This window comes from Pseudoliparis swirei, chromosome 5, assembly GCF_029220125.1.
Source record: "Pseudoliparis swirei isolate HS2019 ecotype Mariana Trench chromosome 5, NWPU_hadal_v1, whole genome shotgun sequence".
NCBI lineage: Eukaryota > Metazoa > Chordata > Actinopteri > Perciformes > Liparidae > Pseudoliparis > Pseudoliparis swirei.
This window is the reverse complement of record NC_079392.1, coordinates 9661001-9733089: the sequence shown is the minus strand read 5'-3', so window position 1 is coordinate 9733089 and position 72089 is coordinate 9661001. Positions and strand designations below refer to the sequence as shown.

The following is a 72089-nucleotide window of genomic DNA, read 5'->3' as shown; positions in this document are numbered from 1 at the left end:
TACAATCTTAAAGTGGTTGTACTTAACTCTAGAAGCACAGTTGTATGCTGCTTTGTAATTCTACTCACTACATTTAAAGTGGTAATATTCTGCTTTTTACTTCACTCTTAGTAGCATCTATAATAGCTATAATAGTAATCATTCAAATACTTTTGATTGCTATTGCAATATTTTCAAAGATATTGACACATAGAAAAAACTGATTAATGAGAGAAAGCCTCACCATTCAACAGAGGGAAAATTGATATACCTGTATATTGTTCGAGTAAATCTCCAGTAGAATTAAAAAAGGTCCCTGTAGTAAAGATGGATTTGGCTTGCTTCATATACTTAGGCAAGGGGTTCAAAAGCTGAGGGGCCTGAACTGAAAATGGCTGGTCATCTGAGGGAACATGGTCAGTATATAAAAGCACTAGGTTACCTTTCATAGTGTGAGGGTATCCGTGGATCCGCCATTACTCATTTTAGCTTTTACACCTGTGCTTTTCTTACATTACATTGAGAAGATTATGTCATTTACATTTACAAGCATTGTGCAAACTAAGCACATCAACCTAGAAACACACTAACAACAACAAAGAAGTAACAAAGTAAATTTCCAGTAACAAACAAACTAAGTAAGTGCTAGAAGTAAGAAAAAGTAATCTAATAACTGTTGTTTTAATCTGTGATTTTAACTTAGTGTGTGTTTTCAGTCAGTGGGGAGTGTGTTGAGACTAGATAATGATTTCTGCTGTCAGCAGTCTCTGAGACTTTGGGAGAGAGTGAGCCAGGCCAGGAGCGCAGATGCAAACAGTCTGCAGAGGCAGGAGAGCCTCAAGTCGCATTGGGCTGCCAAGCGTGCAGCGGGCCGTGTCGGGTACGTGACGCGAGTACGTATCCCCGATGCCCATCCCGGATATCACACGGGACCCCGGACCGCCAGGACCAGCGGATAGCAGCAGGTGTGTACAGTGGGAGCAGGCAGTGGTGGGAGGGGGAGAAGGCGGAGGAGGCTGGAGGAGTCCGGAGCTGAGCTGCAAGCTGAAGCTGCTGCAGGCATGATGGATGAGTTGCGGGTCGGAGACAGGGTAGCAGACAGACCAGGGGCCAGGCAGTAGGAGGCCTGAAATGGACCAGAGCCTGGATGTCCCTCCTGATGCCCTTCTGAGTAGAAAGAGGCCGTCCTGATGTTGTGCAGCATGTACTGCAGTTGGGCCGCGTTTGGCGAGTTTTGGTTCGTCGGGAGGAGTTGATGGTCAGTCACCAAGAGTGTTGAAAGGTGTCGGGCAGGGAGCCATGCTGTTGAAGGTGGTGGGGGGCAGGTGGTCCTGGGTCAGGTGATAGTCAGTCAGTTCATAGGGTGATCTCTTCAGGGTGTCAGAGACAGTGGTGAGAGATCATCCACTGAGAGATGAGATTCAGCCGGCCGCCACCCGTGTCCAAGACGGTTTGAGAAGATCAGAAATCAGTCATCAGTCAGGTGAGGAGAGCAGTAGGAGAGCCGGACGACAGATGGAGAAGGAGAGAGAGGAGAGACAGAGAGAGGAGGGAGAGGAGGAGGGAGGAACCCCAGTAGTGAGACCCAGAGGTGAGAACACAGAGGTCATCAGGTTAGATCTACAAAAGTTAAGGTGCGGTCTTTAAGAGAGGAAGAGAAAAGAAGGTGAGAAGAGAGCCAGATCCTGAGGAGAAAGAGAAGAGATGGGTGGTGGTTCCAAAAGCTGCAGAAAGCAGAAGGAGAAGGAGAAGGAGAGAGGAGGAGAGAGGAAGAGACAGCAAGAAGCTGCTGGAGAGCAGCAAGGAAGGCAGTCTCTGTCGAGTGGCCGCCTTGAATCCAGACTAGGTGGGGTCGAGAGAGTTGGGTTGTTGATGGGGGAGGATATGGGAGCTAGAGATTTGGAGAGAGAGAGAAGAGAGAAGAAGAAGAAGAGACAGGGACGGTGGTTGCTGACTCATTCTTCTTTGGTCAGGTTGACTTCTCAGCTCCTTTGGAGAGCCTTCAGTTGAGAGGATTAGAGCAGGGAGGAGGGAGGAGATAAGGAGAATGGGAGAGGGAGGAGGAAGAGCAGGCTGGAGAGAAGAAGAGGGAGGAAGGGGGGGGCGCGGGGGGGGTGTGGTCGTCGGTCACCAAGCTAAGAACTTGATTAAGAGACAAGGGGAGAGAAAGGAAGAGAGGAGAGGAAGAAGGAAGAAGTTAGTGTGTGTAGAGGGTGAGAGAGATAAAGGAGGGAGAGTTTCGTCTATCTTGTTTGTTTGTTAGTCGACAAAGCAAAGTGGCTCAAAAAAGGTGGAAGAGGAGGGGGAGGGGGGGATCAAGGAGGGAAAAAAAGAAGAGTTTTTTGGGGTTAGAGAAGGAAGACTGAATTTTGGTCTTACTGTGCCATGTCATGGTGTCAGGGTATGTTTTTTTTCTCCTAGTATTTAAACAGCCTTTGAAACACCTGTGAATATCAACCTGTTTGCTGGCAATTTCAGACTTGAGCCAACATTATTCCATTAGAGAAGAACATACAATTCAGTTAATTGAATGTGGCGCTTGCCTGTCTGCGGAGAAATTGTCATGGAAGATTAGTGTAGAGAGCCAGAGAGATACCCAGGAGTTGGAACTTGTCTCATTATGCAATGTAACCGGAGATTCCAGCATGCTAAAATACAAGAGGGCTGAATGGAAATGATAGGGCCATTGGTCAGTTGTTGTTGATGTTGTTGTGTTTCTCCTCAAGGCATGTTAGCGTTTGGGTGTGAGAGTCAACCTGCCCATCAATAAAAATGTTAAACTGTTCGGAAACTATAACTCTTACTTGCTTTTGTTTGTCGAAATTGGATTATTTATGCTTACGTTAGTCACGCCTTATGATGGAAGCTATTTTAAAATTGCATTCTTTGTATGCATGTTTCCATGTCGTATGCAAGTCATCATTACCTTCCATAATTGTATTGTTATACAACCAAGTAATTTAACATCTGTCACAACATTTACAAAGGTATCTAAGTCGCGCAGCCTCTTCTCAAAGGCTCTGCACAGTGAACTCTCTACTGTTGTGTTCCCACACACAGGGTGAGGGGGCCATGCTGAATGGAGGCCTCGTCAGCTCAGGTGTTCCCCAAATGTCTCATTGCTGCCAATCATCTCTCAAGAATTTGGTTGTAGCTCCATTTCACAGACATCATGTGCGTCCTCTCGTTCATCTATCAGAGCTCTATGCTCGCGTGCACATGTGCCACGCTGTCCTAAAATCTTACTGGAAGTCTTCTTTTTAGTCTTTTTGTGATGGATTCATTTCCACTGGACAAACTCTTTCCAGATGACTGTTTTCATTGTTTCATCATTTACAAGCTCTATTCTGACAAGAATAAATAAATGAAGAACATAGAGGACATTTACCTTATACTGGGCCAAAGTCAAACACAGGAAAGTGTCCCTCTATTAATCCTCTTTGTTCCTGAGATCTATTGTATTTGGACTTATAGGTCCATCCTGTCATTTATGTTCCATGTGTGTCTGATCTTTCCAGTGTGAAGAAACACTTTGAAGTCTATTTCAGCTACAAAGAGAAATGAGAAAAGAGGACAAGCAAAATGAAAGTTAAACAAGCACAAGTGATCAACAGTTGAGTGGCTGTACCGAGCCAATACGTTTCGCAATGAGCAACAAAGACAGTGAAGTTGACGACTGCAAGCTAGCAAACATGGATGTAGACAATGCATGAATTAAAATATGGGAAAAAGAGGTATTGCAAATGTTTAAATGTTCAAAAGTTCAAATTAAGAAAATGGTCTCATCATATTTGTTAAACCTTGAGATTTGGCGCAGCGTGATTTGGTGAGTGAGACTGGCTGTTCACATATGTTTTGTTTGTTTACAAGAAAAACCCACAGAGCATCTTTGATGTCTGAGATCTGTGAAAACAGCGATGTCACTACAACAAAGTTATACTCTCACATAAACAAGATTGTGTAAATCACTTTATTTGTCGGTGAAACAGAAAGTGATGATACACAAAAGATGATTTATTGTTGAGCTGGACCTTTCAGTTACTATCCCATGATAAGCAGGCATTGTTTTCACCCGGTGAGCCCATGTGTGAGTCATTGTGACAAAATGTGCTCCTGGAGACACCTACTGTAGCGGGAAGTACCACAGAGGCGTTTCTGAATACTTTGTGTCTGTATTTCAGTGGACAGATTTCAACTCCTTGATAGCATCGGAAGATGCAGTCACTCAAATATATAGGTGAGTTGTTTGGATTAAAATGACAGTGGAGCTCAGGCCAGGTCCGAGCAAGGGGGCGTTGAGGTTGGCGCGATTCCACAGCAAGGTGGTCTCTATGCTTCACTCGGATTTGTTTCTTATCATCCAAATCATCTTTGCCGGAGAACATTTAAACCACGTCACCTGTTTTTTCTTTCTGGTATCAGCTTTTCCTCAGCTTTGCACGACTATTACTTCAACAACATCAATGTTATGGTCCTGTCTTTGGCTTCCCAAGGGGATCTGCGATAGGCTGCTATTTAAACACACAGTGGCAGATCGTTACTAGATCTCAGTGCTGCATTCGACACGGTGACCATGACATACTACTAGACAGACTAAAACTCTGGGTAGGACTCTCTCGCGCAGCAATTAGCTGGTTTGAATCATGCTCGAAGGATCGGCAATACTTTGTGTCTGGAGCTAATTACATATCAGAGCTGATAGGATGACATATGGTGTTCCCCAAGGTTTGATACTGGGGCCTCTATATTCTTCCACTGGCTCAGATTATGAAAAACAACAAAGTGTGTTATCATGATTATGCAGACGACACACACATCTACATAACTATATCACCAGGAGACTATAATCCCATTCAAGGGCTGGCTAAAGGCATTGAAGAAATCAACAACTGGATGTGCCAGAATGTTCTGAATACATCTGTGATCTGCTGCTACCATATGAACCAGCCCGACCCCTCAGATCATCTGGGCCTGGTCTACTTTCTGTTCCAAGAGTCAGAACTAAACATGGAGAAGCAGCATTGAGTTTTTCTGTTTTAATGAATGTTCTTAATTGTTTTAAAATAATTTTTTTGCATTATGTTTTGATATTTTTAATGGTTTTATGTGAAGCACTTGTTGTTGAAATGTGCTATAAAAATAAACTTCTCTTGCCTGATGAATGAATGATAATTGCAGTTTATTACAAATTAGGTGAGACAGAAGTGGTTTTAGCTTTATTTCTACCAGTCACTAAAACAACTAAGACCAACATGGCAAGAAACAGTGACAAAGTCAAGTTTAACGGAACTTATTTGGAGAAGACAACAAAGAGTAAGTACATTACATGTCATTTAGCTCTTGCTTTTATCCAAAGCGACTTACAATCCTGTTACATTCATACACCGTAGACACAGCTACAGGGAGTAATTCAGGGTTAGGTGTCTTGCTCAAGGGCACATCGACTAGGGCGGGGATTGAACCTCCAAACCCCTGATTGAAAGACGGACCTGCTACCCACTGACCCATAGTCGCAAACCAGTTTATCACAAATTACACAGTTACCTTAAACTTTGACTTACAGTGCTTACCGTAGATCAGTCAGCTGAGACAACACACACTGAATCAAAATGAGAAAAAATAGTTTTTGCAATCATCCCAATTTAGCACGTTTATTAGGATCAAGCCCCTGAAGTGGATGTCGTTGAAAACCTTAACAAGAGCAGTTTCATGTGGTGCATATGAAAGCCAGTAAGGAAGACATCAAAACAGTTATTTTCACAAAGTTGACCAGCCGATATTGATATTGGCTTATAATGTTTCATTATCTCTGGGTCTAAACTAACCTTTTTGAGGATTGGTTTAAGGGTTTGTGGAGAAACACCTGAGAGAAAGGATGTGTTAACCAAATATCCGTTTTTCCTGACTGGAATCGGCTGCTCTGAAACATGGCATTCCCACTCTGTTCACAAACAGTGAAGACACATGAGTGACACGGTGAGTCAAGTCTAAACACCGAAATCTCATGACGTCATTATCTTCTGATCACACGCACAGTGATTGGCATAAACTTGGATGCTTTTGCACCAGATTGCACCAACAAGGCCCCACAAACACGCAAACAGCGGACCGCTCCAGGCTACAGTTCTGCCGTCTGACAGGTCGTGGGAGGATCAAAGTTCAGATTTTGAATGCACTGTAAAGGAAAACAACAGATGAGAAGGGAGTCAGGGAAGAATAGATCGAGAGACAAGGCATTGATAAAGCCGATCAGGATTTATAGAAGCAGGAGAAAGGGAGGGGAGGGTGGATCACAGAAAGGTGTGGACAAGGACTGCATCAATTTGTCAGGTAGAAAACTGAGGTCCACCCCCCGCTCGCCTCCCCTTCCTCCCTCCGTGGCGAAGGAAGCAGGATGTCTTTCATCCAGTTCAGCCGAGGGATCAAAGCTAAAAGGCTACTCGGCTGAAACTGACCTCAATTTGCACTGCTGCGCACTCCGCTACCTCTCCAACATACACAGTCCTATAGTTCTCCTGACATCCCCTGCACCACCTCCCACTGCACTACACACAATCTATTTGCCTTCCTGCCATACTACCTCATCCACTTAATATGGAAAATCTCTCGCCGCCTCCAACCCATTAATAGTACAATTTATAGCCTGCATGACATATTCATTTTAATCTGCACTATTTATACAATATTATACCATACAGTATATCACATATTATCAGATGTAGTTGATCCGTTATGTCCGAGAATAACATATAACTTGTGTTTGTGTTGGTTAAATAACCTGCGTACAATAGCATTACCCTGCTCTGTACTTCAAAGAGCAGCCTGTGTTTAGCTTCCTCTCTGTGTCTTCTTTCTCCCTGTTTTCACTACAAACAGCCTCTCTACTTCAACTCCACCACACGCACGCACACACCCACCCACACACACACACACACACACACACACACACACACACACACACACACACACTCACTGTAATGTATACACGGACGGTATTTATGTACACACATACATTTACTCGTAATCATATAAATTCAAGTTACCAAAATAAGTCAGAAAACCTTTTTGTTTTTGCTGATTTAAAGGCACAGGATTGGCAGATCACATCTGTCAGCAAATATTCTGCTCTTTATCTTTTTTTCTTTTCTTTATGGGTTCTGAAATCAAATGAAATGTACTCTCTGTTAACTATTGTTTTCTACCTATTTTACTTTTAATTTATTCATCCTTTGGTAACCTTTTTCCTGTTTTTTAATTTAATTTTGCCGTTTAATGGAAAGCACTTTGTACTCTTGCTTGATAAATTCGTTATAGATAACATAAGAAGAAGAAGAAGAATCATAATAATAAATAATAATAATAATAACAATATTAATAATAATAATTGTGTCTGCTCAGACATTTTGTTTCTTTCATCAGATTAGGTTCTGGAAAAAAATAAACATTTGGACAAATTCTAACATTTTAGAACGTTGATCAATAGATAAACAAAACAGTTTCGTAGAATAATTTTTAAATTCATCAATGTAAAGTATCATGCTAAACTGAAGTATTGTTTCGTCATGAAACATTTGAAACAACTCTCAAAACGAAATGGTGATTTTAGGAAATGTTAAAAGTATGTTTCACCTGCTTTATGCTGTTCCACATATTGTGTCATTTACTGTACATCTTTAGCTCTCCACCTCTGCAAAGACCTTGGAGGATAGGCCAAGTTCATAAATTACGTTCTTGGCGCCCCCTTCTGGTCTGAAGCCGCAATGAGTTTTGTTTTCTTGAAACGTATTGGATCGCAAAAAAAGAAGAAAGGAAAATCCTGAGGACACAGTAAGGCTTCCCACCAAGGCCTGGATCCTTACTATCATTGATTAACAAAGGAAATTAAGTCATGATATGAAATCATTTGCAAGCCAATATGCTGCACATTAAATCCAGTTAATATTCACTGAGGCCAATTGAGTTCCTCCAGGGTGTTAAATCCTTACAGGCTGATCCTTCGGATAGAAACCCCCTGTAGAGGGCTCATTCAATTTAAGACCCTCTCTTCCTTTCACACGGTGGGAAATTTGATATAATTCAAGTTTGAGTCATGTGCCATTTTGAATCTCTAATGTCTCTTTAATCCCCAAAACGTTTAATAGGTCCACTATTTTCCAACTATACTGTATTTGTTTACTTTAGGTTTCTCATCTCTTCTAAACGCTTCATAATATTTTATGAAAAGTCCTTCATACAGGTATTCCTTCCTCTGTCAGCATTTAATTTGCATTTGACAAAAAAGTGTTTCTTTCAGATATAATTTCCTATATAAATACAATATATTAAACTTTTCAAAGCATTTAAGACGATGAGGTTGGTATGAAATTAAAGGCACTCATCTTTACAAAAATGTACGTTATTATTTTCGTATATTAAGCTATCATTTAATAATAAAGTGCAGTTTTTTTTAAGGATATCATCTTACAAGAGAAAATATGACCCATATTTATATATCAGGCCAATAAAAAAAATCTAAACATTTGACCAGTGACGAGACAAAACATAGCCTCAGTGTATGATTTTATCCTCTCCTCTTGATTGAGATTGGCTCGGGCCCATTCGCACACATCTAACCCCGGGCTGTAACCAGGTCCACCTGTTTATAAACACAAACAGTTACGAACACACACCGACCTGTCACATCGCAGCATGCATCGATGGCGTCAGCTGGCCCCTGTGGATGAAAGCTGTTTCCTCTCAAAGTTATGTCACTTATTCGAGGACGGGATGAACATGCAACAGTAAAATATGAGCAGCTTTTCCACAAAAACCTTTTTGGAAGATAATACGTGTCAGAGGAAATCATTCTCTCTAACTCTACATCTTCAGCACCCAATGTGGATTTGACTTTAGACTTTTCCCAGAGAGTGCTCGTCCACAGATCTCAGGGCTGATCCTGTCTGTGCCTCCCGAGACACAGTAGCCTGTTGTCTGGCCTAGGGGGCCGAAGGAGTGGTGTTATGAGAAGGCAAAGAACATGTTATGTTAACCTGGGTGGTAAACGCCTGAACATATTTGGGAAAATGACCCTATATGCCCTCTCACACCCACTCTTTTTATTCAGATTCTTACACTTAACTGCAGCAATTCTCCAATATTTCCCATTTTAAAACTTGAAGGGCCAGTTCACCCAAATGACACACCCAAAACAAGGAAAATAGAACAGAAAACATGTTTTTGTTCCTGTTACTGTGTTGATAGTCCCCAGCAGGGCCATAACAAAGATTTGAGAACTACTGAGGCCATAAAACTGAGTTTGAATTCCCCCAACTTCAACCCCTCCTCCACAAAGAAATGTTTGACTGGTCAATAAAGCGTCAGAACTTTCATAATATGCTTTCTTCACATGTTTGATCATCTTGTCTCTAATAACTAATCTCCCCACAGAATAAACGCAGTTTCAGTTCCTATACTTTACACAATGTATGTACATACTGTTATCCGGGCAAAGAAATACAAAATATCCTTTTGTCTTTTTAACATGTTTTTTAATTAGTTGAGACTAACTTTGTCTATACATTTTGGTCATAACGGCCTATTGCAGGTTCAGATGGTGAGAGCGGTGAGACTTAATACAACATACGTGTAAGTTGTTTGTGTAAATCAAAAAAAATCTAAAGATCCTTAAACAAAGTTGAGTGGTAGTAAGTCGGAAGATGCGTCTTGTGGGTTTGACACTACATGTGACTCCTTTCACCTTAAGTTCTCTAAGCCATTAACAATATGAAAACATTGAGTGAAAGGGTTAGACATTCATATTGTAGAGACCCCACATATCCAAATATAATACATTGGACATGTGTCATGTGTCCTCATTGATAGGTATATGGTTCTGGTCAACAGACCTCTCTATAAATAATTTTCATTGGAACTAATTTGAAGAAATGGTTCCTGTGAAACCTGCTGACAGAGTGGTCTGTGTATTGTCTTGAGGAGGAACCAGGACAACGTGCAACACAAGACCTGCTGTTGAGTTTTTAACCAAATGAGTGGCATGGATCATTGGTGTCTATGTCGACTTTATGGTCCATCCATCACTTTAGCCCAGAATGATGTATCTCAGTGTCTATGGCATTGGTGATAACCTGACTTCTTCACTATAGCGCCACCATGAGTTTGCCAGTTTTGCTCTTAAATTAAATGTCTTGACAACCATTAGATAGATTCACATGATATTGGGTACAGACATTCACGTCACTAAGTATGTATCATAATCACGTTGGTGACCCCTTAACTCTAAAAATAGATATAATATCATCAGATCAAAAATACTTCATGGTTTAAGAGTGAATATCTGCAAAACTGATTCTCATCAGCCTCTGCTTTTTGGTATTATGTGTTTAGTGCTAATTTGCTAATAGTTACACGTCAACTCTCTAAACTATGACAATGAAAGTTTTAAGAATGACCTGCTTATCGTCCTCAGCCTATAACATTGTCATCGGGAGCATGTTAGAATGCCGAAGTTAGCATTTAGCTCAAACATAGCTCTGCCTAAAAGTAAAGCCTTCCAGAACCAACAGAGTGGCCGTGGCCAAGTGTTTTTGTTGAAACATCAAATGAAACTAAAACATCATGGCTGCAAATCATCTGGCTGGCAAGATACCACTGCAGGCCAGTGAGAACGTGTTTTGCGGTAATTTGGTTGCACTAAACCTTAAGGTCATGGGAGGGATCACATACGATAAAATAAGATAATCATCAGAGGTATATCAGATGATTTTTCTCTACACACACACACACACTTCATCTCTCCATCCCTTCATTGGTTGTGTTATCCAGCCAGTGTCAAGCAATATGTCAGCACTTGTGAAAAGTGAAAGGCTCTCTGTTCCCCTTCACTCTCCCTCGTTCATTGTGTTCATCTGCTGTTCCAAGCTAAGCCTGGCACAGGCCTGAATTTCCGGAGCCCAAATTGTGAGCCAGGGAACTGGACTCCTCCGGGAAAGGGGAGCAGCGGGAGATGGAGCGCCACTCAGAAGCAAAACAAACCCAAATATCAGGGGGTTTATTTAAAATCTCCCTGTCTTATATTAACAGCAGTACTACCGGCTAGTGATTAGCCACACATGGGTCAGGGGTTGCTAAGCCTCTCTTAATATTCTTTGGAATCCATATTCTGTGTATTTTGTGAGATTGAAAATACAGACAGAGATTAGATTCATGCTTAGTCATTAATAAGATAATGTTACACCATTAACAGTTACAGAGACTGACTAAATAGCAGATATGGGATATGTGTTGATAACATTCTTATAATGAGAAAACATAGTGTGTGCAGTGCAGTTTTCTTCATATATTTCACATTTGTATGTGGCACATGAAGCCACATACATGTAGATGTCATGCAATCTGATGTTCTTCACAAAGAGAAAAGACCTGCCCATGGTTATTAATGTCAACACGGAGCATATGCTCTCACTGCAGCAAGCTGCGACATTGAAGGATTCATACTTGTTTGATGTCTTACAGTTGAAATGCCCTGCACAGGAAGGAAGTGCTCACCCACTGGTCGCCTGTTCCATCTTCAGGAGCTCTATGGGAGGGAGGGAGGATTTTAGTGCAATATTTACAGTGACCTTTTCCTCTCACTGGCCAGGGGCCCATGGGAAAAAACTGGAGAGGACAAACAATGAACAATAGGGTTCAGGGATGAGCAATGGTGCCAGCGCAGCATGTGCCATTACGGGATGTAGATTGCGGAGCGTTGGGAGGGTCACAGCAAGGATCAAGGCACCAGCAGTGTGTCCCTTAGGAGCACACCTGGGACACCTGCTCCAAGAGCCTGTGCTATTTAAAGACACAACATGCGATCACGCTTGCCTCCCAACATGAGAATATTGTCGGCCGTGGCTATAGTCGTTTCAAAGAAACGTTTGATTTTTGTATACGCTTATACAAATTCTTGCCAAGACACTCTCATATCTGTTTATTTAATATGAGGCAATAACCATCAGCTGCTTAGCTTATCTTAGCATACAGACAAGAAACAGGGGAGAAACAACTGATCACTGCTATACTTCAGAAACTTGCACATTGTTTGCATGAACTAAACAACTTGTTTTACAACTTTTTTTTGCACTTTAACCAAATGAATTATATAGAAACACAACAAGAGGTACAATGTGTTCATTTTGGGAATTGTGTGACCTTTGGATAGAGCAAGGTTAACTGGTTCTGCCTGTTTCCAGTCTTTCTGCTAAGCTAAGCTAGCCATCTCCTGACTCCACCTTCATATTTAACAAATAGATATTAGAGTGGAAACAATTGTCCCATTTTAGAAAGATAATGATAGTATTTTTCTAATATCAATGACAAACGATGCTCTGCATCAATGTGTTTTGCTCATCTGTAGTGTAAAATAACTAAACCGGTAATTTAGATAAACTTAAATATTCTCCTTTAATATGTTAAATGTAATAGGCATTACATTACTATTGTGAAACATAACACATATAATGTGCCAAATAATCCAGGGATTTGTGGATTTACCAGTTGTATATATGCGACTGATGTTCTTATTCAACGGCAAAGGCTGTACCACCGAGAGTGAGATCAAAATCTTCCACCGTCATTGCTGTAAATTGATGTTTATATAGACAAACAGCCCCTTTGTTGCATCAGCATCTGTGCAAACTCCTGAGTCAAAGTTTGATCCCTCAATTATCAGATTACGCCGTATAATTAGACAATATTGGCTCCCCGGGGATTGGGCCTTGCCTTATCACATAAATGATTTCTGCCCTGCACAATTTGGTGAGATAAATGTCATGGTATCAGTGTTCTAGTGTGTGCCTGGGTGGTCTCTGTTGCAATTCTAATGATGCTGCGCTTTTCCCAGAACAAGTGAAAATACCTCAGTGATACACCGTGAAAAGAGAGATGAGGAAAGAGGCAAAGCTCCCACTGGGCCTCAGAATTCTCACACAGAGGACATCCAACACTTCAGAGGAGCATGCAGGCTAATAATGCTGTTTCTGCTGCATTTAATCTTACATCCACCCTGAGCACTAACCAGATGACCCTTAGATCACACGGCTCATTAGATGTTGTTACAGAACAACAGTTTACTCATTACTTCCTAAAAAGGGCCTTAATGACAAAGTGACAGAACGACCAATCCACCAAAAGAGTTGGTATGTCAAAGATAATTGAAAAATAATGATAAATTGGAGATATTTAGCTATATGATGGATCTGTCCACGGTCTGTCCGGGTAGTTAGTATTACTTAACAGTAGCATGCAAGACTGCAGTGGTAGAAGTAAACAGATCCTTTACTCAAGCAGAAAAAAGTGCACTATGTACAACAGAAATTGTTGGACAACTGAGAAGTATAAAGCAACATAAAAATGGAAATATTCAAATAAATTATGCAACAGATGCCAGAGAACTGTATCAGTTACTTTCCACCACTTTTTCCAAAACATGCAATTTTTTATTAACTTAATTTTTGCAGTGCCTGCGATGTTTAATTTACTTTCTTTTTGAAATATATGCAATGTTTAATTAGCTTTTTCTTAAATAAATACATTGTATCATAATGTCCACATAAGCTTTTTCTTTCAGAAACGGATATGAAGTCAAGTGAGACACAGAATATGCACAAATATAATATAACTGTACAAATACTATCATAGTTTATTTCAGGAGAAGTGAAATGTGTCTGAATCAATACTTGACCATGTATTTCAATTTACTGTAACATTGTTTTATTTTGAAGGCTGCAGCTGAGACCGGAATACCGGAAGTGTTCACAGGATACAGGAAACGACCGCTGCAGCCAGACCGTTGTAAACTGTAAGTTCCCATTTTATCCAACCTACTTATCTCTTAAGTGCTCCAAGTACAGTCACGCGTAATAATGGGAGGATATGTGATTGTATATGCGGTTCTGTAGGATTACGACGAAGACATATGACAACCACTGCTAACGTAACCCTTCCGGTAAAACTAATAGCTTGATAGCGAACACAGCTGGTTTAGCTAACGTCACATGTCAAATTCGTCAACAAAGCGGATTGATTTACCCTAAAATCACCGATGGGCAGTTTATTACGTTGCACTGTGCATGTAAGATGACAGAAATGGCGGAGAGATGCGGCTGCTGTTGTCATCTAGCACCGTCTCATCGGCAGTGTGGTTACCTGAGCCAGACTCCATTGCGGTAGCTGCTACTTTAAAGGCGATGTTGGGCTGTTTGTGAAGAAGCAGGGCCTGTCTTTTTTGATCGCCGTTAACGTCTTTTAGTAAACTGCGTGTTCGTGCCCCGTCAAGCGTTATTTATTGTCCTATTTAGCTGTAGTCACTGGTTTTATAACGGCTCTAATGTGCAAACCTACCATTGATATACCACTCTTCTTTTTTATATACAGAATATTGCAATAACTCAATTCGTACAGTCAATGTAATATAAAGAAAAGTGTCTGATGCTCAAAGCACATACAATGACACTTGACTCTGCAGCAACTGGGCTTTGCATAAAACGATGTCTCAAATACTCGGTGGAGCTTTACATTTTTGCATGTGCCGTTTTTATATGCAGGAAGGCTTTCCCTGCAATATATCAAAACAGAACAGTATCTTTTTACACTCTTCCAACAAGCACTGTATTCATTTCTCACATCAAGTGAAGCAATTACAACAGTGTGATTGTGATAACTTGAAACTGCACAAATCAGTTAAGGACTGGAGGGTGTGTATGTGTGTGTGTGTGTAAGAACGAATCTGCAGGGGTTACTCATTGCCAGGTGGCATGATTTCTCTTCCAACTTCTATAAACACTGTGCAATCCGTTTTAGTGTAAACAGATTAATTAACTGCCTTTTAACACATAAATAATGATTGCCAATAAGGGCTCTATAAAAACAAAGAGGATATATTGGACTTAACACCTTGCTTATACTTGGAAACACATTTAATTTACAGATGGGAATGAGCCAAAAGAAAGAAATGATCACATCAAATGACCTCATGTGACTCAGAAAGACTGCCTTCCATTGATTGGAAGACACTTTGATGGGAATACACATTGTAATACTGTTAATGAGGTGAATTCATCATCACATCGATCCCTTTTCAATCTCGTCTTTTCTTACTGCCATGCCTTTGTCACACAAAAATAAATCATCTGTATTGAACCACGTTATTTGTTTCTTAAATATGGTAAAAATGTGTTGTTTATTTTGCCAACATTATAACAGCCCTGGTCTCTAGGAAGTATCTTCACGAGTTGAGGTTGCCGATTCTGTAACATGGAATAGGTCTGCAACTAATTCATCTGCTGATTATTTTCTAAATGTATCGATTGATAAAGAATGTTTATAGAATGTCAGAAAATATTGAATATAATTTACCATAACCCAAGAAGACAGTCTAAAACAGTCTAAAAATGCAATATGTTAAGTTTGCTGTCATGCAGAACAAAAAAGCTAAACATCTACACATTGTGGGGTCTTTCAGTTGGAGCACAGTCCGTCATTTAGCGCTGAACATTGCGACTAGAAAAGTGGTTTAAAACTCCCAGTCCAACATCAAACTGTGTCTTGATTAAGTTTGGGGTTTGTCCTTAAAAGATCTTGTGTCTTAAGAACAAAACAGTTGCAGAAAGGAGTGAAAACATATGCTCAGCTTTTTTTGTTCTCAGAAAAGTCACATAATTATCTTTCACTATTTTAGTCTGAAATCAAGAAAGCCCTGATTTAGCTGTGGTTGAACGTACTGTTGTTTTCTAGTCGGTATAAAGGAGTTCAGCAGATACTTATTTTAAACCTCCCTGTCCTCACTTGTAATATCGACACTTCTCTCAGCTGAGCCTCATTAAGGGAAATGTTTTCAAACAGAACTTAGTCTAAGCCTCTCGTCTATAATCTCTACCTTTTTGTGTACTTTTGTCAAATATTGTTCTAGCATACTTTATTTAAATGGTCCCCCTCAGGGGGAACCATATGTGTTTGTTCGACTGATTGATTATATGAGCGAGTGAGTGAGAGTAATTGATTGGCAGGTCGGTTGCAGGCAGGCGCCACGTCGCAGGAATACGTTGTCATCGAGCTCCTCCATCATTTGCGTCGACATCCACGCTAACTGGTCGTCCGCCGTTCAGTGAGAGCCTACCCAGCTCCGTGCATCTCCTTCTCTTCCCCAAAGTCAGCCCTGCTTGGCCGGGGGATGCCGGGGGCAACGCTACACTGATCCATTTCCTGCCCCCCTCTTGGGGCTCTAATTGAAAAATTGGGTGGCCCTGCTTGTTTGTTTTGGTGGAATGCTTTGGGTTGTGTTGTTCGAAGCTTTTCCTCCGTGCCGCTGCTCCGCAGACCCCGGGGTGAGTCGGCCGACGGGGGTCAGGCCGAGCCTTGTTTGTGAAGCGGCGCTTCTCTCTCACCCCTGTCTGCTCTCCGCAGTCTGTCCCACCTGGAAGCTTCCTCCCTGCTGACAGGCTTGCTGGGCCATTGGTTTTCACAGGATGGTTTCTGTGAGCCAGTCAGACCTGGAGCGACAGAAAGAGGAGCGGTGGGCTGGGAAAATAGGTCACAGCGGACAAACTCAATGGAGTCGGCTTATTTAGAGTAGTCTGAGCACAATGTGTTCGTTATAGAGTGGCACCAAATTAATCTATAGTTGATTACGCTTTTAAGCATTTTTTACCTTTGGTTTCTGACTACTTGGTGTTTTTTGCTGTGCTGTGGGGTAAACTGAATACATTTAGACTGTTAGTCAGTTTATACATTACATACTTCCCTACTACAGCCATTTGAACTATTTTGGGGAATTTGACAGACCAAAAGATAATTTGGTACTGTTAGTAAAATATTTATATTTGCCCTAATTGTTTGTATAATAAAAAATTCCAGAGCCGTAATCCAACGTTAATTTCTGAACATTTATTGGTACCAACTTCTCAAATGTGCTGTTTTCTATATTTTTTTATACTATGAATTAAATCACCCTTTAAGACGTGAAACATCTACTAATATTTGGCTACTTTTCTCTTTACATTTTCACTTTTTAACTTAGTACATTTGCAGAAAAGGACACTCAATTTGGATATTTAGTGCTAAAATGTTATAGTTTTCCCCCCAAACAAATTAAATATTTGGCCGTTCTGAACTGCCAGACATAACAAAACATTTGAAAACCTCAGCTCGGGTACTCAGAAATTGGGCATTTCTTGCGCTTTAACAATTCATTATCAAGCCACAAAAATCCAAAGAATAATTGATGCTGAAAATGTTAATTATTTAATCCTAAATAAAAGAGTTGATTTGTATTGTAAGCAATGTTGTTTGTACAACTCATCATAGTATGTGAAGATGGTTCTCACGCTGGTGTTTTTCTTTGTAAAGCAGCAGTGTTATCGCCGGGCTCATGTAGGCTCAGATCTCTCCATTTCGCCATGTCACTGGGCAAAGCTGCCGGTCTCCACTCTCTTAATCCTCTGAAAACATCGTCTTGCATTTGCAGGCGGATACTTCATATGTCTGTTTGTTTTTTCAGGATTTGTTTGTGGGAAATTGGGGACTTCACTTCGTTAGGCCTAGCTCTGAAAAGCACTCGAGACTGACAAACAAACAAATAAACAAACAAACGGACAGCGCTAAAGAAAACAACGCTAGTGTGCAGACAACATGATGGCCAGATAGCGAGCCAGACGCCCACATCTGATCACTCTGTTCTTCTTCTGTCACGAAGGACTCTCCGTGACCGCGTCTACATGCACGGGAGGTGCTGACTCATCGCGGAAGAACGGTGACTGGACAGTGGTCGCAGCATCTGTTTTTTAAACTGAACCTGCACGACTCATGTCAATATGATCCGTTTACGTGACACACGATACAGTCGACACACATTATGGTCAATTTGGCTACATTGCCCTCTCCACATCTGAGAGGCATGTGGCGGCCAGGACGCGAGCGAACACTGGGGAGGATTGTTCAAAGCTTCGACCAGTCTGTGTGATTAGACCAGTCAACTCGGGCCGGGCGATGTTTAGCCCGCTCTGTCCATTCAGGGGAGTCTGGAGGGGCTCTTTGTGTGTGTGTGTGTGTGTGTGTGTGTGTGTGTGAGATGGGATGATGATCTGTCTAAATGGGTCTCTTTGTGCCCCCTCAACCCATCACACTCTCACACACACACACAGCTGCCAATCACTGCCATGTGTGAGTAACCTTTGAGCTCAGATGATCGAAGGCATGAACGCCTTTATTGAGAGTGATGCGGCAGGTATGATGGCTTTCCATGATTGTGGTGCTGCAGAGTTTGTCATGTTCCCCCGACCAGATGTTGGTCTTATGTAAACCATTTTCTCGTTCCCTTTGTTGAATAGCACAGAGCAGAGAAAGTCAAGAAAGGGTGAGAGATACAAGGGTGTGTGTGTGTGTGTGTTTGAGATGCGACAACGTTTCCTGAGTTGATTGGTGATTGAGTGATCATTTAAGATCTGCAACTCCTTTACCGTTTTCAAATATTTTTCTTTATTGGTTTATGAAATGTCAGAAAAGGTCAAAAATGTCCATCACAATTTCTCAGAGACCGTCGTGTATCAGCGTTATGAACCCAAAAACCGGAACAAATATTTTTTCTGAATGAATTAACCTATTGTTTTAAATTCAAATACATGTATGCTATTGTTAATACACTTTCAGTGAAATCTTACTTTGCTGATTCCAAGCCTAATGTAATTAAAACCCTTGCAAAATTTATGATTTTGTTTGTTTCGTAAACCTTAACTCTGTAATTACTCAAACTGCAATATAGTCATACTATTTCATATGTGACGTAAAGACTTTTTCGTGACATTATTTTAACCTTTTATCTTTATTTGTGGTTTTATTTTTAATTGATAGAATATACTGAAGAATCCTATTCATCCCATTTTACAACCAATATGTTATCCTGTATGGAAAATGTAGTTGCCTTGTTTACTGTAAATGCTCCTCCCTGCAGACCAGTTATTCACGGTGTGCTTGAAGAAACTTGTGTGATGGTCAGGCCGTTTACCAGCAAATTAGCAGGGTTCGTACGGTCATGGGAAACCTGGAAAAGTCATAGAATTTTAAAATGGTCATTTCCAGGCCTGGAAAAGTCATGGAAAAAACTTAAATCATAAAAGTTTTGGAAAAGTCATGGAAATGTGTTATAATCATGTGTTCATTTACGCCGAGTTTGAAATAATTAATATATTTTTGAAAGAGACGCTCAAAATATAAGCCGGCATACGCTCTCAATACACAAAATGTTCTAAATTGTTCATGTTTTTACCGAGATTTCAGTTTGGTCATGGACATTTGGTTTAAAGTCATGGAAAAGTCATGGAAATCCATCGGTCAAAATGTGTAAGAACCCTGAATTAGGAACACTCGGTTTGATGCTTCAGGACGCTTACCTGAAACGCAAAGCATCGTAACATCACAAGCCGGATAATAATAGTTGTGATTATGAAATGGGTTTCTAGTAGTCTTTTCCTTTTTGTGTGCTGACCTTGTTGTAACCACAGTTACTATCAAGTCACGAGCAATAATTTAACTCGGAGTTCCTCTTTTTATTTTAAAAGAAATGATTTGCTGCCATCCAGCCCAGACCATTTGATCACACTTTTCTGGGCCTCCACACCGTGTAGCACGTTAAAATGTCATGTGTTTTTTTGGAGATTTCAATGAAAAGTATTTTTTTAATGTAAAAAGATCCCAAGCCTTACCCTTTCACAGATTAGAGCCAACCCGGGTGTTTGTAAATCAGCCTCCAAGGAAAACAAATCTGCCTTTTTAGCCCTATTACCAGATCGTGAGGATGGGGCTGGGAGCTCACGGCATCACGGTCGGAAGAGAAATCGAGTGAGAGAAAATGGGCTAAATCTAGTTGTGTGTTGTCATTGATTACATGTAGCCTTCACAGTACACATGACTTGACATATGTTGGAAGAAAGCGTGGTTTGTTGTTGTGGGGATCCTCTAATGCCACCTAGAGGTTAATGCGCTCATTCCTCTTGTGGAAAATGCCGCCTAACGCACAAGTTTCCAGTTAGAGCTCCAGAAACCTTGTATTTAGTTTTCTTCTTCATGATTCTTAAGGGAAAAACTCAGTTTGTCCCCGGTCTGTATAAAGTTTACAGGGTATTTATGGTGGTGTGTGACATTCGTGCAAGAGTCCGCTTTATTTCTGCGCGACTTGTTGCGCCTGCGTGCGTGTGTGTGTGTGTGTGTGTGTGTGTGTGTGCGTGTACACGCTGGCGTTCTAGAGAGGGGTCTGGGCAGTGTTCCCGTGTCCATGCACAGCCCCCAGAGTAAAGTAAACACAGCGGCTCTTTTCTCATCCCAGCCGTCAGCAGGCTCTCCCCAGGCCCGCGCCAGAGACCACACACCCAGACCACACACACACACACACACACACACACTGCCCAGACCCTTCCACATACACACAGACCACACAACACCAGCTCGGGCCCCTCGCACGCAACCTAGCTGAGCTGTCATTCTGCCCAGTTTGTGTGTGTGTGTGTTTGTGCACGTGTATTTGTCAGATGAGGGGGGGGGGTGGTAGGGTTGGCGGGGTAATCTAGAAACATGACTTGAATCAGAATTGTACAAAATAAAGATCCCAGTCCTCTGCCCCTCCCACTCCAAACATGAGAGATTGATGAAGGATGTACCAAGGTCTTGTTTTAGGCCCTCGTATCTTCTTCATGTCAAATCCATCGCCCCTCCATTTCCTCTGACAAGCACAGGGCAGAAGCAACAACATGAGTTAAATCCCGTTGGAGCTTTCTCGTTAACTCGGGGATGTGAGGGCGATGGAGGAGGGGGGTGGTAGGAACCCTAAAGAGGTTTTTAGGTCAACACGTGTGCTGCTGTCCCACTGCAGCTTTTCATGTGTTTTTGTTGTGCCATTCCTTTCTCTACTTATGATTCCACTTTTTCAGAAGTCTTGTGACATTTACTCAGTGCCGTGAGCCATATGTATTCAGTTTCAGCAACTGACATAAGTTGTTTGGCTGATGGGAGTTCAGTGTTCGGGATGTTTTTAATGACGTGTTGTTAGTTCCAAAAATGTTTTTATCTTAACTGATTTGTCAAAGTAAATCGATGGGAAATAATATTTTTGGTAACTAATGAATGAATCCATTGAGGTTCAAAACTTTTTTTGCCGGACCCCAATTCATATTTTTGTGACTCCATCTATTTAAAATTAGGGTATGTGCTCGAAATTGAGAAAGACAGATGATTAAATGAACATTTAGAAAATAAAATGTGACAATGACCACCTGTAGTGCTACACTAACACAATATGATGTATGCCTGTACTATCTCTACTCTGCTTTATGGAGTTTATAATGTTTAGTTTTTGTGGACATTGCATTTAGTGGAACTCATTTGATTACTGAGGTCACAGTTAAAGGTCGTGTTGTCCTGGACTGCATTATATTCACAGGCGTTTTTGTCCTTTATTTATAACTATAATAATTTTATTAACATATCTGAATATACTGCGGTCAGTACGACACCATAACAAACCGTAATGCCAAAATATAATTGTATTAACAACTCTATGACCATGTCAATAAAAACACAAGAGAATTAGTCCCATTGGTATATCAATGTGTGTGTGTAAATGTGTGATTGAGAGGCAAATTGTAAACAGCTTTGTCCGCTAGTCCGCCAAGGTAGAGCGGTGTTGTATGAATGCAATACGTTTTTTTCTTCTTGTACCCATTTCCGCATATCAGGCAACCCCATTAGGTCCCAAACCCGGTCTTACACATCCAGTACAGACTTAATTATTTAAGTAATTTATCAAGCCACAATGTTAAACTTTCCCCAGCTACTCAGATGTGAGGATCATTGCTTTTCTCTGTTTGATATCATTTTAAACCAGAATATGTTTGTTTTTAGACTGCTGGCCTCACCAAACTAGTAATTTGAAGTGATTTGCATGTCTTACTATTTTTTTAAAAACATTTTATAAACTATTTGATTAATATACTAATGTCAGAAATAAACAATGGTAAACTGCAGCCCTGGTTTACAGCTGTAGATGCTTGCAGTGGTTGCTGGAGGGGTTGAAACACAGGAAAGTCTCTCGTAAGTATACAGACTAATCAATGTCTTGCTCTGTTGGTTTTGATTTCTTTTGATATTGGCGGCCCTGTTAGCACCTGGAAGTCTTTTTAAACCTCAGTTGTACGCCTACTCCTAATTAGTGACCAAATAACTGTTCAAAAGGGCTGAACTCGTGTTCAGGTCCGGTCCGTGTGAACTCCCGCATTGTTTGTGGAGAACGTGTTTTGGCTTGGGAGCAAGAGGGCGGAAGTCTTGCTCAAACTCAGTCGAGATTGGTCAGCCCCTTCTGAGACCTGGCAGCGATTTATTAGCAAACATCTGCACTGCTGAAATACATCTCTTAATTTTTTTGTTTCTTTGGAATCTTTCCCTTTTTGCTCAGCCCCAACATGAACTGATTTGCATGGGTGCTTCTCCATTGGTACCATAATCTGCACTGTATTGTGTGGGCTTATGCGGAATGATTGGGGAGGCCAGGTTTATTTATCCTTCGCTGTGAGGTTTACATTCTTCCTTTCCTCCCCGCTCTCTGTCGGCTCCTTCATTCTTGGCTCCCTTCTCTATTTTTCCGATTATCTGAGAGATAACTTCTGCAATAGAGACCTACAGGGCAGGGCAATTGACACTAGCTGCCAGACAAATGCTGCTCGAATCTTGCTCACTAAAATATTGAAAAAAACTGAATATTTATGTATTTTTTTACCATATTTATTATTATCAGTAGAGTTCACCAGCTAGTGTTACATGTTGACGTATAGATTATTTGTATCCCTCTTTTAAGATCTACTGGGTATTGTTTACTGCAGAAGCTAGGACAGTTGGCTATTGTTTAGTTGTTTGACAATGCTCTGTCCATTTTTACACTAATATTTAGCTATTATATCATATATTCAGAAACTTCCAGAGTTCTTACTCAGGATTAAATTCACTTTTTATTTTTGTTATACTCTAAACATTTTGTTATTGACTATTTCATTATAAGATGCTCATATGTGTTCACTGAATTGTCGCTGTGTTTTTTTGTTTGTTTTGTTTTCTGTTACTCACCATCTCCTATATTGAATATGTCTTTCCAGGTGCTGATCGACCCAGTGTTTCGGTCTACCTCAGGCCACCATGTCTCGTGCCCGTCAGCCCCCGCTGGTCACGGGCATCTCGCCCAAGGAGGGTGCGGCCTGGACCAAAGTCACCATCCGTGGAGAAAACCTGGGCACGGGCCCGGCCGACCTCATCGGTAATACATTTATAACAATATGACGAACCACACATGCAGCGCTCTCTTGATAAAATGTTGTATTTCTCTTTGAGAAATTAAGATGATACATTTTTCTATGGTGAATGAAGACATTCATATTCAACTTTCACCATCTTTCCCTTGACATCTTTTCTTTCGTCTTTCTTCAGAAAATATCTATGTAGGTATATAGATAAATACGTCAAGATAAATATACAGTGTTTAGATGTTTTAAGATTAGCACACACATATATAATGTCAACATATTATGTTAATGTCAACATAGTATGTAATTCACGTTTATTGGTTTTATCGTGGATGTTAATTCTTTAGTTTTGATTTTCATTGTTTCTATCTCTGTGATAGTCGCTTTTGTTGAAAAAGAGGGACACTGATGTTGAGCAAATATAGCAGCTTTATTTTTGTCATTGCTTGTAACTTGAGTCGTATTAACTGATTTTTTTAACGTATCCATCAACAAACCACAGCGGCCCCTTTTTTAAACAGGCTGGTGTAAAGTTTATTTTTGTTTATATGATACGTAAATGGACAGGACGCCGGTTTTTGTTTCTCCTCTGGAAGAAGAATTTCATCACTTTTTCACTATTTAGGTTTCATTTTCATGACAATTTAATAAGTTGAGTTAAAAAAATACGGCAAGTTAGATGTCAAGCATATTTGAAGATACAATCTTTTACATAGTAAAAATTAACTGTTAATTTAAACATATTCACCCTGCTTGTTGAAATATCAGTTGCATTATAACACAGTATATGTTTTTTTATTAATTGAAGCAGTTGGTCTTTGGTAAAGTTACTAAAATGCTCTTGACACAAAGTAAACATTTTAAATATATTTCACCATTTCATTGTGTATTTAGATATATCTTTTGGGATTTTTTTGTACTTAACAAAATATTTGATTTGAGTCTTTGAAAATAAATAAAAGGACCAGCAACTTTAGTCGAGGAAACAAAAAAACTACAATTTAATACTAAGATATTATATTGTTATTCAATTAAATTGAGCTTCTTCCGTGGCAATTCTGCCAACTTTTTAGTTTCTGTAAATATTTAGATACTTTATGCCTAGTTTGAGAAACTCAAGAGATTATTAACATGTATTAATGGGAAATAGGGTTGTTGATGTGTCTTTTTATTTTTTTATTTTCATGAACCACACAGATAGATTACCTCCATCTTGTTCTCATTATGTGTTTGAACGTCAACCTTTTTCTGTGCCGATATTTTCCCTAATGTTCGCCAATGAGAAAAGGGGGGGGAGGAGAGTCCAGCGAACTAACACACCGCTTCATGCTTTGAAAGCCGTCGTCTGGCCAGTGATACGGGTCTATTTCTGACCATGAATGTCCCTAGGGGCCTGGAATTAGACAATTAGATATGCGCAAATGTGTGCGAGTGCATATGTATTCAAAGTGGCCAGTAGAGAACAGAGGCAGGAAATGAGGCTCTAATTGGCATATTATTCACGGTGTTATGGGCTGTTTGTTAATCAGATTTCACAGGCTTTTTATCATGTTAGATTATACGTTTTTTTCAATCCCCTCAACTGGAACTGTCAAAGTAATCCCTGCGTCTGTCCTCTAGTGTCCAAATAGTTTTAAAGAGGGTTTGAAAAGAGGACGACAGATGTAGGGGCAGAGTGCACATTGTGCCAGTAATGGGCCACTTAGCACTGAAGTGACACACGTTAACTTAAGGGAGCTGAGTGAGAGGAAGGAAGGTCACGGCCACCCACACCCATCGTGACCCCAACTTGAACTTTGACCCCCCTGGTGACAGTTTGACTAAACTTGCTGATAGACGGCGAATCTGTCTGAGTGAGCTCCTCTTGTTATAGAGTGTCGGTGCTACATGTTATTTATTTGTCCTGTCACTGTGTGGCTGTATCTCTCACTCATTTTGCCTCTTCCCCCCTGTCTTCCGTCCCAGGTCTTTCGATCTGCGGCCATAACTGCCTGCTGACAGCCGAGTGGATATCAGCCAGCAAGATAGTGTGCCGCGTGGGTCCTGCCAAAGACGACAAGGGAGAGATCATCGTTACTACGAAGTCTGGAGGTCTCGGCACCTCCACAGTCTCATTCAAACTGCTCAGACCAGAGAGGATTGGTGAGACTCTCACTAAAAATCTATTTATTTTTTGCTAGCTTAGACCAGGGGTCCCCAAACCCCGGGCCGCGGCTTGGTTGGAACCGGGCCGCGGAAAAAAAGTGAATAAATAAAGTTAACATTTTTTTTTTTTTTAAATCAGTCGGAAAAATATTTTATTTTGAAAAAGGACCGGATCCACCCATGTGTACGTCTGAGCTGCGTTCAGGAGTCTTAAAGTTCGGGTTTATCGCTGCAGGCGAGTCTCACGTGCCGAACCCTCTGCTGGCGGCACATTTCAGTGACAAAGAATCTTCAAACATATTCAACCTGCTCAATGAATTCTGTCACTTCAGGGAAATGACAACTGTTTTCAAGTTGGCCGATAAAGTCGCTGCTGTGTGGGCGAGTGAACAGCGGAATATTCTACATGTTTCAGACGTTGACCGGGTGGAAGAGGCTTTTAAAAGAGTTTGAGCGGTACTCCAACCACAAAAGACCCGACTGCAAAAGAATAGACCTGCAACCCATTTGTAAACAAACCCACCCGGTGAATCGAGCCCGTCCGAGCTAGAAAAAAATGTGCTGGAGATGCAAATGACGGTGGCCTGAAGGGACATTTCACACAACAACTCTGCCGGTGTTCTTATGACAGCGACAAGAACTCGGTTCGGAGCAGCGTACCAAACACACGTCTGTGTCGCCGTCTCCATCAGCGGCTCGTTGCAGGTAAACAAGCGCACGGCTCACACTCATTCGGCGTCATGATGAGTTGTAGTTTTGGCACTTTATGCCCATCGTATAATTGTATGACGTCATATGTATTACGTCATTTATATTGCCGGTCCGTGAAAATTATTTCTGACACGGAACCGGTCCGTGGCTCAAAAAAGGTTGGGGACCACTGGCCTAGACAATAGGAAAACTAGGGCTGCAGCTAATGACTATTTAGGTTAGCAATTAAATTATTTGTATTTTATTTTTCAGTTAATAAAATGTTTAGTCTGCAACATGTCAGAAAATAATAAGTGCATAACACAAGTTCCCAGAGAAGATCTTACATTTTTCAAACCAACAATTCAGAAAATAATAAGTGCATAACACAAGTTCCCAGAGAAGATCTTACATTTTTCAAACCAACAATTCAGCAAATCCTCAAATTCAAGCGGCTGTAGCAGTGCTTTGGCTTGATAAACAATGAAAACAAACAATTATTTGATAATCGTAATAGCTGCTGAAAAGGTTTGTTATGCCCAGATTTGAACGTGTGTTCAAGTTGCAAGCAGAGATGTCTGACAAGATCTCTGCTGGCAACCCTGATTAGAATATGATTGTTTTTTCCCCCACAAATCTTATCAGAATTTTAAAATTGGCAGAACTCACAGGACGAGCAACAAATACATTGCATTGATAAAAAATGCTGAAAATAAATAAAACGCAAGCACAATTTTGAAACCCATTCGTCAAAAAACAGATGAACATACCTGGTCGTTTGATGTGATTTGCTGAAGTCAAATGAGCTAAGAATATTTATTTAAGTATGAACCTGATTCCAGTATTACTGTAAATACTGACTATACACGGAATTAGCCTTTTACTTATGACTTGTGTGTCCACAAACTTCTGTTTCTGTGCACGACTTAAAAATCGTACGACATTTCTTCATGCCATGTATGTGTTTGATTGGTGATTGTGTTCCTCACATTGCTTGTTTTGATTGATTTCCTAAACGCAATGCGTGGTTTGTCAAAATCAGAAGAGACGCTATTTTCATTTCCTTTGGTTTCGCTTATTTTCATTTAGTCTCTAACGTGCGTTGAGCTTAGAGGACCCACTGTACAGACTTGTGACTATAAACACTATTCCATATAATCTTATGCATAGAGAAGAGTGGACAGAAATGTTACGTGTTTAATTACAGTACGGAGAAACAAAGTTGAAACATTTAAATAGATACAAAATATATCAAAAAGGTTTACGTCTGCGCGTGTGTGTGTGTGTTGGAGTGCACGTCTGCGATGTGGTGTTCATTAACGTGCGTCTCACCCCCCCCCCTGTCCTGCAGGTATACTGGACCAGTCTGCTGTGTGGGTGGAGGAGATGAACTTCTACGACATGAGGACGGACCGCAACAAAGGCATCTCCCCCCTCTCCCTGCGACCCAGCAATCCACTGGGCATCGAGATAGACAAGTACAGCCAGAGAACACAAAAATGCACGCACACAAACTCGGCACAATCGCACCGCCATAAACACACGCGCTCTAGTCATTGAGTCATGGTTTACATCCCTAAACAGAAACAAACTCGCCCCATATGCAGGCGTTTGAAATATTATGCCAACACAGCAATGGTTGAACAGCCTCTAACCGCCGCTCACAGGGAGTGGAAACAGAATGATTGTGTATAAAGCAGAGAGTACAGCGATAGAAAGGGATTTGGAAAGAACTAAGGCAGCGACCCACACACATGTTTGTCTACCGCCGAGGAGCAGGCAGTGTGGTGCTGCCGCCCACGCGCCGGACGGGGAGTGCAGCAGTTGTAATATATAGTGTGGGATGTCAGGTTCTGGCATTTCTGGGTTAGTGTTTGTTTGGTTTAGAGGGGCCGGGGGCAAGTGACCGCTCGTGGCCAGAGAGGAGACCCCCATAAACAGGCTGTACCATTCACTCGTCTCCAAGGGTTGCGTTAAACACCGAGCATAGAATGCCTAAACGATTCTCTTTGACAGCAACGTGTTGATCTGATACAGGGAGGGTTTTAGAATCAAATACTCCTGAACAGATTTAACCCTTGTGTCGCCTTCGGGTCAATTTGACCCGATTCAATGTTTAATGTCGGTGTTCTTTCGGGAGTCAACAAACAAACATAAAGTACCTCACACTTAAACTTGGAAAACAATCTTAATTCTAATAATTTTCTGGAGATTTTAATAGCTGGGGTCATATTGACCTCAAGGGTAAAATATGTTAGTAAATAAATATAAAGGTAACAGGAGGGTTAAACATTGAATCGGGTCATATTGACCCGAAGGCGACAGGAGGGTGAAACATTGAATCGGGTCAAATTGACCCGAAGGCGACACAAGGGTTAATCGGAGGGGGGTGGAAGGGTTTGTTTTCAAAAGAGCTTCACTCTTGTGCGCATCTTTGTACTGTGATGTCACCGGATGGTTATTCAGCTGTAGATGTTTGCACCGGCTGTTTGTAACGTCATACTTGGCCTGGATATAATATAAGTGATTAAGTCACTAGATTAAAATAGGTTACATCATCAAAACTAGTCTGTACGTAGAGCTAAGTTGTAGCTAAATATTTCCACAACCGGTTTTAGGCATGGTTGACCCCTCCGGGCTGGACTTTGCTGTGCCAGATTAAAAACGATGCTGACTTGATTTGATGATGTAACCTTAAAGATGTACTTATGTCAGACTGGGGATGTGCGAATGTGTCATTTGTTTCAATGTGTCAATTATTTTGTATCTATTTTTTGGTCAGTTTGTTGTTCTTTACCTTTTTTATTTCTCCTTTCCCTTTGTATTGTATGCTCAATGTCCTGTCTTGTTAATTTGTAAAATCAAAATAAATATATAAATATTTCCACATGCTAAACAACAAATTAAGAGAATAGTGACCCGAGGAGGATGATGTCTGTTAGGCAGTGAGAGGGGATTTCCCCCTCACTCTGAAATTAAACAAATACTAACAATACAAGCAAGTAATACTGTCCTTTGCTTGCAAGTTTAATACATTTCTTGTGACAGACAAAGCTGCAGTAACTTCAGTTTATATTGTTGATGATTTACACGTGACTAAGGGCTTTTCTAGTGTTGACATTCCTTCGGTTTAAACAGAGCAACCCACTCAAGTCAAACACATAGTTGAGGACTTAACACATACACTAAGTCTTACATGTTTTTATTAGATAAATATTACCAATACAGGACTGGAGAGGAAACTGCCTCATCTGGTGATTTGGTACTCATGCCGCAGTGTCTGTCAGAGGTGTGATGCTTGTATAAAGATGTTGTACAACCCCTGATGACTGCAGCTTTAAGAGGAAAACACTAAGAACCGTTCTACTTGTGTCTTCTGCAAACTGAACATGGTAGAGAGCTTATAGAGGCAAGTCAACAAACATATAAAGTTTACTTTCATTCTAATACTTTTTGAAGGTACAGAAAATGTGAGATTAGAGAGCAATAGTTGTTTGGGAGTATCTTCGGAAACTGTCCTAGTTTAAAATCCACTCATTTCATTCTGCAATTAGCAATAGCCTTAATTTCATCACATGGAAAATAATGGAAGAGTTAAAATCACCTAAAAAAAATTAACTCTGAGCTTTGAAACTAATACTTTATACATGTGCAGCTTGCAATTTCACCCATCCTAATAATACTCATTGCCTAACATAGTGTATGTCCATATGCACGTTCACTCTGTTGCGAAATAATGATTTAACCATTACAAAAATTATATGTTGTCACACACATTCAATTCAATTCAGTTTATTTATCACAAATTAACAAAATTTGTCTTGGAGTAATTGGGTTACAAATACATAGACCCTAGACATCCAAAAACCTCTCACAAAAACCAAAAAAAAATAACAACCCTTCAGGGGAAAAAAAGAAGAAACCTGGAGAGAGCAACAGGAGGAGGATCCTCCTAGGATGGATGATGTGTGTAGAGAACAGAAGGAGATTAGAGATAAAATATATATGAAATATGACGAGTGAGTATGATAGTAGGTAGTAGGCATTCCACGATGGAGACTTCCACGATCCATCAGGCAGATGGCGAGTGGGAGAGTCTCGGAGGTCAGACAATACAGCAGGACAGCCCGAGCAGTTAGCCCCGATCACCAGACGGGATCTGGAGCGATCCATCAGGGATATACGGCCCAGATGACGAAAGAGAAAAGGAAGTCAAAGAAAGACGTGGTAGTAAAGGAGTGATTGAGAGAGAATGAAAATTTAAGGAGAGAGAAAAAAAGGAGATAGGTAAAAAGTAGAGATCCCCAAACGCCCCCAGCTATAAAGCCCCCCGCAGCTATGTTTGGAGTAGGGAAAACCTGAAAACCTGATTCAGCCCTAACTATAAACTCTGTCAAAGGAAGTAAGGTCTAGGTCTTAAGCTAGGTGACTGTGTCTGCCTCTGATCACTGACTAAGTTGGTTCCATAAATAAGAGCTTAACCAAAGGCGTCTGCCAAAGGCTCTACTTTTTAACTCTTCTAGAAACTAAAACTAGTCCATTTAGTAGTGAGTTTCTCTAGAGGGGCAAATATGGTACGACAAGCCCTTAAGATATAGGTTAAGATTTTAAAAGTGATTCTTTTTTTAACTGGGGAGCCAGTGCAGCAGCAGCTGCAGGGAGTGTGTGATGTTTCTCTCTTTTCTTAGTTGAAGACTTAGCTGCAGCTTGCTGGATCAACTCTGGGAGGGAGAGAGAGAGATTTATTAGAGCAGCTAAAGGAGTTGCGGTAATCCAGTCTCAAGTAACGAACGCTAACGCGATGACCAATTTTTCTGCATCTTTTGAGAGACAGCCTGATTTTTTTTTGATATATTATAGAGAAAGAATGCAGTCCTTGAGATTTTTTTACGTGGAGTTAAAGGACAAGTCGATCAAAAAGACGCCGCCATTCTTTACAGTGTGTGTGTGTTGGATGCCAGCGCCGCTCACAGAATCCACATCACACCAGATAATGATCTCTGAGGTGCTCAGGGCGATAAAATACTTCGGTTTTGTCTGAGTTTATGTTTTTATTGGTTCTTTAAGACTGTTTTTTAATTTTAGTTGATTCTTTCTTTGAGTGTTGTTTTATAATAATTGAGTGTTATGATAAATTTCCTCATAAGTTTAAACATGAGGAGTGTTAGGTGATAATCCAAAGTAAGGTAAAAGATAATACAAATCAGAAGGGTCAGTAAACCTCGTTGGTAACATCGATTAATGTTGGCCTGGTATCATTAACAAATACAAGAATCGAAATTGATTAAAATGTGCAAACAAATGCCAGAATAAACCTGATAGTCTGCCCAAAGTCATGGTTAGACTCCTCTGAAACGAGATGTAATGGTCTAATGCAGGCATATGAGGTCTAACAAGACCAGGACATGTTAATGAGAGGTTGTAAGTAATTAACAGAGAGTTTTTCACCAGTGCTGCCTACAAGTAAGGGGGTTTTTAATTTCTAAATCAAAACTGATCATTTGAAAAATAAACTTATAATGATTGTCGCAGCTGACATTTGCGACCACTTTCACTCAAGGAGGATCTTGGAGAAGGAAGGGTTAGAGATCGGGTTCAGGTTACCCAATACTCTGGATCCAGGAGTGGGCTTCTTCAGGAGAGTAATAACTTTTAGGAGTGTGGAGTGTGGCACAGCGGCCTGTTATTGATAACACAATGATAATAGCAGAGACACAGGCATAATGGCAAAAAACGTCTTTAGCCTCGCTGGCTGGGGGGAGACAGAGAGACAGATGTGAAAAGCAAGAAAAAAAAAGAAAATGGTTGGTCATGCGTTGATAATCCAAAAATATACAAATATACACCAGGGGTTCCAGCGGTTTCCACCCATCCACAAATTACACTGGTTGAGGCTGGTTATGGGAATTTTGTCCCTAGATTATTAAATCTGTGTAAAAAGTAAAAATTCCACATAAAAAAAAAATAGGCTACCACTAAGGTTTACAGGCTGTGACTCTCTGTCAGCTCTGGCTTTTGTCCTGCTGGCTACTGTGCTTATTTTATTTTTATTTTTTTTTTTTTTTTTATTATTGATCTGGCATTACGGAGGCTCACTTAGGGGGCCTTTATGTTTTAAGACCATCTCTTGGAAACATTTCGGATTCTTCGACGCCGCCTGAAGCAGTTTCTGAAGCTTTGCTTGCTTTTGCTTTTGCTTCAGGGGTCTGAGGGTTGCCCAGGGAGCAAACCCTTCTCTCTTCTCCTCTCTGTCTTCTTCTTCCGAGTCGGGGTCTCTTCTCAGAGCCGAGAGCACTGTCAACAAGCATGTCAATCAGAATGGGGACGACTTAGTAGACCAGTCCTCTCCTCTATTATTGAGAATAGATCGAAATCAAATACAAAGGAATCGCTTCTTTTTAAATTTAGCACTATCCTATCAGTTACATCTAGTGTAAAAAAATCTTTTTGTACAACGGAGTACACCGTAGTATAAATTAAAGTTATGAGGTTGTGGTCTGACAGAAGGGGATTCTGTGGGAAGACTCAAAAATGCAATGTCATAAATATAATAAGTAAGAACAAGACGTGCGGCCAGCTGTGAGTGTGTGGTTTCTGTACTCTCGAGAAAAATGTCGTCCAACAACAAGGAGAATGCAGCTACTAAGGCAATCATTATCAACATCCACATGGATATTAAATCTCCAACAATAATAACTTTATCGGTTTTAAGAACCAAACTACCTGGTGGCGGTAATCAATCACACTGAATCTGTTGTAGTGTTTTGGTTGGTTGATGTGAGAAAAAACAAGGCTTTCAAAATGTGTGTGGTTGTGATTTTTGAGATTAATTAATTAGATTCAAAGATGGCTAGGCTACTCTTACTCCCTCGACCCGGCCTCGATGTGAGAGTAATAATATGACTTGGAGTCGTCGATTCATTCAGGCAGACATATTCTCTTGGGCTCAGCAGGGTTCAGTTAGGCAACATAAAAATATTTAGTAGACCACAGAGACCATTTTAGAGAGTTATTTAGGGAGAATGCTTTGTTAATTGTGTTAAATTATTTGTGTGCACTTGTGTGTTATTGTGTTTTGATTTATTTAATGGAAGTTTTTGTTTGCTTTTTTTTGTGTGGACAATTAATTGTGGGGAGTCTAACTCTATAATCAAACTCAAGCGAATGGAGTATACTCTGAATGGGTAAGCAGATAAATGTTAAGTTGTCAGTGGAAAAGTCCGTGATCAACTTGTGATCATTGATCTCAACTTATTGCTTCTCCGTGAGAAATGGAACGCGCTCGCTCCACTCGATGAATGCCTCCTCCCTGCTCCTCTCCTCATCAGATCAGGTTTTCCCGTCTTCGAGCCTCAGTCCCCTCGACCATCATTAGCGGTCACCTCGAGCACCATTATTTATACGGTCGGAAAGACGCATGATGGGGAGAAAATCTGAGAAAATTATAGAAGCCTTATAAAAAACTTGGCATAACCACAATCACATCCATATTCCACACCTTGGCACAAGCCCAGGCTCCATGCCCACACGGCGGGCGGCATATTTACCGTATTCACCAATCTGACTGTATCTCCATCAAACCTTAGCAGCAGCCGCCCGCTCTCAGCCGCCCGCTCCGGCCCAGCTGGCCATGGCCACTCCTCTGGCACCCTACCTTTCCACGTTCCTGACTATAGAGCTCCCGCTAACCACACCGTGTCCTCGAACAGGTGTGCTGTGCAGCGGTGCCTGTGAGCGGTGAAACGCAGGCTTCTGTCAGCAGCTACGAGCAGGCTAGACTAGAGTTACCGATTTCCCCAACCCCGTTACCCATCGCCGGGCACACGGCACAGCAGACTGTAGCTGCACAGCTGAGCTCCGCCTACGACGACGGGGGAGCTAGGCTAACTAGCATGTTTCTCGAGCTAGGAGCCGAGGCATGCAACTAAGACCTGACCTCCGCCTCCACAACCTAGCAAAATGAACTTGCTATGTTGCATATATCGTTATCATTAGGGGGATGGGGATACTATAGACACAACACTGAGGAAGAGGGAGGGAGAGAAGAAGAAGTCATGCTCGCTGTTGAGCTGGCAACCAAAGCTTACCGGAAGAGTGAGATGATGCGTTCAGGAGCAGCTGAATGAGCATGAATGAGTGTGTATGTGTTTGCACTCACAACGCAGTGCTTCTGGTTTTCTTTCCTTTTTTACTGTGTGCACTCGTCACCAAGTGTATGTTTTCTTTTGTTTCACAGACCGTGGATCTTAATTATTCTCTGGGTGACGTTTTTTCTTTTTCTGTTTAACAGCACAGTGGGTGGTGGTGGGGGGCTGAGGGTTTGGTTTGTGTAGGCCACGGGTCATTAGCAGAGATCAAGCTTCCCTAATGAGTGCTGGGTCCTCCAGGGGCACCCAGGCATCACACACTGCACTTCCCACGCCAAGCTCTCCCAGCCAGGGTACTTTTTGGCTGCACACTGCCCCCTGCTGGAAATACTGAACCCAACATCACATGCAAATAGGATCTCACAATTATATTGCCAATCCATTCCCACTCACAATGTGTCATTAATAGGTCATTTATTTTTCTTTGTTTTAGCGTCATTACAGTTGTACTGCATTATTTTATCCGTGGTATTTTTTACTGTTTATATTGTACACTGCAGATCTGTACATTGTAGACATATGATTTCTTCTGTGTTCATCTTTCATTATCGTTCTTCTTTCAGAGGCAAACTTCCACAGAAAGACATAGAGCTGACATTTCCAGGAATGAGTGGAGACTTTACCAGTGAGAACTTCTCTGCCACCTGGTACCTCATAGAAAACCACATGGGCTCCAGGTAGGTCCTCTTCTTAACAAATCTTAAGCTACTGTCCCTTATGACTCTTAAAAATAAATGGGAAAAAAAGATTCCTTTTGACAGAAGCACTCCAGAAAACATGCGTTTTTATTCACAGCACAACATATTTCTAACGGAGGTGTAGGATTAATTTCCTGTGGCTTGGCTTGGTCCAGCAATGAACCAAAGAGTCTGTCACTCTGCGTCCTGTTCACTGTGCTAGAAACTCTTAATGGTTTGTTCCAGTCAAAATCATTTCTAACAGGTGAGCTCAACGACAGGAAAATACTTGTGTTGCCAAAGAGACAATACTTTTTATACCCCCACCAAACTGAGCAGAGGATTATGTGCACTAGAACTGCAGTTAGTCAATTAATTGATGAGTCAATCGATGGGTAATTTATTATTTAAACACTCAAATGTAGATGTTTTATGGTGTACCTTTCTGTGATAGTAAATTGTAACTATTAGTTTTTGGATTGTTGGTCAGACAAAACAAGATAATTGAAGACATCACGTTGGACCTAATGGAGAAAATAATCAATAGATGAATTAATTAGGACACTAATCTTTTGCCCCTATTTTAGATACTGTGACAAAACATAAAAGAATAGGAGTTAGACAGAATACACCGCAGGAAATCATACAGATAATTGTGTCATGCTTTGGTTTGATGGCTTTCATTTTGAGGTTGGACTGTCTTGGCTATATCTCCACATTTGGTCCTTTTAGAAAACAGTTGAGTATGTAGACAAGGCAGCCCGCTGACCCAAAAGCCCCGAGTCCCGTTGACTGTCATGTCAGGGCAGAGGAGAGTTATTTTGGACTCTCCTGGCTTCCTCTCCCCCTGCTTAGCCTTCCAGTAACCCAGACCCCAAGATCCAGTGTGACCAGGGGCCTCTGTTTGGACCTTGCTGGGTGACTCTTTCTTCCTGCAGAGGAAGCCTTACTTGGGACACACACACACACACATTGACCCAATGTTTGTGTGCGATTGTGTTTCTGAGATACATGAATATGTTTGACTTTTTAAATATGACAATTTGCTGCTTTTCTTCGTTTAACATAAAAAGTCGGCGCAATTTAAAGACATCGTATTGAACTACTTAAAAAAAATGTTATGACATTTTAAAGACCAAAATGAATTAATTGACGAGCAAATATTGACACATGCCTTAATATATTTATCATTTTTTTTCCTCAGTTTTGAGCAATTGAAGATTGGAGCCAATAATCTGAAGAAGCAGGCTACGAAGAAGAATGAGGGGAGTCTGGCCTATGTGAAAGGAGGCCTCAGTACCTTCTTTGAGGCCCAGGATGCTCTGGCAGGTAAAAGGGATTAACACATGTTTGTGTGCTATGGAATGGCACCAAATGGCACAATTAATACACACACTTCCAGATCATCACTCTTCTTCTCTGCTCAGAAAAGTGTGTGTGTGTGTGTGTGTGTGTGTGTGTGTGTGTGTGTGTGTGTGTGTGTGTGTGTGTGTGTGTGTGTGTGTGTGTGTGTGTGTGTGTGTGTGTGTGTGTGTGTGTGTGTGTGTGTGTGTGTGTGTGTGTGTGTGAGGATTTACCTTTCCCCCGTCACATGCGGTTTAGCAGCGGTTGATTAAAGAGGCTCTTTTGGACGCTGTGTGAAAAGCCCCCACTTCGTATTACAGTTTCAGCAGCCAACCACAACACGGCTAATTCACCTTCATCAAAATGAAATCAGCTCACACCTGTCACACACAGTCTCGCTTTAGTCTCGCTCGAGCCTGGAAATTGAAACACACACACACACTTGGCTAGATTTGCTTCCAGATGCCAAGGCGATTTCAAGGTAGCAGAGACTGACTGCTGTCGCTCTGCCAGATACTTCAAATCAATTGTTCGCTTCGTCATTCATAAATTTGTCTGTTTACTCTCTCCTCCCGCCATAGCCGCTCAGTTACTTCCCCTTACTATTTATACGTACACTCTTCTTCCTCCATCATTATTATTATTGCTTTCAATGTTTTCATTGTTAATGGCTGAATCTAAATAAACGGAGCAGCCCAACACAATGCAGGCCAGAGTATTAGGACTGATAGTGCTGATAACAAAGCCCAATATGACCAATGGGAACAATGCTCAGTCATTCTGACGTTCACACTGAGCGTGCCTACTGTGTGCCCACTTGCCCCAAAAGGAAATGTACAGTCTCTCCAGGCGGAGGAAGCAATACACTGTGGATGGACTTAAGTGACCTGTGAACTGAGAGGGCATAATGATGCCTTTGACAGGACATGATTCGCTGAATTGGCCCGAATACAAAATGATTATGAGATGCCACATTTTCTTTGCAACACCTATTTGTTTGGATTATGAACTCATTTTAAATGTATTGTGGAATTTATTTCAGAATTAGACTGTTTCTTGCGAAAGAAAATTTAATTAAAATTAATAGAAAGAAGTACAATACATGATGCTATATATAACAAAATTACAATAACATTATACAAAATACTAGAACAATTTGTATTATATATAAATATATATAATAATAATACAACACATTTTGTGCAGAACTGTGCAAAATTCTCCAAGGAATGTGCAGAGGTTCTCACTATGAAATACAAAAACAATATACAATGTGCAGAGATCTATTCCTAAATATGTGCATTACATTGGATGAACTAGTCCTACTGAACACTTTGAGTGCTGATTGTCTGTAACAATTACACTTATAAATGAACAATAACAAACTCGCTAGCTCGTTATCAACCAGGCCACAAAAGACACAAAATCCAACATTATCATAATGGCACAGGTGCGTTCCTGTAACGTAAGAGAACAAAAGATAGAATATCATACAAATGTAATTTCCACACCATGATTTATTCCAGCAGTAAAACATCCTTTCTCGGCCACCATTTGGCTGCCGGTCATTAAGCGGTGAAGTGGTATCCCAGAAAGGAAAGCTCAAGTGAGGATATTGTGCATGCTAGGTATAATGAGCCAAACCGACATACCAGCCGCCATCCAGCTGGAGACGGCTCTGCAACAGCTCACTGCCGGGCCCAGTTCGCTGTCTGAGCGACTGTGGATCCTTTCTTTGTCCCTCGGCGGCGTTTGGCAGCTCTCTGTTGTTCCAAGTCGATCCAAATGATTCTCACCTGAGATGTAGCTGTGAACATTTGAAGAGAAATTAGCTGTGGAGAAAAAAGAAGAAACGCATCCAACAGGGTGCGTGTGTGTTCTCCTTGTTCAGGATTTGCTGTCAGACGTCGCTGTCGTGCTTCCAGCCCTCTCAATCACCAGCAAGACATTCTGGTCTCTCCGCTTCTGTTTATTTTCACTTCTGCTTGCATGTGAGATTTTTATTGATGACTTCAATAGACGTCTAGGACTTACTTTTTCACGCAAGTGTACTGCTGCCGGCAAGGTGGAAACGAGGAGGGGAAGCCAAATCTGGGAAAAGAAATGAGGCGGTTAGAAAATATTTAGAGCAAATAGCAGGACACCCTCCCTCTCCTTAATTGCTCTCCACTAAAGCGAATCATCTCCAACAGAAATGGCAGAACAAATTCCTTCATCTCTTTAATGCACTAAGAACCTTTTAAGCACACAGTTTAGACTTTTTCCTTTGCAATCCACAAATCGTGTTAATGCCAGTGCTGTTTGGATTAGTAAACTGATGTTGACCTTTTTGCAAATGGAGAAACCAGACTGGGAGCTCCAGACAGCTTTTTATGCTGCGCTTGTAATATTTGAGGTTCCAGAGGTCCGTTTAGAAGTGAATTATCAAGTTGCATGGCCTCAAAAGATGTGCACAGCTTAAGGAATGAGCTGATTTCAGATCAACACCCCTGCTTTTTGCAGAAGCATTTATCCAAATGGCACTATTAACGCATACCTTTTATTTATTGAAGCAAAGGAATTGGTCACAACCACCAGATAGATATTTGGCTGAATATATATGATGCAGAACTTATTAAGCAGAGGCCTCATTATGAATGTCAGCGTTTCTGCTGATTAATAAGGAGGAAATGGTTCAAAATGTCTTGTCCATATCTCGTGTAACAGCTTTTAAGCAAACCAAAAATTACAAATACAGAAGGAAAGAGAGAAGAGTTTAAACATGCTGTGCTGTTAAATATCACAGCGTGAACAAAGGTGGATGGAGAACTCTGAAATTAAACAAAGATAAAGCTTTACCAACGTCTCATAAGCAGGACTGTGTGTATTTTAAATGTGCTTTGCATCACATGGAATTGAACCCTAAATCTGGGCGGATTAGACACAGGGTCGCGGGGTCAGACGGGGTTCACAAGACACAGGTCAGCTCTTTAAACTTATTTTATGTCGGATGATGTAGTTACTCAGTGAGGAAATTGTGTTGTGAGGCCGAATGGGCATTTAATAAAAAAATGTGGTTTCAAGCACCTTTATGTTGAATTTTCATGTTTCAAGTTGTTCTTTCTCGTTGAAGTGTTTTAGGTTACCCCACTGGCAGATTTCCTGTTTGAATAGAACATTTTAGTTCTTTGAAGAATGGATTTTTTGCTTTGCAGTGACAAGTGGTCCTGTAAACTCTCCGTGTGAACCGCCGCAGACTGGTGGAAGGTTTTGGCGTTTGAGTGGCGCCTCGGTGACAAGTTGAGCCTCTTGAGACTGAGCTGCTCCGGCTGATTGACTGACTGACGGTCTGTCAGGGAGTCCGGGGTTGTTTCGACTAAAATGTTGAAATTTGAGGTTTTTCATTGTTGTGTGAACAGGAAGTCTCCCAGTGATGCAGGAAACGGAACGGCTACCGTGTTCCAAAAATGCCAGATTCCCAGGGCCTATTCCCCGAGCCCCGGCAGGAGTCAAAACATCTCCAGCTTTAGAATCCAGGGACACTGTATTTTTAATCGTATTCATTTTCTTTCCCCTCAAATGGTTCCAGGAAGTGAAGCGGGACCTGCAGCTCTTCCTCAGGTCCTGGCTGCGTGTGTTATCCGGGCTCTGACCTGATGTTTAGGTTAGCCGTGACGTCATCAGCCCTTCACTGTGTGACAGATGCGGAGGACACACAGCTGGCAGCAGGGCGGGCGGGCGAGGGGGGAGACGTGAAGCAGACCTGCCGCGTGTTTGTGTGTGTGTGTGTGTGTGTCTTAGTCTTCCTGTGTGTCCAGCCCTATCAATCCTGCTCTCCCATATACACTTCCACGTCTACGTGCCTTTGTCCTAACCTCGATCTAGCTGCATTTTCTGCCGGCCGGCCGGCAAGATGCGAAAGGTCCATGAGAGGGCCAGCGCCGTCCGTACTGATTAGGCAAAGGCATGTTTGAATAGTGCGTTTTAGGAATACCTCAGTCTCTGCCTTGAGGCTTCTGTCTGTTAAAATGGACCCACTTATTTATTTACAGAACTCGCCCCCTTCACTTTGCCTCAAGCTCTCTCCAAGCTCTGCTAACAACGAGCATTTGGGAAAAAGGAGGAAGACAGGGAAGTGGACAGACCATGGTTCGGTCTCTTAGCTTCATTCTTGAGATGTTTGCCTGTTGCATTTTTGAGTCGCTCTCCAAGTATGTGAGAGAAGGTCTCCTAAGCCTCCTCTCACTCTCCTCTCTGTCTGTCAATAAACCCGCACTGCAGCTCTCAGCACCCAGCTGCCCACTACGGCACACCATTTATTTATTCACTGGGGTAGCCGCACCGCTCACTCTGCCTCTTTTACTCTCTCTCTGTTTTCTCCCCTCATTCCCTCTTTTGGAATTCCCTCTCCCACGTAAAGTTCTTCATGCCAAATGATGGCTACAAGCCATCAGAGTTTGTCCGACCCCCTCTCAGCAACAGTCATTTTTGGCATCCAGACCTCCAGCTCTGCTCTCCCAAATGTTGTTTTTCCGAGAGTTGAAACATTTTAGATTCACATTACCTCCGGGTCAAAGGGCTCCAAATGTCCCAAGACCACAAAACTGTGCTGTAAATAACTTCGGTTAGGTGAATTGATCCAGTACAGTCACCGCTGGGGCAAGGTTACATCGGCTGCTGCGTGGGAACAGGCGCAAGGAGGGGGGGGGATAGTTTCAATGCAGCATTTGTGGGCGGAGAACCGGCGAGGTTATCTCCCATCTACCACTGGGGTAGGGCCTGTTTATTGTTTTACCTTCAGTTCCTGAAATTGAAAATGTTCCTCTCGGGGGATTGCACGTTGATTAATTTTCAGTGTAGAAAACAGTTTTCCGCTCCTTTTGCTTTTCTCACATTTCTTCCCAACTCAAACATCCATGCTATTATTTAATATTTCTCTGATTATTATTTAGATGGATTTCAGTGTATTGGCAATCACATTAAATTTAATTTAGCGGACGCTTTTATCCAAAGCGACTTGCAATCATACGCAGTCCTTTACAGTTATTACTGACTTTTGTCTTGCAGCGATCCACCAGAGGCTGGAGTCTGATGGCACAGAGAGAGTGGAGGGATCCATGACTCAGCGACTAGAAAACATCCTCAACAGTAAGCATCTTTTAGTTCGGAGGGCGGCCCCAAGAGAGTGCAAATGCTTCGCAAATGTGCGGGTTTAGGTTCTGGAACATTTTCCCCCAATCACATCCTCTTAGCCCATAAAGACGTCTTATTTAATGCTTTGAAAGCCAATAACAATAGCATGTGTATTGTATTGGAATTTACATGCAATGCTACATTGTGCAATTTGTTAGTAGTTTGACAGCTTTCCAGTCTTCTCCTTCAGAATATATTTATCATTGATAAGAACAGATTAAATTTGTCCTTAAAAAAAAGTCCCTCTATACGCAAGATACAATTCAGAGAGAGAAATCTTCCAGGTCTTTAATTTATCACGGATGCACTCAGTTTTTTATATTTTACTTTTGCTTGTTACAAAATAATCTCAACTCATTTAATCTGATACTCATCGCAAGGTCAAGAACAAAGTCCCACGCTTAAAAAGCCTTTTTTTAAACTCTGTTCTATCTATTATTTGATTGCCGTCTTTTGAATGAAGAGCTCTTTTTTGGGTTCTAATTCTCACCCTGTACATTACTTTGACTTATTTTTTTACAGTATGTCCTTTGATCGATTTTTAACACATTCAAATAAAACTCAAAGAGCAAAAGGGTCCAAGTGATAATAAGACGAGACAGTTTTACGCTCTGTGCTGCCAAACGTATCTCACACTGATTTGCCGTCCATTAACAGAACACATGTACCCTGTGTGTATGTTCAGTCGCCTTTTTAGATCTTCCCCTTTTTAACAAGCCGATCCCTCAGCAGATCTCGCGTTCCCACCCTATCATCTCATATATGATAATGTGAATCCTCTAACGGAGGGTCAATAGGCAGGTCCTTTTCCCGGAGTCCAGAGTAAACAAACCACCAAGCCGGATGTAGCTTTCATCCCCACAGCCCCCAGACTAGTGGGCCCATGGCCCAGTTGCTCCAGGCCACCGCTCGCCCACGAAAAGTAATTCTATACGTCAGACACGCAGCGCCAATCACAAAGTAAGAACGTCTTCATGACGACTCATATTGGCGAGAGACACATGAGAATTTTTCCTCTGTTCAGTCCCATGCTGTTTTCCCTTAAGGGATTTTTGTTTTGTGGGGGGTGGGGTTTTTGTTTTGATTAGAAGAGCTCGTTTTTTCCCCCCTTCTATTCGACGGCACATCCGAGGCCACCCACGAAGCCAGTTAGTCCGTGCAAGCGTTCCGCTCAGCTGTCTGAATACGAGATAGCTGTCACTTTCTCCTTAGCAGCGCCGACTCTCCTGAGTCCGATAGCATACAGAGCAGGAAGAAAACCAGAGGCCGTCGTTCAAGGGGAAATGTGGTATCAACATTTATTTTCATAGTATCCCAGTTTCTCATTTGCTCCGGCCTCTTTTGCTCTCATTCACACTTTCTCTCGCCGTGTGTCCCGTAGGAGCGAGTGATACTGCAGATACACTTTTCCAGGAGGTCTTGGGGAGGAAAGACAAAGCTGACTCCACACGCAATGCGCTCAACGTCCTGCAGCGTTTCAAGTTTTTATTCAACCTGCCACTCAACATTGAACGCAATATCCAAAAGGTACTATCCAAGTGGTGCACGCATGTGCAAAACAACGATCTAAAGAACCGCTTATCTCTGTTCTCATCAGCTTATGTTGCAGCTATTAAGTGCCGAATACGAAATAAATACCCAGCAGTAAACGTGTAAATGCTCTCATTTGAGCTGTGTGTCGTAAGATGTTGGATCATTCATCAAGAGGGGAACGCCTTCAGCTCTGAGTAATTGAGGAGGTGAAAATCTGTTTTACAGCCTGCACTCTCAGAACTTCCCTTCGAACAGAGTGTTCAGGTCCGGTTATTTATGAGGCTGTTGTTTTCATTTTGGTGTTGATGAAGCTTATCTGGAGTTAATTTAGCTTTCATAAGAGGACATTGTCATCTAAAAAGAAAAATGCTTGAGTCCCGTGGCTTAATATTCCTTGGTCCTAAAGTCCCAGCAGAACAATTGTAATAAAACCTGATGTCTCCCAAGAAAAGCTTGCCATGCCATTACAAGTCCACCACCATATGTAACTTCACCTCAACTCACGTGACTGATTTTTGTTGGCCTTTTATGAATAATTGGCCTTACAGCAGTGATTTAAATACATATTTAAGTGTTTATTTTTTTAAATCTGTTGCCGGTAACACGGATACAATTAGTATTTATAGCAGCATTGTGTGCAGTCTATTTTTAAACCATTATTTAATGAGTTTAAGATGACAGCTTCTTTTTAAAGCCGTCTTTATCTGAAGCTCCATTGAGAACTCCCACAGCCCTACAAGAAAAGGACCATTCACCTCTATGTGGTCCTTGTGAATTCATTCTTTTGATTATTAATTGTTACTTTAAAGTTCTTCTTGATTTAGTGTGTCCATTACACTACATCTAGATCTATCACTGGTAAATATGTAGTTTTAAGGCGCATCAGGAGGGTGGAGCTCAAGAGGCTCAAACAGACAACGTGTGTCACGATTGTTGAGTTGAAAAAGTGGCTGAACTGCATGATGAACTGAACTGACTTTTATCTGTCAGGGTGATTATGATGTGGTGATCAATGACTATGAGAAGGCCAAATCTCTCTTTGGCAATACTGAAGTCCCAGTTTTCAAAAAAGGTAAACCCATTTTTTTTCCTCAATTAATGAATTAATTGAATGAATAAAGTATACTTAAAAAAAATTAAAAAAATCTCTATATTGCATTATTGAATATTATTAATATTGAATACAATGGTGCTCCTGTTTGTTTTAGTGTATGCCGAAGTTGAGATGAAGATTGGAGCTCTGATGAGTCTCTTGTTGGAGAAACTGCTCCAGACCCCGTCGACGCTGCACGACCAGAAGAGATACATCAGGTCTCCTCACAACCGTCTGTCTGCTGCTCCCAGTCGTGATGTTTATTTGTTACTTACTCGTTAATTTGATTTTACAACACAGGTTTATTACATTCATGTAAAGCACTTATTTTAATTTTATTTTGTATCTATATCCCCTTTTTCACATATCTCAGTCTTCACACAATCTCTGCGTACATGAAATAGAAAGTAATGACATTCGTCTTGTCTGTGTCATCGGTCGACCAGATCTTCCTCCTCTTCCCTTCACTTTCTTCTCTCTGCCAGTTCTCTAATCCTCATCAGCTTTGTGTTGTCCCATCATCTTGTTTCTGTTTCTATTTCCCCCTCTTCCCTGCCTTTCTTTCCCTTTTTCCCCCCTCTATCCCTCTGCCCATTCATACTTGTGGTCTCACCCGATTTATTTTTGTTAAGACCGACCTGTCAGGATTCCAGAGACCAGTTCTCAACCACACAGCAACATCTTTCATCCTGCTGCATTAGGCCCGGCTCTGAACGCCCACTCAGCTCCTGTTTACTCTTGCCGTGGACGGTGGGAGCTGCTTGCATGTGTGTGTTTGGTGCCTGTGATTCTTGCTCAATCTTTTGAAGGATGCCACCTAATGAGAAACAAATGAGTAGGTAGGCCATAGGACAACAGTAGAGGGAGCCAGGCCACAGCTCAAAGAGTGCATCGGACGACAAGCCTGAGTGATGGCCAGGAAATAAACTCCTAAGAGAGTGATAATTATGGGACGAGGGGGAAGTGGTTGTGGATGCAATTAATGATTGGTGATTTTGCTCTGGTCTCTGGTGTCTGTCTGCTGACACCAGCAAGCCAGCACCCCGCCAGAAGAGATGTGGGGGCTTTTGTCTTATTATGTTTTCACACCTGTGTTTTTTGTGCACGCGTATAGGTACCTGTCTGACCTGCACGCTCCAGGCGACCCAGCCTGGCAGTGCATCTATGCGCAGCACAAGTGGATCCTGCAGCTGATGCAAAACTGCAGAGATGAGTTCATCAATGGCCAGAGAGGTGAGTCTTTCTCTCACTCACACACACACACACACACACACACACATACACGTCTGACGTGACTCGCTTCACACGTGTCGTGTAAAGTCCCTATTTAGCATTTCCAATGAAGCGGCCGGTGGATGTCATGTGAGTCTGAAGCTAGCCGAGAGCAGAGGGAAGGCCAGCTGCCTCTCCGTCGTAGCAGCCCTCTGCTTGCATTCCCCTATCCGTCACCGCCTTCCCCCGCTCTGCTCGAGGCCCGCATGTTTATTTTTTTATGAACGTATGAATAAGATGAAAGTGAGGGAGCATTGGATTTGGGTTTCAGGGCTTGACATGTTGCTGCACACACACACACACACACACACACACATACTCACACTCTCTCGCTCACACACGCACAGTTTCACAGATGGATTGGAACAATTAACCCCAATTAAGCTGTTCCTCTGTTAAATCAGCCAGCAGAAAAAGATGTGAATGTGGAACCGTCCGCTCAGGAAGAACAGCGATTCGCCAGCCACGCTCAGACACACATCCACACTCCGACACCCATACTCACACAAAGGCACCCATACAAATACAATGTGAGTGGGTGGCTGCTTCACATAGTGCAGCTGGAACATAAACATGTCTAATGCTAAAGGTAACAGTGGTTTCCGGGGCTCAGGCTTGATGGATCTGGGGGTTGGTGTGCTCTCTGCCTCTCAACAGTTAAATATCATCTTGATCACCGAGTCAGGGATGGCCCCTTTTCAGTCCACACATGCATTCCACAGCTGAGCAACATGTGGCAGGGAGTGAATCGAAAATTGCATGCAAATCAATTGCAACCCAACTATTCTGAAAATTGCTGGTTAGCAAAGGTCTGCATTTACAGTTAGTTTATTTACTTTAATATAACAGTGTGAGACATGAAATAAACTTAAAGTGATTCAAGAGAAACCTTATATCCAAACACTCTTCTGTATACAATACAATTCGGACGCCGCATACATAGACACATTTACTGTGCACAACAAGTCCTCATACCTAAAAAAGAAAGTTTTCCAAACAAGACTCATGAGTGTTTCCTGATCCGCCACATCTATCGTGAAGCTCTGTTTGAGTTAAGGGGACTAAAGCTACTTGGTTAAGTTTAGAGAAAGATCACCATCTTGTTAAAAACTTGACTGTTTCCTGAGTTGCATCGTTTAACAAAGGTACCCAGAAGTTTTTTAACAATTGACCAAAACTGTCATTTTGGGTCTTCATCTCGACAAAGATGATCACACACATACCAACAGAAAGGGACACGCGATCCCTCTGTTTTTCTGTCAGTTCTACTCTCGTTGTTTGCCACAGCCAGCTGTCTCCTGTCCCCTCTGCTGTCACACAGGCAGCCCCTCTAACCCCACCTCTTCCCCTCACACACACACACACACACACACACACACACCTGGTAGTTATTTACTATCCCCGGTCTTCTCTGCTCACCTCTCGCCCAAGTACGAAACCCGTGCGTCTTGAAACATGTCTCCACCCAGGCAGCCTTTTAACAGCCGCCATCAGAAAACCACATCCACTACATCTCCCTCACCCCACTCTTCCCCTCTCTCTCTCTCTCTCACACCCTCATCCCTACCCCTCCTCTCAGCTTGCCGTCTTCTAGCAGCCGCCTCTTCCTCCTCATATCACATTTACCAGTTTATTCAAAAGACATCTTTTTAAGCTATTGTCGGCACAACACGTGTCAGGGATTAGCTTTTTGTGATGGATCAGCTAAGTCTGCAGTAATGGGTATCATTTCCTTTGTCTCCTGTGAGTACAGAATATGAGGTCAGAGGCCGTTCTGGTGGAGTTGGGAGTCAACGAAGTACACTATTAATTGCCATAAATGTGAAATGGACCCATCTGTCTCTGTTGAAAACAAAAGCCTGAAGTTCCAGTTTTCTTGTGAGGAAGCATAGTTGCTTCCGTATGTCTAAACACTCCCATCATGCCCCGGTGCTGCAATCCGACTCTGCCCGATTCAATTATAAACTGCAGTATTCTTATTTCCTGAACAGCGCTTCTTCTGCCAATATCAATACAATTAGCACGACATTTTGTTCGTAGGAAAATGGGTTTGTCAGTGAACAATTAGAGGGATTCTACATTCGACTGGAAAACATGCGGTTTTGATTTTCGACTCAGTCAGTACCGCTCGAGGGGAAACGCGTTCATTATTACACTTCAACTAGCATGTTTATCAAGTGTTTGCATGTGTATCGGTGCAGGATGGTGCGTTCGTGAGGGTTGCTTTTTAAAGTTACATTTGATCCCCCAAGAAATTCATCAGTTTTATTTGTATTCTTTTTCTGTTTCTTTATCCGTTTGATCCTAAAAAGCTGGTAAAACATTTAGAAGATGGGTTAAAAAAACAAGCTGAAGTTAATGCGATTTGCAGTGAAAATTCTGGAAGTTTTTACTATTTTCTGCTTTTTTACTGTCTTGGAAGGATTCTGGAGCCACTTTCACTTCGTGCCCAGCTCTGTCTTTACTTTTGGTCGCATCTTCTCAACTGTCAGCGCCTCAAAAGAATTTACATTAATTAATTATACATTATGGTGGTCGGTGGTTTACAGCAGGAACCTTATCAAGTTTTGGATTATTTTGTACAAAAAATGTCTACTTTATTGGTGAAAAACCAATTGTCTGTGGTCAATGACCCTCTTGGGGAACAGGAACTCATGCAGAGACGCATCAGATCTGATGAGGAAGTGAGCGGAGGCACATTGTTACAGCGTCTTCAAGCTGCACACAGAGGTTCCTATATTCCAACCTTCAGGCTTTTAGCGAGAAACCACCTCATGAATAGTTTGAGCACTTAAGCAGCCCTGTACACATGCACACTCGCACCTAGACGGTCTCATGCACACATACACTTGTGCATTCTGAGGACGCCGGGGCTTCGGCCGACACCTGGATCAACAGTGGCTCTCATCCCCGTAAAAAGAGAGGAAAACATCACAAGGACGGACTCTGCTCAGCTCCATATGGGCTGTGTGTCAATGCAGTTTGTGTGTGTGTGTGTGAATGAGACAGCTTTGTGTGTTTACAGATAATCTAACTCAATCTAGAACGTCCTTACTTCTTCTAGACTGGATGGCTGGGTTGTGTGCACGGTCAGCTTAACCTTTGTTGGGGATTTCTCAGTACTGGCTTTAAACACAACATTCAGCCTGTGACTCACCAGTAGACTTTTCTCTGTGTGTGTCAGACACATGTTTTGGAAATGTGGCCGTCTGTCTCCCTTCATTTAGACAAACTACATGTTGGCGTATTGCAGCGTTGCACAAACTTGTCTTTCATTTTCGGGCCTAGTAGGTTCTATCCCCTCCCTGCACGGCCGTGTTTCTCTTTCATTCCCGATTTTCAACTTTCGCCCCTTCTTCTCTTATCCTGCAGTTATCTCGTAGGTTCACTGAACTAAAGTTATCCCACTCACCGGCGTAGGCGTGTGCGCGTGGCTGCAGAATGATTGTATTCATTCGTCGCTGCTGCAAAGCTCCCTGTTGCCATCTAGTGGAGCTCTGGTCTTGAGGATGAGCCGTAATTGAGCCCAGTGGGGCCGCTGTAAACCCACTTCACCCCAGAGCTCACAAAGCCCACCGCTCTGTTTCCTCGCCCCTGGAAACAAGGGCACATTCTCCCAGCTGCGGGCCGCGGCAGAGATGGATCAGAACACAAATAAAGAAAGGCTGTGAGGGGCGAGGGAGGATTGTTTGGTGTGAAAGCCTGCTGAGATTATTGAGGAATGTGGAATTATGAAAATGGCTTATTTGATATCTGAAGTATGTGTTTCTTTTGCCCCTGAGTTCATTCCTCATCCCTACTCACCTCTTTCCTCCTTTCGTTATGTCTGTCAGTGGGTGTCGGAGCTCTGGACCAGGAGGGGGATACCCGTCCGTCGGCCCTCGGCAGGCTGAGCCACACTGCGTCTCTGAAGAGAGGGGGCAGCCTGCGAACAGCACGACCCAGCAGTGCGTACCGCAGTCACAACTCACCCACAAGCCCAGTGCTCAGGAGGGGCTTCCCTGTCTGAGTGTGCATTTGTTTGTTTATGTGTGTGTCACACTTGTTGCCCTGCGAAGTGCTTCGGGGAATCACAGTATCGTAAAAGGAGGAGTCGCGTGCCTGGAAGTTAAAGATAATTAGATCCTTTGAAATACAGAAGCACTCTTAACATTTTCAAGTCGGTTCATAAGTCTCCCATCAACTCGAAGTACAGCGTATATGAATATTGTCGTGGGTTTGTGTGAACCGGTATGTGTGTTGTTTTTTTCTCTTAGCCTGGCGCTTTGAAACCCCGCAGCAGGTGCAGTTTGTGGAGAAGCTGTCGGATGTGGTAATCGGCCAGTTGCCCAACTTCTGGAAGCTTTGGATCTCTTATGTTAATGGGAGTCTTTTCAGTGAGGTAAATACCGGAGGAGCTTCTTCAGTGACAAGAAAGAAGGATACTGTTCACCCTAAATCAAATCACTCTTCCCGTTTCTGGTAACTAGCCATTCAGAAAGTTTGATATCCTTCTCTGAGATGTTTCACAGTCTTGAATGGTGAACACTGATGATAAAATTATTGATCTTTGTCAAAGTGTAATTTACAAACATCATTTCTGACAGGGGACCTGCAGTCGCTTGTCATAACTGACTTTATCCCCTGCAGCTTCCTGTCTGCATCAACATTATAATTAATGCAGAACAAAAAAAGGGTTTAAATGTCTTTAAAAAGGTTATTGTCAAATGGATGCTTTCAATTTGCAGATAATATTAAACATGAGTGTGTCTTGTTTTTCTTTCTTTTTGCAGACTGGAGAGAAATCTGGTCAGGTGGAAAAATCCAAGAAAAATGCCCGACAGAGACAGAATGATTTTAAAGTATGCTTCGTTGTTCGAAAACATGTTATTTTAAAATTCTTACTCGCCGCAGTTTTACAACAATTGCCACCTAACCTTGTTGTTTGTACATCTCGCTGTGTGCTTTCTAGAAAATGATTGAGGAGATGATCAATCGGCTGGTGAAGCTCGTTCGGGGGGCTGTTCTCCCCACCACCCTCCCACAGGGGGAGCTGAGTTTTTACGGAGGCTGGGAGAACAAGACGGACCTCACCGGAGCCTGGCTCACACAAGTTATACACATCGTCAGGTTTGAACCTCTCTCTCATTGGTTCTGTGCAGTTCGGACACGCAGGAATTTAAAACGTCATGCCTGCCAGACCATATGATGACCTCAGTCTCTCTTGTCTCTTGTCCAGGGCTTGTCATGAGGCTCTGTCTGCTCTGGAGATCCCAAACGACTTGCAGCAGGTGATCCAGGATCTGCTGCTGGAGCTGCGAGTTCACTGCCTCATGGTGTCTCTGCTGCACACGACAGAAGGTGAGGGAGGCCTTTGTGTTTCTGCACATCTATTTCGCTGCATTCCTCCATTGAGAAGTTGGCGGTTAGTGTCCTCCGATGTCACATGTTACCTGGAATAACTTCCAGGGTAGTAATGGAGAAAGTCTTATGAGACTAAAACCAGACATGCTCAGTTTCACTTGTGGTTAGGCATGGTCATTCTGAGAAGAGTGACTGGCTTTTCTCTTACCTTTCCCCCACACTGTGGTCTCGTCAGAAAGAGTTTGATTTTAAAACGTGTTGTGGTTTGCCCTCAGAAGCCCTTAATTCTGTTGATATTTTCATTTGTAATGACCCTGTGGGAAATATATGTGTGTGAAAGTTTGTTTGTCTGTGAAATTCCAGCAGTTGCCCTTTCCATTGATATCTGTGCTTTTCTGTACACTCAGATGTCAAGAGGCTGGCTGAGAAGGAGGACTGGGTCGTGGATAATGAGGGAATCACCAGCCTGGTAAGGGTGTCTTATGTAGGTCATTGTGGTCAAAGTGTCAGGTACACACTCAAAGATACACACCAGTATCTATTGCACGTTGAATTGTCGTTTTTGTTTTGTTGTCGTCAGGGCAGTTACTGTAGTCCATGTTCTGGTCAAATACAAGATGTAAATATTATTTTCGTAACATTTGTATGTATTTTATGTAAAGTAAATCATTCCTGCTGACAATTAAAGATGCATTCTAATTAGCCTTTTGTTATTTAAATTTGTTGTCACTTTTCTAATCCATATTGTGTTTAACCTCCCCGCCTTAGGATTAATTTGACCCCATTCAATGTTTAATGTCGGTGTTCTTTCAGTAGTCAACAAACAAACATAAAGTGCCTCACACTTAAACTTGGAAAACAATATTAATTCTATTAATTTTCTGGAGGTTTTAATTGCTGGCATCAAATTGAACCCAAAGGGTAAAATATGTTAGTAAATATAAAGGTAACAGGAGGGTGAAACATTGAATCGGGTCAAAATGACCCAAAGGCGGGGGGAGGGTGTAATATTGATTCGGGTCAAAATGACCCTAAGGCAACACAAGGGTTAATATTGTAGCCAATTTTCAAAAGGCCGTTTTTGTAATCTATGTGCTCTCTTCGATTTTTTTTACAGCCTTCACAGTTTGAACAGTGCATGGTCCTGATGCTGCAGTCACTCAAAGAGCCTCTGGAGATCAAACCTGGAGAAATCAATGTGAGAGATAGTCACCTGCAAGTATCAATGCCGAGACACCTCCGTTGCAGAAGTAGTTATATGACAATCATAAACACAACTTTAGCCTCCTCAGTTAACTTATTGGTTATCCAAACAGGCCAAATGTAATCAGTCTGGCCAGTCAGAGACATGTGTTTCTAACACACACGTGTGTGCTACACAGCTGCTGCACACGGCTAGTCTTAGGATGGATCAAAGCAGAGATATCTGAACTAAACCATAACATAAGATGTAATCCGATGGTATTCGCTGCAGTCCCAACATCGAGTGAATAGGATCGTAGGACTTTTCTAATGGGCTTCACTGTCTTCTCTTTAGGTGCTGCAGATAGACCAGGTCCAGGACCAGGCCACAGAGCTCAGTATGAACATCATGAAGGTAAGACCTGTCAGCCTGCAGCCAAAATGACAGATATGGTTATATTATGGGGTGTCTGACCGACACACATAAGCACGGAAAGCAGTATTTAACTTGATAGAATAATGAATGGACGTAATTCTGAAAAACGAGATCTCTCAAGATGGACTACAGGTAAAAAGAAAGTATAACAATTTGCAATTTGCACCTTTTTAAAATGACTGATATTCTGCATGACTTTTATTCCATTTTGTCCCATTTAAAGCTTTGACAACCAAAGACAGGCTGTGTCAAAACGATGGGACCAAAGTCTCACAATGTGACTGCAGCGTGACTTTATTACTCTATTTCTATTTACATCGTAGAGCATTGTTCAGTAAACCGATCGCATTCAGTCTGACACATGTAGAGTAAGTCATTACGGCGTATGTCTGTCACGCCATGCCTGACTGTGTTCATGTGTTCAACGCAGGTTTTCATCAACTGCTTGGAGCAGCTGAGCACTAAAAGTGACATTGATGCATCTCGGTAAGTATTGGGATGAAATTGTTTCATATATTTGATTACAGTGTGCTTGATTCTGACCACATGTGTGTGCTTGTACTTGTGTGTGTGTGTGTGTGTGTGTGCGTGTGCAGCAACATTTCAGTGGACCTGTCCTCTCCAGATCGTTTCACTGGAGTTCACGAGGGCTTCAGTCCAACATCTGTAAGCGTGATGTTTTTTTTGTCATTGTTTCCTTTCAAACTGTTTGGGGTTAATACACCTGAAAGCCCGCATCTGGCACGTCACCAACGCGTGGGCTCCCTCCTTTACACAACAGTCCCAATGCGTGTCTCACTCATTCAAAACCACAAAATGTCATCGGGCTGTTTCCTGGTTGTGGACGAGAAGCAGATACGTCCTCATTTCCTGTAACTTGTTTGAGATGTCAGTGAAGGGGGGGAGGAGGAGGAGGAAGATGAGGAAGAAGAAGAGCATGGCATAGAGTGCTTCTTGTAAAGGGAAATGGAGCAAGGTGCGGACTGGGGTTCCCCAGCCTAAATATGCGTAGCAGGGGTTCGTTAGCGAGACTTGATCGAGTGCAGCTGACCAATGTCCAGACTGGTGACACTCTTGATATTAATTCTACTTTTTAGGTCGGCAGCTTGACAAACTAGAGACATGCAAATGAGGAATGCCATTACTAGTTATACACCAGTTATATATCAGGTTATAGCCACCCACTGAAGTCTCATATTTTCAGGTATGCAGTCTTGGTCAGATTGAGCGTGACAAATATATTGCTGGCAATGACGACATAATTTGTGCTTGTCAAAATGTGCGCCAACCATTTCCTCAGGGTCCCTCCTGTCGGTGTTTGTGTGCGATTATTGTGTGTTGTCTTTGTTTGTCAGACCTTGAAAGTGAGGAGATTTCAGAAGCATAAAGACATTTTTGTAAAGCGAAGACATTTAGAAAGGCGTTGGAAGAGTAGGGACATTTTTGAAAAGTAAAGGTGTCAGGAAGTGAAGACATTTTTGAAAAGCAAAAACATTTTTGCAAAGATTACTGCATTAAAAAAAAAGTGAGAACATTGTTGCAGAATAAAAACATTGCAGTAATCACATGAAGAAATTAGTACATTTTTAGATGGTAAAGAGTGGAGAAGAAGTGAAGACATATTAGGACACTTTGTTCGGTCCTTAATACTTTAAAGGGCTAATTGAGGGTTAGTACTGTTTCTCAGGTTTATGGTCACACCTGAGTTAAAGTTTGCCGTTAGGCGCGTAGTTGTGATGATTAAGATCAGATCTGAGGATATGCATTATGTCTATGAGAGTCCTTGCAAGTATAAAAGTATAAACAAGTATTTTTGTGTGTATAGGAGCAGCGTCTTTTGATCATCCTCAGTAACTGCCAATACCTGGAGAGACGCACTTTCCTGAACCTGGCCCATCACTTTGAGAAGCACAGCCTCACAGGAACCGAGAAGATCACACGGGTCAGTTTACCGCTCAAGTTTATACTGATCGTTTATACACTACCGTTCAAAAGTTTGGGGTCATCCAGACAATTTTGTGTCTTCCATGAAAACTCACTTTTATTTATCAAATGAATTGAAAATTGAATAGAACATATAGTCAAGACATTGACAAGGTTAGAAATAATGATTAATATTTGAAGTATTAATTTTGTACTTCAAGCTCAAAGGAAGGCCAGTTGTATAGCTTATATCACCAGCATAACTGTTTTCAGCTGTGCTAACATAATTGCACAAGGGTTTTCTAATCAGACATTAGTCTTCTAAGGCGATTAGCAAACACAATGTACCATTAGAACACTGGAGTGATAGTTGATGGAAATGAGCCTCTATACACCTCTGGAGATATTTCATGAGAAACCAGACGTTTCCACCTTGAATAGTCATTTACCACATTAACAATGTATAGTGTGTATTTTTGATTAATGTTATCTTTATTGAAAAAACAGTGCTTTTCTTTGAAAAATAAAGACATTTCTAAGTGACCCCAAACTTTTGAACGGTAGTGTACAGCTGACTGATTAGAGGCGTGATCGGTTATCATTAACAACAACGCTGATCAGAAAGTTGCTGAATATATGACTCTCTACTTTCAGGAAAAAAGTAAAGGTCACCGTCTTGGAAGCTCAGTTCCACATTTTGACCTCTTTCTCTTCTTCTCACACACAGACAGTCACACACACGCACTCGCTCACAATGACTAATGGCTGATTCACAAAGCAAAGTAATCGGTTAGCTTTCAAGTAAAATAGAAAGATCGATTCAGACTTTGATTTTCCCATTGTGTTGGTATTTAGAGAGCAAGATATGAGTGGCAGGTTTTAATCTTTTTAATATTAGTTAATAACAAAACTGAAAAAAAAGAATTCCCCCATCATCCACCTGCCACACAGTTCCCTTTCTGTATGGCGCAGCTGCACCAATAACACTGGAATAAAATGTCATTCCTCAAAGACTTAGAAGTTTCAAAATGAATACTGTGTGCTGGATGTGTTTCTCCATTTTGTTGTCGTAACATTGTGTGTCCGTCACGTTGCAGGTGAGTCTGGACGCCGTACGAGAGCTGGACAGAAAACTCTTTGAGGCCTACATCGAGAGACGGGCCGACCCGATCTCGGGCTCTCTGGAGCCCGGCATCTACGCCGGATACTTCGACTGGAAAGACTGCCAGACACCGACAGGTACCGTCCTGGGAGCTCAGCAAAACGTCCTCCGCCTGTACGCTCCTCTTGTGTGTCGCGACGATAACATCTGGAACGTATGTCTGAGACGACGGGGGGGGAATCACCCGCAGCCAACCACGAACTGACCCCGGTAATATCCGAAAAGTAGCTCCCAACAATCCTGCTGGATGAGAACTCTGACCTCGTCTGTGTCGGTGTGGTTCTCAATGTGTCGCGTGTAAAGTCCAGCTCCACTGATGGCTGACTGTAAACACCAGTGAGATCACTCTGTTGGTCCCCCTAAACATTTCACGGCCTTTTGCTTTAGAACCAAGGGTGTGCAGCGATGGGTGAGCATGCACGTGAGATGAGTTTGACTGTTTGTCCAACAGATGAACCGAACCCAGGTGAAACTTTAATGTGTATATGTGGTGCGCCTTAACACAGGATGTGAGGCCACTTCTCAACTTGTCGGAGTGTTTGTTCGAGCTCTGGGTGAGTTTTCACATGGGCAGCAGCTCATGCCTTGTTTTTGAAGGCAGTACGGCAGTAGGACGATGGTCCTTGCTCTGGTCCTGCCGGCGTACGTTGGTGTGTTTGGGCTGCGTGTGAAAGAGGAACGTTTTGGACACTGAACCACAGTTCTAGGATATGATACTTTCACTTGTTGCACTTTTTGTGTGGGACACATGACGGTGTGTGTGCGGGGTGCTACGAGGCTGAAGAATCCAGTTTCAGTACCTTCAGGCTGTTGCTGCCCCTGGTTCCTTCAGGTCTAGGATGATCTCTCCTGTCTATCGTTCTCCTCACAGTACAGTGATGAGTCTGTTTTTTTATTTTGTTTATTGTTGTTTTTTTGTTGTTTTATTTTTTTCTTTCTTTTATATTAATTTTCTGATTTATTTTGATTTCAATTTAGGATAGGAATTTATAAGCATGTTTTGCTTCTACCTATACCTTTTCAGGCTTTCTCTTTTGTCTATTATATAGGATAATATTGTATTGTATTTGATTTGATTGACTGAATAAAATACACACACAAAAAATACACACACACAAACATAATACACCTCCAGCTCCATGCTTTTGCAGGATTTGATCTTTGTGTGCAGCCTGTTAATATTCTTTTTTTTTGTGGGGATGAGATGATATTAGAATCATGATCAAATTAATCAAAGAAAAATAAAGATAATAAAAGCCTCTCGCTTGATAACATTTCAAGTACAAATGTTTCCGATCTATTATTTATCAGGAATATTATGAAGGTTTCACTGCACATGCACTTACAGTCACCATTTACAGTTGTCCATACAAACTAGACTGTACGAGATTGCTAACTAGTTAAATAAAACATGACGACGTGCCTCCTAAGACCTACGCGATATAACCGGTGCATTAATTACCCTCAGTGTGAACTACTTTTCTTCTCCCTGGATCACATCTTCATCATGAATATCAACAGTTATGAACTCCTAGTTCATCCAGTGACTTTGACGTGGCTATAAAAAGGTCCCTTGTGCCAACACAACTCCAGAGTTTTGGTATCAATACCAAAAGTGATACTTCTTAAATGCCCTTTCTTTTGCGATGAGGTGCATTCACCTAAAGTGAGAAAAGGGCTTTGTGCGTAACAACAGAAAAAACCTTTAAATACTATTTGTTGAGCGCTCCAAGCATCCCATCTTCCTGTGTCCCTGTTTTCTTTGCTCATGCTGTGCCTTCCTCTCCCTCAGGTGTCAGAAACTACCTGAAGGAAGCGCTGGTCAGCATCATCGCCGTTCATGCTGAGGTACACGCACTTCTTTCTCACACGCCATGACCTCTTCTCCTTCTCTGTCTCTTTCTCAAAAAGATCCTCGCCATCTGTCTAATGGGTTCATCACCATCGTTTATCTTCCTCAGGTCTTCACGGTGTCTAAGGACCTGGTGCCTCGGGTTTTGTCTCAGATTGTGGAGTCGGTTGCGGATGAGATGTGTCGTCTTATGCAATGCGTGTCCTCCTTCAGCAAGAACGGAGCCCTGCAGGTAGTCACATGACACGTACTCAGGCAGTTATAGAGCAGTTAATTAGTCATAGTTAGGCCCTGACTCATAAGGTGACCCCTCACGCTTGCTGGGGGATTTACCTGTCATTTGTGATCGGGCCATAATTCAGTTTAAGCTTCCAACTGCTGACAGTTGAAGATGTTAATTTGATTTCATCTGCTCTGTGGCCCATAACACCCCCACCCTGCATCGTCCTCAGGCTCGTCTTGAACTCTGTGCTCTGAGAGACGCCGTAGCCACATACCTAAATTCTGAAAGCAGGTAAATGCAGCACACACACACTCAAAGTGTCGCAGATGGGAACTCCCATATGTGCCCAGTGATTTATGGTAGTCACTGTCACACACATAAATCTTAGCTGTCGCACATCCCTCTCCACAGTCCCTATTTATGTTACTTGGTGGGTTCTGGAAAGGAAGTGAAAGTAATCTGGTTCTGCTGTGTGTGTGTGTGTGTGTGTGTGTGTGTGTGTGTGTGTGTGTGTGTGTGTGTGTGTGTGTGTGTGTGTGTGTGTGTGTGTGTGTGTGTGTGTGTGTGTGTGTGTGTGTGTGTGTGTGTGTGTGTGTGTGTGTGCGCGCGCATATGTATGTGTGGTCATGTGTGGAGGTCAGCGTGCATGCTTCGACTGTATTTTCTGCTTTCCAGTTTTAATAAATGTGCTTGTTTAGTTTTTAGTTTTTTTTAAATGAAGTTTTTAACAGAAAGTTTCCATTGTAGTGCCAGCTTCAACCTCGCTTTAGAGGCCCTTCCACCGCTCCAGAGCGGAGCCGATAAGAAGTGAGTGTCATTCTGGTTGCTAGAAAAAAAAATCTATCTTGTTTTCTTTCGGTATTTTCTTTTTAAAAAATAATTTCACCCAATTCATTTTTTTTATTTTTTTTTACCTGACCAGGTTGCTGGAAGAGTTGTTGAACACGTATAAAAGCAGCATGCAGCTCCAGCTGACCTGCTTCCAGCCCAGCTGCATCCAGCCTGTTAAGAGATGAACCCAGTCCATCTACAACTACACAGAACCCTTTGATTCTTATCTTGGTGTATCAGCTACGGAACGTGAACCATCTCTTTTCATTTATCACTTCGCTTGTGAACTCACGTTCCACTTCTGCTTCCCCAGACACCAAAGTCTGTTCATCTAATCTCTAAGACACTAAATTAGTTGCTTTCATTGTTACTGTGTAGGAGAGTCCCAGCCGTGTTGATTATGCTAATCCCATATGGCCACTCACGAAGCTGACAGGCAGTGTAGCAAGGGGCTAACTGTCCTGTTTCCAGAAGGTTCTGGGTCCCAGGTTGGGATGTAGGCTGTACTCTCCGGTCTCAGACTGAAATATTTTTCCTAATCAGGGTTTAAAGTATGTGTTGATGCTTTGCACTGTGCCATCGCTACTGCCCAATAAAGTAAGAACACTTGCGTGTTTATCTGTCTCACACATCAGCATATCATGTTTGTGTAGTCATACTGTGAGTCTCCAGTCTTTCCATTACTCTGAGCACTTTTCACTTTCACAATTCAGATTTGAGACTTTCTGCACTGGACAGAAATGGTTGGAGTTTCTTCTACCGCGTTCACAGCACAACATATATGAGGGCTGTCCCTGAGCTTAGACATTCTTAGTAGTCTAACAATTGATTTTGTTGACCAAATGATCGATCCATTTAATCTATGGATGTGTAAAACTAAATTTCCCCACAAAGAATCAGGTGTTGGCCAAATATGTGTTCTTAAATTTCTTGGATATGAGATATTCAGCAGAAACACTGTCTTGATTAAAGAAATGTTAGTCAACGAAGACCAACGCAACCGATGATTCAACTTAGAGGTGCAGCCCTAAAATATATCATACATGTTTTAATAGACAATAATAAGAATTGGATGATGAGATCTTAATAAGATGTTATGAAAAGGCAAGTTTGACTTTTGCACGTCACTATTGAAGACCAATGAGTCGAAATATAAAGCACTTTTAAGAAGGCCACATGGTCGCTCTATCCCCTTTACAAAAAAACAATCACTTGTTCTCTGGGCCAAAGCCTAAATTCCCACCAAAGATTCCTCACATACTGTAAGTCGTCAATCGTCAATATCCTGCTTACTAACTGAGAGGACCTCGTATTGTTGGTGGAGGTCATTACAATGTGATCTCTTCAGTCTCTCATTGTTCCAGTACATCCTGTTTCCTTTTGGTTACCATTACACATTCTACATTTTGCATTAATGTCTTCCTTTTTTTTACTAGATTACTGAAGATGGTGCACTACAAATGATGTATGGTATTACAAAATTATACAGTGTTTAGCGAGACATCTCTAGTGCTGAGGAGCAAATAAATATAACCTGCATGTTACCCCACGTATTAAAACTCCTGTCCGCACATCTTTGTTCAAAACGGAGGCGTTAATGACTTTGTGGACAAATCTGTGGAGTAACTGCAAAATGATCACTAATCTCATCTACTCACACACACAGATCCACATGTCATATGTTTGCATATGGTGCATATTTGCAGACCGTTGCACACCGGTTCAAACCAGCGGGTTTAAGCCATTCATCTGTGGAGCTCCAGCTCACCAGTTCACTCATGCTGTCTGGCGCAGGGTGGGGCAGGGTGGGGCGGGGAGGGTCGGGGCACGGCAGATGCCGTTATTCAGGGGAGCAAACGGAACAAAACAGGCTGTATAGTTGGATGCCAGAGGTAGATGGTGACGGCCAAAAATGTAAATATGGCCGTGGGTGTCGGGACAAAGTGAGCGGTGCGCTTGTGGTGGGTCGAATCACTCAGGCACGGCAACACGCCCACAACTCTCATGAGAAAGTTTGACAAGGACATGAGGTTATTGTAGATAGATAGATAGATAGATAGATAAATACTTTATTAATCCCCAAGGGGAAATTTGTCGTAGCAGTAGCAGCACCAATAAACTAAACACACGAGAATAAAATATAAAAAACAGGGATGAAAGATATAGATGTATACAAAGTAAAATATAAAATAAAATATATATGTATATATACAACATATATGCATACACAATACAATACTAATGACTAAAATTAAATTAAATATAAAATATAAAAATATTAAATATAGACAGTGCAAAGTGTGTGTATGTGGAGTGTAAATGAAAATGAAATGTGTGCGTATGTGTAGTGTAAATAAATGAAATGTGTGAAGTGCAGATCAACATAGTGTATAGGACACGGTGCGTTCTAGTAGGAGTTGGCTCATTCAATCTTTACTTTTGAATGTACAACCCTTCTGTGCATCGGTTAACTTTTTGGCCACAACGTTCTGTTATTGTCTGTGTTGTGGCCCTCAGACCTTTTCCGTGTCTTGGTTTCCCATCTCTGTTCAGGGGAAAGCCAAGCAGGTCCGGCTGGCTTCTAAACTTAGATACATGTGTGCCCTCCCACGGATTCATTCACAAACTAAAGTTCAAAGCTTAAAACCTTTATCCGCTTTCTGTTTACAGTAACGGAGGTATAAGAAGGGGGATCGTTCCTGTCAAATATAAAGTGTTATATTCACCAGTACTCTGTTCCATTCAGGTGACGAGACCTGCAAAACACATTTAGACTTTGATCTGACTTTTCTCCGTGGTGAGTGGGGAATAGAAAGGAATGGAGAAAGTTGATACGTCAGAGGAAATTTAGATTGCGCTCAACCTGACTTGGTTTATTTTTTTCGAACAGTTGTATTCACACAGCTAGACGTGCAAAAAACAGGACAAGTGGACAAGATTGTCGAGATGCAAACTGTGAACTCGCACTGGAAATGTGTGGCTTTCAAAGGGGGTCGTCCTGGATGTCATTAAATACTTTAGGTGAAATGTGTAATCTGGTCAAACGCTCCAAATAAATGGCGGCAGCATTTCCTCACTTTAAGCTAAATGCTGACCAAACTGAAACCCTGAGAGCCTGTACAGGTTTGAGATGTTATAATTCTGGTCTGATCTTATAAATTGCGACTATATTAACATTCATATCACACTATAATGTAGTCATAAGCAAATATATTAATTTTGTGTAACAATTACAATTTATATCAAGATCTTTTTAATATTCTTGCGGCTGTATTCCACTATAATTTCATTTATTCTACATCCGCCTCTACGTATGATTTCCCATTGCAGGAGTTATAGTTGTTAACTTTCATCTTTTTCATGTAACTTTGTTATAAACCATTTATTAAATGTTTACAAAGTGATGAAAAATAATAAGAATTGTGAAAATATTTTATCAGTATCGTGACATCCAACTAATGGCCGATATATTGGTACAATATTCCAGGCATAATTTTGATACCCTCATGTTACCTTTCTCATATTTTTCCCAGGTAAAATGATTGTCAATTCTGAATGGATGAAGATAACGTAAGTCTGACTTGCTGTGCATGACTTTAAACTGAAGGTATGGGACCAAAGCAAGCCCTTTGGAAATGTACACAACCGTGTTTTCAGTGAAGGCGGAACATGTGACTTCCATGGATCTTCCTGTAATTAATTTCGTGGCAGTGACACATGTACTCGTGGCTTTTTATGATGCCTTTCCATGGAAGTGGAAACCGACGCTCGTCGAGAGGAAGACTTTCTCTGCAGCGCGACGTGGAAAGCGTGGCCGACCTCTTCCTCTCCTCGCTCCTCCCCTGCTGATGTCATCACATTTGTTTTTGATAGCGAAGTGTTTGATTAACCAACCTCATCCTGCATCTGAACCACTTCCTGTTCAGAGACGGCACACGTGGTACTGACGGTACCCGAGGAGCTCACGCAGTTATGAACACAGGTCGTCTTACTTTGCACTACAGCCATTTATTGTTTTTTACAACAACAACAAAAGATTTGACACTTTAATTTGAAAAATATATCATGTAATTGTTACATTTTGTTGAAAAAACTTATTAAAGCCAGCTCCCTGAGTTTTACACAAAAACATAGCACACGACTTCTTAACTTAAATGGTGTTGATGGTGTCTCCTACCAACAACGAAAAAACATGAAGAAGAAGCGTTAAATGAGGAAATCGATACCATCCTCACGTCTGTAAAGCGACTGCCAGAAAACAATTAGCCTAGCTTAGCATAAAGACTGCAAATGGGAGAAACGGTTAGCCTAGCTAATTTTTGGAGGTAAACAAAACTGAATTCCAGCACCTTCAAAACTTGTTGCAGATTAAATAAGGTGTAAAAATGAAATGACCCACATAAAATGACAAATTAAACAAATAAAATATTGTGTGTTAAATCGTGAACTACAGAGGTGCCTGTATAGGCCAAGCTAGCACCTGGCTGTGTCGAGTCTTTGTGCTAAGCTAAGCTAAGCGCTGGCTCGAGCTTCATGTTTACTATACAGACAGAGGGATATCGATCTTCTCATCGAACTCAGCAACAAAATTAAAAAGTGAATAAGCATATTTCCCAGAATCTCTATCACCTTAAGGCATTCAAATTCAACCACAGTTTTCTTCTTTACAATCACATAAGCTGTCAGTTTTCTTTGCATAGTAAGTGTGGAGCCATCAAAAATGGTGCCACAAAAATATGGTAAGGAGAGAAAGCAGTAACATTGCAAGTTTGGTTCCAGCCACAAACGCCGACAAACACACACACAGAACCCTCCAGGGCAAACGGTCACTGTCACGACGTGGCCATAATCTTCATGTAGGCCTATAAAGTTTGTCCTCTTGGCAAAGTCATCTTGTGTCCCGTGTCAAAGGTCACCGCAGCGTCTTGAGGTTTTCCACAGCCACTTGAGCCTCGTGAGATCACTCCTGCAGGCTGCTGCTGTGGTGATGTGTGATGGTCCTCTGGTAGTCCTCAGCGGTGTTTATGTGGTCCGTGACTCCCGGGTGCTCGTAGCTGCGGAAGTAGTGGCCACCCATCTGCTGGGCGTAGTACAGGAGCTGCCTGGCAAACAGTGGCTCCACCTGAGAGCGCGGAAGGTCACACAGGTCATAAAACAATATCATAATAATCGTATATATATATATATACGTATAATATCTTTCTTGAAATGCCCTTCCCTACTCTCAACTTCATCCAAATCTAAATGTACAGTCATCAGTTAGTTAAACAAAATATACTACTAACTAACAGCAGGGCAATTGCTGTCTCAATCTTCACATATGGCTAATTTATGTACTGTCCTTGTCGATTAAATCCAAACTGGCAGAAATGAGAAAAGTTTCGTCAACATTTCTGAATCTACTCTTTCAGCTTTTTGAAGGGGGGAACCGAAAGGGTAGCTATGGATGTGCTCTACCATATAATAGCCTGAATAATAGGTCAGGCCAGTGAATAACCATGCAATAATCCGCATCTCAGATTGTTTTTATTAGACAGTCAAATGATTTGGTTGTGTGTTTTATGGAAAAACAACAAAGCCACTCGAACTGTGTAGGTGGGATTAAGAACACTGCTAGAAAATTACGCCATGATGCTGGTGGTCATTCACCTACAGAAATAACAACTCTTAAATGGATCATTTAGATTTTGTTTTTCAAATATAAAATTAAGCAACAGTGTGAAAAATGCCCATCTCCATTTCCTGAAGCCCAAAGCGATGCTTGTCTTCTCCGACCAACACTGTTTCTGATCTTCTCAAGTCGCAGTCCAAAGCGGTGTGTTCCATTATCCTTATAATCGGACTAAATTGGTGTTTATTTTCACTTTAAATCACTGAAGAAAACAATCACAAATGTGGGCTGCGATTCAGAAGTCTGCAACCGGACTGAAGCCGAATCTCTCTGAAGACTATGAAAAGGTTCTTGCAGACTTTTAATCATATGTTTTAACTTCCGAATCCTAATTTTCAAACCCCATTTAAATAATCTCAGGTGAGGAGATATAAGGCAGGTAAACCGTACTCATATATGTGTCGAGCATCTACAGTGTTACAGTGTGGACAGTCACCTGGACTGTGGGGGTCCGTCTTGGCCTCTGCAGGTCCAGACACTCGTCTCCAAAGTGCAAGAGGACCTGGAAACGAGGCAGCGGCCGGCCGTGGAGCCCGTAGCTCTGGATTTCTGAAAGTCAGGGATAATGGACGAGATCACATCGTTATGAGCTTCAAAATCTAACAAAGCACGCAAACGGGCCGATTTAAATGAATTTAGGAGGGTTTCTCTTGAAGTGGCATGACCTTTGGGGTGATTCGAATGGAAAGTCCTGCTCACACCACGTATGCAAATACGATCAGCCGTCTGACTCTTGCACAGCTGGCTTAGCATGTGGGCGGGGTTGATGTGGCGCTGAAGGAGTGATGTGACCGCCGCTTCATCGTGAAATACTTCTCACAGGCGTTTTGTCTGCCACAGTGTTTGTGGTTGACACGCGGCAATATTAACTTTTGGGGGGAATTTAATTGTCTCGAGTTTTGTTCTTACATCACCTTTTTATCCAAAACGATGCTGACCGTAAATGAGCTGTACTTTTTCTCAAGTACGGTTCAGAAACAAACTTTACGTTTGACTCTTTGTGAGTTCAGCCTGAGCACATACGAGTCACAGCGCTACGAATCTGATTTTACGCAAATAAAACATTGCAAGATTCAAAAGGTTGATGGACAACAGCTTTAGTGATGGTGATTCCAGAAACCTCAAAGACTCTTCTCTCTATACAATAGCATTTAAAACATTTATAAAGTGTTTTGTCGAGTTGCAGGTCTTTAAGACCTCCTTCCTCAATCTGTACAATTTCTTGAAAATCGAAACAGGTGCTTTTGAATAATTTGGGTGTTTCTTTACGATATTTTCATATTTTGCGTGTGCTAAAATAAAAGAGTTGTTTTTCTTCTTCTTCATCCAGATGGGTGGAAGAGTCTTTGAGGCATCTGCAGCTACTTTCAGAACGGCAGTAAGTTTAATTGTAACTGTCAACTGGGGTTCTAGGAAACTGCCATGGCATCAAGACTTTTTCACATTTCACGGACTTCTAGCTCAGAGACGATCAAAAAACTGTTTTTGTAACCATTATAAAATGACTTGCAGCCCTTTTCTTGTGACTCACCTGTCAGGTAGTCCTGTGTGTGGAGGAGTTTACAGGTGACCTCTCTCTCCAGTGTGTTGGGCTTGTCTCCATACTGGGACAGTCCTCCCTGCCAGTACACTCTGCCCTGACACAGCCTGCGAGCGTAGAGTCCATCTGGGCCCATCCACAGTAACACGCCCCTCTCCAGGGTGGCCGGGGGACTCGGGGGACACTCCTCTGTCCTGCTTTGGGCAGAGAGACTCTCCACAGGCAGGGGGACCACCTCAGGACCTCCAGGAGGCAGGTAGTGCTTCTCTTCTGGCGAGCAGGGAGTGATGTGGCAGCCCTCGGGACTGGAGGTGGTCACCTCCCTCACCAGAGAGTCCCGGAAATACACAGAAACGTGCAGGCGGAAGTCTGATTGGAAGAGAAAAGGTCACAGGAAGAAGGTCTCGTTAATATTTGCAAATGTTTCTTAGGGTCGGGGTGACAGATGGTGAGCAGTGTGGTGTGACGTCGATGTAAATTGATCTGGGATGTGAAATATTTCAGACACGGGATCTTTGTGAGCGTCACATCCATCAGTTAGGGTCAAGATTCAAGCTTGAATAACAGGGTTACTGTGAGATACAGTATGTTTGGCTGTAAATAAATATGATTAAGGGAATAATCATTTAGTCGACGAAAGCCTTCAAACCTTTGCTGGTTCAGACTGATTACGACTCCAGTATCTAACAAACTATATTGATTTTATGGACGCAGGCAAATTACCTGTAACTGTATGTTTTTCACTCTCAAACATGGTAAATATGCTGAAAAGGCTTCACTTATTCCTTAAACTATTTATAGATTATAGTGTCACATAGAGGATAAGCTCCTGACGGCAGTTGTTCTTCTACCTCTGAGCAAACAGAGTAAACGGTGTATGAATATATGGAAGTGGCATCAGCTGGGTGGAGCAATCTTCTCAGTACTTTGACTTTCCACGTTTGAGGGACGGTCTGTGTTGCAAGATTTGACTACAAACAATAAAGTGATACGCTTTAGTAGTGCCATCATCAGTCTCGTCTGTGTTCTACAAAGCACTTCTAAAACCTGTCTCATGTGTTTGACCATCACATCACCAACACAATCAGACAGATTATATTTTCTTAATGCCATCCCTCCAAGTTTCCTTAAAGCTGCGTTACGTCCCGTCTGGCCACTAGGGGGCAGCTAGATATGATCACCACATATCCCAGGCTCTGGTGGGGGCAGGAAGCTTAGAGTGGGTCTCGAAACGTGGGTGATCCACGCGGTGATCATTAGCCATATAATAAGGAATCTAAGAATCAACAATCTTTAGATCTAATCTAATCTAATCCTTAAAAAAATTGTTGACCTTTTACTGTGGCGCCCTCATTAGGCCGATAGGTATACTCCATCCCATCCACCGACAGAGAACAAGTGAAAAGACAGTGCTTACCTGAGAGCGCCTCCGCTGATCGGATGCTGGGGTCCAGGTAGAAAGCCGAGGGCTGAATGTCAGCAGGACCGTACGAGTAAATGGAGGCTCTGAGTTGGTATCCTGCACACAGACAAGAGCTCAACATAAGGAACCGCGTAGGAACGCTCAAGGGAAGCAGTGAACATTGAGGACCGTACCATTCTCCATGGACTGGCCCTGCCATGGCAGGCTGCGGGGGGGGCAGTGAGTGAAGGGCAGCTCAGGCAGGGAGGCCTGCTCCTGACAGAAATCTCTCCAGCCACCCTCTGGTGTGGGCACATACTGCGGTATCTACACACACATACACAAATGGTTAACACACACATTTAACTTGGTCAGGCTGTATTGTACCATCACATGTTCTAGCTTTCACCAGTTGTAGTTATGTTTAAAATAAATAAAAAATGTCAGTGCATTTCTTTTATTTCATTTTATTCTTAAATTGCAAATGGAGAACGTTTGGAAAAGAAAATAGTTATTGGATTACATACAGAATAGGACAACATGTAGTCAATGAAATTAAGTTATATCAAATAAAAGAATGTATTGTAATTATATTCCTAAAAGTGGTACGGCTCAGGTCAACAACTTTGAGAAAAACTGTACTAAGATGAACAAAAAGATTATTTAACATTTAAATTATTTGTTGGTGACTATAGTCAATATTTTGGATGGTATACATCACACTGGAAAATGTCAAACTCCCAAGCGATGTATTTCTATCATCTTGGGTTTGGCCGTGGAATAAACATACTGTATAACAATTTACAAACACCTGTTATTGACATGATTTTTATAGGATTCACATCACCAACAACAATGTCACATCCTTGTAACTTTGACAACAGACAAATCAAACTCAGTGATGATGTTCTTGTTATTTCAGCATCTTTGGGATGCAACTCAAATCTGTGGAATCGGGTGCATCCGAGGTCATTCATGCAAGCGAGGTATATGTTCTCATCCAAGCCTGCTCTCTCCCCACCCCAGCCCACCCCACCCCTCTCTTAAGCCCACCCTTTTCCATGTGTATGACAATCACCTGTGTCTGAACGGCAGGATAGGGGGAGTGCACCTGGTAGCTCACTGGACTCAGAGGACTGTCCTCGAGTCTGGGTCCTGAAAGCGAGACAGAGAAGACCAAATGTAAGCACAAACAAAACTCTGCAAAGGAAAAGTCCAGGTCTGCTGACACCATGCAGCGTGACCTTCACTGGTGGTTTGGCTTCTTAACTTTTCAAAAATGTATGACTGCACTGAGGAGTCAGTGACCTTTATCAATCCCTGAAGAGAATGTCCAACATGTGTCTCATAAAACCAACCGAAGCTAACAATCATGAATTCATTAACACATTACATCTGCATTAATCACTACATTGTCATTAAACTTAAAGATGTGCCAAAAGGCACCAATTTGAAAGTTTGATATGTGAGGTGTTTGAGGCGGGACGGACTTTTCTTGGCGCTCTCGGGGATGATGCGGTACACTTTGTATGGGTCTGAGATGTCCAGCTGGCTTCTCTCCACAAGCTCCTCAAAGTCATTGCTCTTGTTGAGCGCGCAGCGGAGGCGAGTCTTCCAGGTCGGCGGGTCCGGCTTGTCGACCCCCTCCCGGAACTTTCCTTTAAACAGTGCCCAGGCCTGCAGATACATCAGCGTCAAACTTTTAAATAATACATTTTTAAAAACCATGCCAAAGTTTGGGCTGAGGGGATGAGACAGTTATTCAAACCGAACTCCAACACAAGAACTATATGCATCCTCCCAAGAGAAGAGAAGTTTATTATTTAAATAGCTAAAAGGGTTGTTTTTCTGACATTTGATATACTAATTAGGGGATAAAAAGAATCGGTGCAACCTTACATTGCACATTAAAAACGTTAAATACAACTTGAGCATAACTTTTTATATTTATTTGCCATTTGTGACTATTTCTGCCTAAACCAACAGTCCAGACACATTGGAATTGTTTTGCAGGGCTCTCCGAGTCAACATGTGTACAAACACACTATAAGAATAAGAAAAACTTTAATTTAATTTAAATATTTAAATAACTTGAATATTTGCGATTGAGTTTGCCTATAAACTTTAACAAATAAACACCATAATGGTAATATGATATACATACGAGTTTATTCTCAGTCTATCTTGTCATCACTTCAACATCCTTTGGAGAGATGTGATGGTCAGTGTGTCATGACGGTGACCCCGTGGATCTTCGCTGTGTTTGCGGGTATTTTACCTTGAAAAGCGCGGCGTCCTCGTCGCGGTTGTAGTCCTGTTTCCCGGCGTGTTTCCACGGTATCCGGAAGATGCTCTTCTCGTCGTTCTCCCACACCAGACCGGGGTACGTGCCGCAGTTCACCTGCTCGATGAGCCACTGGCGCAGCTTCCCGTTCCCGCTGCTCCCGGAGCCTCCGTAATCCACCTCTGCGTTCATCTCCGCTCCAACGCGCACGCAACGACCCCGCGGCGCCTGCGCGTGCTTTTAAAAGTATAGCGCGAGTTTCGCGGAGAGGGAGATGTGAGACTATTCAGTACCAAAACACGAATATCCCACGCCGACTAACTTGGATGTGCGAAGCGTAACGTCTACCTGAGGGCCTCGTCAAGTTTAGAAATCGATCGGCATCAGAGATCCCTCATCACTCCGGAGGGCGCGCTTAAATCCTCCAGCCGCGAGCTGCGGGGGGGCGGAGACACAGAGCCGGGGATGCTGAGGAGGACGCACCTGCTCTCTCTCTCTCTCTCTCTCTCTCTCTCTCTCTCTCTCTCTCTCTCTCTCTCTCTCTCTCTCTCTCTCTCTCTCCAGTAAGACACTCCGGGGGAAACCCTGCCGTCGTCAGTCAAACGTGTCCCACCCCCGCGCACGCGGGAAACCATGGGACAGAGACGAAAAAATGTCTGTGACATGAGAAAGCTTTACGAGAATCACAACTTCTGTTTGTGTAAGAAGAAGTCTTCTGATATTTATAATAAACGGTGTGATATGTGAATAGAATATGACACAGAAACAAACACCGTGAACTATAGCGGTGTTAGGCCTATTTAGTGAGTCAAGTTCCTCCAGCACGGAAAGATTTATGGATCAAATATAAGATTTATATTTCTAAAAGAAATGCACAACTATAAACCTCACTTCAGCGCCCTCAATCAACGTTTCTTAACTTAGAATTACTAAATATTTATAAAAGTACAAAAAGCTAATTGAAAGTATAGTTCAATTATTCATTCTGGTGTATCTTCCAGTGTTGTAATAAAAGATATGCTCATACATTATTTGATTATCATAAGTGGCACATTAACCTATATCTGAAATAGTGTAGCTCAAGCATTCAAATCAGCATGTTTTTTTAATATGACATCTAAATCTGTAAATGAATCAATGTCAGATGAACAGTGGAATACAGAGTAGCTGCTGAAAAGTGGTGATGTATAAAATAGTATAGCTTATATATACCCAAATATTGTAATTTGAAAAACATCTAAAAATGTTTACTTAAGAATAGTTATTTTTGTTTCCACTGCCCTCCATGGGATTTAACAATAAGTACATGTACTCAGCTGTTAGTAACTTCCTTTGTGAAACATGTTTAAACTAGAACGGGCACTCGGTAGAGTGCATACCTTCGCATATCACAAGATTGGGAATTGAATTATGAACATTTTGGCATTAGTTGCATGCCAATTGGACAAAAATGTATCGTGCTATGGTAAAAAAAAAAAATTTGACCTTTCCATGACCTTGACCTTGACCTTTGACCCGATTGATCCCAAAATCTAATCAAATGGTCCCCGGATAATAACCAATCATCCCACCAAATTCCATGTGATTCAAGAAGATTTGACCTGTTCATGACCTTTGACCTTGACCTTTGACCCGATCGATCCCAAAATCTAATCAACTGGTCCCCGGATAATAACCAATCATCCCACCAAATTTCATGCGATTCGGTTCAATACTTTTTGAGTTCTGCGAAAGATTTTGACCTGTTCATGACCTTTGACCTTGACCTTTGACCCGATCGATCCCAAAATCTAATCAACTGGTCCCCGGATAATAAACAATCATCCCACCAAATTTCATGCGATTCGGTTCAATACTTTTTGAGTTTTGCGAATAACACGCATACAAATAAATAAATTAATAAACTAGAATGGGCACTCGGTAGCGTGCATACCTTCGCATATCACAAGCTTGGGCATTGACTTATGAACATTTTGGCATTAGTTGCATGCCAATTGGACAAAAATGTATCGTGCTATGGTAATAAAAAAGATTTTGACCTTTCCATGACCTTCACCTTGACCTTTGACCCGATTGATCCCAAAATCTAATCAAATGGTCCCCGGATAATAACCAATCATCCCACCAAATTCCATGTGATTCAAGAAGATTTGACCTGTTCATGACCTTTGACCTTGACCTTTGACCCGATCGATCCCAAAATCTAATCAACTGGTCCCCGGATAATAAACAATCATCCCACCAAATTTCATGCGATTCGGTTCAATACTTTTTGAGTTCTGCGAAAGATTTTGACCTGTTCATGACCTTTGACCTTGACCTTTGACCCGATCGATCCCAAAATCTAATCAACTGGTCCCCGGATAATAAACAATCATCCCACCAAATTTCATGCGATTCGGTTCAATACTTTGTGAGTTTTGCGAATAACACGCATACAAATAAATAAATAAATAAATACACGGCGATCAAAACATAACCTTCCGGCATTTTCAATGCGAAGGTAATAAATACACGGCGATCAAAACATAATATATATATTGTTAATACTTTCTTCTTTTTTGTGTGTGGATATTGTATAGTTTATTCTCATTCTTATTCTTTTTTTAGTCTGCTACTGCTGTCGGGTGTTTTGCACATAAGAATTTCACGAACCGATTATACTTGTATAAAAGGGGATGTGACAATAAAAACTTGAAACTTGAAACTAATTGAAATAACCTTCTGGCATTTTCAATGCGAAGGTAAAGAAGCAGCCCAAATGTTCTGACGAGAGAAACAAGTATAGACATACATTTTAAAAATAGAAATGTTACTAAGCAGATGACGAAAGTGACTAAATGTTTGATAACAATCACCCCGCAGCATTACGAAAT

The 72089-nt window shown here is 41.8% G+C and overlaps 2 protein-coding genes across 2 annotated transcripts; one reads left to right on the top strand and one right to left on the bottom strand.

Moving 5' to 3' along the window:
• The first annotated feature begins 23147 nt into the window (after positions 1-23147).
• On the top strand, positions 23148-58945 carry exoc2 (exocyst complex component 2). The gene is made up of 27 exons (XM_056414403.1): positions 23148-23305; positions 25257-25433; positions 27478-27604; positions 34837-34950; positions 36155-36279; positions 41341-41421; positions 42848-42993; positions 43990-44071; positions 44208-44310; positions 45207-45325; positions 49198-49311; positions 49621-49745; positions 50137-50205; positions 50316-50473; positions 50583-50704; positions 51115-51176; positions 51825-51905; positions 52245-52304; positions 52756-52811; positions 52922-52991; positions 54151-54267; positions 55346-55487; positions 57203-57258; positions 57372-57494; positions 57715-57776; positions 58233-58292; positions 58408-58945. The coding sequence occupies exons 1-27, from the start codon at positions 23188-23190 to the stop codon at positions 58499-58501; spliced, it is 2763 nt and encodes a 920-aa protein (XP_056270378.1). The 5' UTR covers positions 23148-23187; the 3' UTR covers positions 58502-58945.
• Positions 58946-62913: 3968 nt separating this feature from the next.
• LOC130193927 (interferon regulatory factor 4-like) lies at positions 62914-69504 on the bottom strand. Its single transcript, XM_056414756.1, has 8 exons — positions 69208-69504; positions 68420-68606; positions 68008-68084; positions 67124-67256; positions 66945-67046; positions 65519-65896; positions 64424-64536; positions 62914-63438 (listed from the first exon to the last, which is right to left on the bottom strand). The coding sequence occupies exons 1-8, from the start codon at positions 69403-69405 to the stop codon at positions 63277-63279; spliced, it is 1350 nt and encodes a 449-aa protein (XP_056270731.1). The 5' UTR covers positions 69406-69504; the 3' UTR covers positions 62914-63276.
• Between the last annotated feature and the right edge of the window lie 2585 nt (positions 69505-72089).

Bases quoted from the DNA above. Each gene is read 5' to 3' on its own strand.
- exoc2 (XM_056414403.1), top strand. From the start codon at position 23,188: ATGTCTCGTGCCCGTCAGCCCCCGCTGGTCACGGGCATCTCGCCCAAG. The intron at 27,605-34,836 runs GTACAGCCAGAG...TTCTTCTTTCAG, and splicing joins CTGGGCATCGAGATAGACAA to AGGCAAACTTCCACAGAAAG. The intron at 51,906-52,244 runs GTGAGAGATAGT...TCTTCTCTTTAG, and splicing joins TCAAACCTGGAGAAATCAAT to GTGCTGCAGATAGACCAGGT.
- LOC130193927 (XM_056414756.1), bottom strand. From the start codon at position 69,405: ATGAACGCAGAGGTGGATTACGGAGGCTCCGGGAGCAGCGGGAACGGG. The intron at 67,047-67,123 runs GTACGGTCCTCA...GTCTGTGTGCAG, and splicing joins GGGCCAGTCCATGGAGAATG to GATACCAACTCAGAGCCTCC. The intron at 65,897-66,944 runs GTAAGCACTGTC...TCTTCCAATCAG, and splicing joins ATCAGCGGAGGCGCTCTCAG to ACTTCCGCCTGCACGTTTCT.